General features: G+C 40.8%; 2 protein-coding genes across 2 annotated transcripts; one reads left to right on the top strand and one right to left on the bottom strand.

Annotated features, from left to right (window-relative positions):
* Positions 1-15,700: 15,700 nt before the first annotated feature.
* LOC139657597 (carboxy-terminal domain RNA polymerase II polypeptide A small phosphatase 1-like) lies at positions 15,701-32,111 on the top strand. Its single transcript, XM_071535488.1, has 7 exons — positions 15,701-16,049; positions 25,038-25,186; positions 25,405-25,506; positions 26,145-26,201; positions 27,063-27,155; positions 27,891-28,076; positions 28,893-32,111. Exons 1-7 carry the CDS (start codon positions 15,971-15,973, stop codon positions 29,019-29,021), a joined length of 795 nt encoding a protein of 264 aa, XP_071391589.1. The 5' UTR covers positions 15,701-15,970; the 3' UTR covers positions 29,022-32,111.
* A 1,656-nt stretch (positions 32,112-33,767) lies between these two features.
* Positions 33,768-55,303, bottom strand: obsl1a (obscurin like cytoskeletal adaptor 1a). The gene is made up of 23 exons (XM_071535492.1): positions 54,861-55,303; positions 54,094-54,809; positions 52,022-52,291; positions 51,683-51,943; positions 50,439-50,744; positions 49,680-49,946; positions 49,314-49,589; positions 47,327-47,441; positions 46,406-46,566; positions 45,299-45,571; positions 44,322-44,597; positions 43,544-43,819; positions 42,751-43,026; positions 41,834-42,109; positions 40,448-40,717; positions 40,085-40,351; positions 38,309-38,575; positions 37,523-37,635; positions 37,201-37,354; positions 36,176-36,337; positions 35,889-35,993; positions 34,812-35,078; positions 33,768-34,045 (listed from the first exon to the last, which is right to left on the bottom strand). The coding sequence occupies exons 1-23, from the start codon at positions 55,301-55,303 to the stop codon at positions 33,768-33,770; spliced, it is 6,075 nt and encodes a 2,024-aa protein (XP_071391593.1).
* Between the last annotated feature and the right edge of the window lie 5,749 nt (positions 55,304-61,052).

The following is a 61,052-nucleotide window of genomic DNA, read 5'->3' as shown; positions in this document are numbered from 1 at the left end:
ATGTAAAATAGATATAGATGGAGGTAAGCAGTGATGAAATACAAATAAATAACAATAAACAAAAAATCACCAGTCTTTATAGAAACCTTATACAAGTTTCATACAACTTACTACAGGCCAACTATGAATTTATATCATGAAGATTTTTGTCACCTTAAAAAATGGGGTAAACTCTTCCACAAATATAAAGTTGGTCAAACTGGCTTTAGGTGGTTTACTCTCCTACAGAAATGAGTCCAGACCGCCAAATGCGCATTATGAGTATATTTACAGATGAAAGATGTCAGTAAAAAGAGACATTGTTGTAAAAAAAGGTCCAGTAGTTATTTTATGGTTCTGTGTTGCTAGTTCTTGGAGTCAGAGAACAGCTGTGTCACGCGTGATGTCACAGAGCAACGTTCCCTGTTTAAATGCCGTTTGGAATGAGACGCGTCACTCGTCCCCACAGACTTGACCCGAGAGCACGCTCCGACTCAAGAGACACCTTCACATCGCTCAGCTATATTCACTTCTTCATACATTTATTCACTTATTAATTCATTTATTCTTTCATTTATTCATTTTTTGTTAATTCAGTCGTTGATTCGTTGATTTGTTTCTCTTTTGGTAGACTTTTTCTTTGTTTTTTGTCCGGTTTTTTGTCCGTTTTTTTGTTTTTTGTTGTTGTAGCCGGACCTGGGACTTGGCACCATGGGTACCCTCTCCAAACCGGTAAGACTGACTCATTTTCATCTTTGTAGTGGAACAAATTTGTCTTTCTTGTGCGTTTTCACGGTGTAACTTGAGCTACAAGTAGGGAAATTTGTGAAGGATGTGAATTGCAGCTCAGAAAAAAGTCGCGTGTCAACTGAGATGTGACGGTTCCGAGTAAAACACAGTAATTGTTTCATTAATTATGAATTATTGTGGATTTTTATGGGGCCGTGGGGTCAAAGTGTTGCTAGTTCACGGAGCTTTGCTCTAAGCGTCTCTACTGCGCGTGGACACTGGACTTGTTATTGTTTGAATGAAGCACGCACTTTAGCTCGAGCCACTGTTCTGACTTTAGAACGCTTTTGACCTCAGAGCGAACACACACACACACACACACACACACACACACGTGATGTTTCAATATTCAGAAGAAAAAAATGGTTTCTGCTGCAAGATCCACGACCAGCGATATTAGCTGTTAAGATAATAAATAAATAAAAACTTTATTTAGACAAAGTTCTTTGCAAAGTAAATGAGATATTAAATAGATAGCATAGGCTACAGTAAAAGTAGATAGAAAGGAAACAAAAACAAATGAAAATAGAAAAAATGAGACATAAAATTACAACAGGGATTGTTTTATCCCTGTTGTAATTTTATGTGTCTCATTTTTTCTATTCATTCCTGTTTTGGACATACAATTGGACATTATTATTAAACAGGGGCCATTCCTAAACGAAAATGTATCTTTATTATGAAATATATTATTATGACTATTATTAATTTTGTCCTGAGTAACGTTACTCTTACTCCAATTTAGTAAATACTAGGTGTTTAAAAAGTGACTATACGATTTTTAATTAACAATTAAATTAAAATGAATAACAACTTAATGCTTCTGCATCCATTTCCTCCATTCAGTCGTCCAATTAAATCTACCTGAAGGAAAAATATCTAATAATACAGTGAAATACTATATATAAAACTGTGTATTCATACATTATTCCCTGATGAAGACATAGTGTCGAAACCATGGTCGAAACTTAAGTAAATTATTTTTTAATTACGTGTATTAGCTATAGTTGTTATTGCATGGTACGAGAAGTTAAACAAAAAGTGAGAATGTCACATCTTGGCTTCTTGGTTATCATGTAAAATTTGACTTTCCCATTGGTATTTACCATTTTATTGGGTCGTTCAAGCGCTCTCTTCCCGTAATTAAACATTTTCTGACCGCATTTGAAGGCAACATCTGCTCGTGCTGTTGTGACGGTTGGCGCGGTGCAGAAGAAGTGCGGAAAATCCGGGAGAGAAGGTAAACTAGGCCTGAATATTGGACTTTTGGACCACAGTGCAATGGTTTGGCTTCAAAAGATTGCTATTATGCTGTTTGGATTAATTTGTGGTAATTTTTACCTTTTTGGAACTAAATAAACTATCTCTATTCACTCCAGTTGTTTTGGAAAAAGTTGCTATGGAGCTGCGCTAGCTAGCTTGACGTGTGTTATAAATACAAACTTCACCAGTGTTTCAGCTGACGGGGGGGGGTCATTAGATAATAAAATTTTTTAAAAAAAAGGGTGATCTGTTCGTTTAAGAGAGCTAAAATCTTCCAAATAACATTAGAAAGCACTTTGTTTAAATCCTTGATAATATTCATTGGGCCAATGAGACATAAACAGATCTACATATTCCGTCTGCTTTGGATAATGATACCAGACCAAATAACAAATAAGTCTCTCATTAGCCTACGAGGCCCTTTTAACAAACATGGCTTCCATACTTCAGCAAGATATAACTTGGTTCTCACCGTTGGCAGCAATGTTAAAAAGCAAACATTCTGCCGCCTATAACTCTGTCTGTGATTACTTATTTTGTGTTTCAACACAATGTATAATACAATACAGGTGTTATGTTTCTGTTTCTGTTGTCAGGCGATTGCGCAACTACAAAAAACCGAGGGTCACAAAATGCTAACAGCACAGAAATTAGCATTAGGCACAGTTAGCATTTTGTCAGCCTCGATCACAGTTACTTGCGCAGTCGTCTGACAACAGAAACAGAAACATATCAGTGACAACACCTGTATTGTGTTATACATTATGTTGAAACACAAAATAAGTGATCAAAGACAGCGTTACGGGTGACAGAAAGTTGGCTTTTTAACATTGCTGCCAATGGTGAGAACCAAGATATATCCTGCAGAAGTATAGCAGACGTGTTTGTGAAAAGGGCCAATTAGCCATGGATTAAATTTTTTCTTCAATTGAACAAAAATAGGATTAAAATTCAAGTTACTTCTCTGTTCATCTTTACATATAATTCTACCCAGGGACGTTACAATATGTTGAAATTCACCTTGTTCTTTCTGACAGGCTGTTGATGATGGCACGTGGCCTACTCCTAGCCGTGCCTCATCCACCGTGGGAAAGAGACGCCGCCTTTCTCCCCTCTCCTCTCCTCCCTCTTCCCCCTCTTCCACTTTTCTCCCTGCTCCTCTCCCCCTAGGAAGAGACGCCGCCTTTCTTCCCTCTCCTCTCCTTCCCTCTTCCCCCTCCTCCACTTTTTCTCCCTCCTCCTCTCCCCCTAGGAAGAGACGCCGCCTTTCTCCCCTCTCCTCTCCTTCCTCTTCCCCCTCCTCCACTTTTTCTCCCTCCTCCTCTCCCCCTAGGAAGAGACGCCGCCTTTCTCCCCTCTCCTCTCCTTCCTCTTCCCCTCCTCCTCTCCCCCCTCCACCACTGTGAGTGTGGAGAACAGCTCCATCGACAGGTAGAATATGACACAGGCTAATTAAGGCTAATGATATATTTTTACTGTGGCTGTCCAGCAGAATCCAACCATCACTGAGTGCTCCCTTCCCTTCCATTATTCAATTTGTCTGGTCAAACCAACTTAAAGGGAGACTGTGATGTTTTGAATTCTATATTTGTTCCCACTAAATACTGCTTGTTGGCATTGCTTTCATTCATTCATTATGGAATTGGTTGCCATGGGTAGCCAATGAGGTAGCTGTCGACACATCAGCATCCATGACTTTCCATTTTTTTTGTGTTGTTCAGATCACATCCCTGCTAGTCTGCCTCTCTCTTACCCAGCCCCTCTCTTTCTCCTTCTCTCTCTCTCTCTCTCCATCTTTCAGGCCAGTGCAGGCAGAGGGCAGCAAATCCTCCTTCAGCTCCAGCAGGACCCAGAGAGGCCAGTGGCAGAAGCTGGGGTATGAAACAAAATATAAATTGATCTACCTTGACTTTCATTAAATTCCTGTTTAATTAGTACAAGGCAAGCGAAACCCAAGCAGGAAAATTGTAATTATTCTAATTGCACTTGACAGTATTAGCATATTGGAAAAGCAAAACGTTTTAGACTGAGGTCATCTCTAAGACTTGGCAGAGTTCATTTTCTCATCACTGCCTATTTAGTTCATTATGCCCATTTGGTAGACTGGACAGTTTGGATATCTGAGGTTCAGATAAGTCAGTCATATCACTGCCATTACAAACCATGAATTTTCATGGTTTCAAGGTTCATTGAAAGCACCTTGGGCAACAGAACGCATTAGAAAGTTATTCTATTTTTATTGATGTGCTTTTCCTACCAGGTTTCCAAACATTGGGAACACCTGCTTCCTGAACGCCACTCTTCAGGCCCTGTACACCATCCCAAGCTTCTGTGCTGACATCATGGGGCAGGAGGCGCTGTGGAGCCCCAAGCAAACCAGCCTGAAGCTGCAGAGGTACAGTAGAGCAAGAGATCTTCACTGATTCATTGCTTTACTGATTGTCCCCTTGATATTAAAGGTAAATCATAAATACTTATGCTCTCAATCTCCTGTTCTCCAGATACTTTGGTGAGCTGTACAAGGTGAGGCAGGGTGACAGCTCCTACCACAGCAAGAGCACCCTCCTGAGGTCGGTCAAGAGCAGCTTGGCCGTGTTTAACGAGGAGTACGAGGGTGACTTTCAGCAGGTACAAAAATGAGTCTAGCATTCATGATTTATTTTTTACTGCAGTATTTGTGTGAAAAACATATTTTAATGGCTTGCTGATCTCTTACAGGATGCCCATGAGTTCCTCATACTTTTCCTCATGGGCATGAAAATGCAGGGCGAGATGCAGCAGGGGACACCGGACTACGTTTGTCCCACCCTGAACTTTGAGTTCAAGCTGCAGTCTGTCCGCACCTGCTCCAGGTAACTCAACAGCAAACTGCATTTACTATATTCAGGATGTTTTATCTGAACAATCACAGAATTAAACATTAAACAACAAAGTACATCACTTATCACTGAGGTTCACAGAACTGTCTGGTGATCTGAGTTAAAGTATTTTTCTCCTCCATGTTTTTAAAGCTGTGGTGACAAAGTTTTCCAGGAGGAGGGGCACAACAACCTCTCTCTGGACCTCTCCTCCTGCCTGGCCGACAGCCTCGCACTCTACTTCAAAGTCAGTATACAGCGGATCAGTTCAGTTCTTCATGCACACACACACACACACACACACACACACACACACACACACACACACACACACACACACACACACACACCTAATGTAGTGACTCTGCGTCTCGTTCCTTAGGCATCAGAACTGGAGTGCACCTGCCGGCAGTGCCTCGGCCCCCAGGCGACAGTGTCGAGAGCTTTCCTCACTCTACCCAGGTAAGTCCCATACATGAACCTGCCCATGATGTTGTAAACTACACTGTCTTTCTATAGTATGTGTTAATGGGACTCTCTCTTTTAATAGAGTGCTAGTGCTTCATATGATGCGCTTCTGCCACGATGGGAAACAGCTGAGGAGAGTGGGTGATGCTGTCTGCATCCCTCCAGTCCTGTCTCTGGCCTCCCTGTTGGAAGAGCAGCAGGATGTACTGAGGTAAACTTACACTCATTATACTCCATATTGGAACAACTGCATAATGACCTCAAACATACTATATACATATATTTACTGAGTAATTTCACCTACCAGAAATACCACCATGAAATGATTTAATGTACATTAAATGCATGTTATACCATCCAAAACAACTCTAAACAATGTAATGGAGTTATTTTGATTATTCTCACTTATCTGATTGAATCTCTTTTGAATGAGCTCATGACTGTCTGTCAAACTGGCTTATACATGACTTACAGATTTAAGAAAATATAGTCTACTAGCATGAATGAGCACCTGCCTATTACTGTGCACTTATGTCATGTCTGGAAAACAGGTTCCTATATATATTTGTCTTGAATATCACATTGATCAAAATGGATGCTCTTTCATTCAAAGCTCTCCAGGAGGCAGCGAGGTGTCACCCCAGGGAAAACCCCTCCCAAGCACAGGTAAGAGAAAATGTGCAATTTTAAACCTGTTCAGTGCTAATCTAACTAGAAACACCTTGTAAGTTTCCAAGTAAAACAAGATTCTGTGGTGTGTTTCTCAGCATCAGTCGATCAGCTGGAGAGCTCAGGAGACAGATCCCAGCAGGGAGTTTCTGTGGTGAGAGAGAAATAGGGAGAGACAGCAGAGATGGAGAAAGAAAATACATGTATAAGAGAGAGAAAACAGTCATTTTTCAGTGAACTGTTGAGAGAAAATGTACTGAATAGTTACTCATGGATAGAGTAGTTTAAGAGCCTTATTAAAAAGGAAATGAACCCCTCATCACTCACCATGTTTCTTTACAGCAGGATCGCAGTGTCCAGAGCCGCTACCGCCTCTCTGCAGTTGTCTCTCACCTCGGGAGGAGCATCAACTGCGGTAATTAATGTCACATACATCAGACATAAATATGGATCTGGGACACACACACACACACACACATAAACAAACACACCAAATAAAGTTTAATCTGCACTGTGTTTCGTGTGTCCCACACAGGTCACTACGTCAGTGACGTCATCGAGGGACACGGCAGGGAATGGGTGACCCTGGATGACTCCCGGGTGACGAGGACAGACGAGGCCGCGGTCCTGAAGCGCAGACAGGACACCGCGTACCTCCTGTTCTATGTCCTCAGGTAAGGCTTTGCCCTCATTGCTTAAAAGAGGAATCAGTGAACTGGCCTGTTTGAGCCTTCAAGCAAACTTGTAAATAAGAGAGTATTGAGTGAATGCCCCCTCTTCTTTGTCCTCTTTTCCTCTAGTGGTGCAGGTGAGGGGGACCCTGCACCTCTGTAGCAGGAACAGGAGTCATCAGGAGCTGTTCGCACCACCACCAGCGGTTTGCTCCTTAGTACGGTGGCCATTTTAGGACATCCTCAGTCGCCTTTGTCATTCGTAGATCTACTTTGTGAGATTTAGATGGAATTGTGTCAGGTTTCGCTGTCTTTTGTCAGACTTAGATGGAGTTGTATCAGGTTTAGATGTAATTTGGCAAACTTAGATGGCGCTCCTCTGCAATGGAGGGCGATCCCAGCATTACAACCAAGTGCTTCCAATCCTTCATCAAGGAAGGATTGGAAGCGCTTGATTATAATGCCGGGAGTAGTACATGTAAACCTGATACAAGTCCATCTAAGTCTGACAAAACACAGCTAAACCCGACACAAGTCCATCTAAATTTGACAATTAGATCTACGAATGACAAAGGCAGCTGAGGATGTCCTAAAATGGCCACCGTACTTTAGTTCTTTTGTACATAGTTCTTTTTTCACTTGCACCTTTAAATTAGGCACTTAAAGGATAACACTGCTGTTTTTTATGCATTTCTTACTGTTAACAAATCCTATGAAAATAACAAAATCAACAATGCGTTTGTTCTTCCCAACTTTCCGCGTTCCCTTTTTAGCCGTCAACACGGAAGTCATTGGCTCCAATTCTAAGCTAAAAACGTTTAAATACAGCTCACAAAGACATAGTTTCTTTTTTAAACATCGCTAACTGGTACCACAAAAAGTCAGGCTATTGTAGTTATTACCAAATCAAATTCTAATGGGAACAAATTCTTCATCACGCCGGGGACTATTTTCGGTGCTACGGAACTACTTTCCTGAGATCGTAAACGTGTTTACAGCCGGCTTATTAAGCTATTTGAGGAAAAAGTCGGCCGGCCCGGTGCATCGCGATGATGAGATATGCTGCCAGAGCAACTGCATGGCTCTGTGACGTGTTTTTAGTTTGAACATTTTTATTGAGATACAGAAACATTTGTAAATATGCAAATTATGACAGTACAGATATCATCTCTTTTTTTAAAGACTGACAAAAGCAGACAAAAGACAAACAAGTAAACATTATGTGAGGGGAGGGGGGATACAGAAAAGGAGAAGTAAAAGAAAAAAAACAATGTATAGTAAAAATTCAACATATAAAATGGCAGTAGTATCTATATATAAATATAGCCTGTATATAAACTAATAATAAAATAAAATAAATAAATAAATATAATTGATATTAATAATAATTAAAATAATAACAGTAAGGAAAAATAATAAGAATATGCTTAGTGATACAGCAGTGCATATAAAAACCAAAAATAAGTTAATTAACATGTAATAATTCTAATAATAATAATAATAATAATAATAATAATGATGAGGACGATAATAAAGAAGATATAGTACAAAAGTACAAAAGGCCCCCCGCCCTCACCCCACCCGCCTCGAACACCCCGTAACCACGGATCCAGAATTTAAAGTAGCATTAGACACTATTTGGTGTTTTTTCCAGGTATTGAATGAAAGGTTGCCAAATAAAGTCGAATAAATCCACTTGATCCCTTCTAATATATCTGATCCTCTCCACCTCAATAGTATTGGCAAGATCAGCAAGCCACATTTTCACACTAGGAGTGTCCTTACCCTTCCACAACATTAGTAAGCATTTCTTTGCAGACATGAGGCAATAGTTAACAAATCGTCTGTAAGCCGACGTGAGATTATTTAAGGTCTCAGAAACGTTAAAAATAATAGTTTGAGAGTCTGCCTCAATTGTTGAGTCAAGAATTTCAGAAATAATATAAAAAATGTTACACCAATACGTCCAAATTTTAGGACACTGTATGTAGCTGTGTGCAAGAGTGGCTTCATCAGCTTGACACTTATCGCATATAGGAGAAACTGAAGGGAACCACCTTCAATGCAACCTATGTACTATTTTAAATTGCATAAGACAGTGTCTAACATTTATGGAGCATCCATGAATCTGGTTCAAGCGGTGACTCCATTGTTCCTCTGTAATCTGGATATTCAGATCTCTTTCCCAGTTCTCCTTAATCCGAGACGTGTCTGCTCTGTTATCTACTGTGACGTGTTTTTAATAGTTTTTTTAATAGAATAGAGTTCTATGGCTACTGAGACATGGCTGTATTGGGCATTATGGTGTTTAAGCAATAAATTTGTTTTTCTGAACTAAAAAAGCTTTTTTGTCCTAGTCTTTTATTTGCAGTGTGCAGAATTATTTTCCCATTTTTCTAGTTTGTAATACTTTGATTCTGTTTATCAATTACAAGATTTGACAGTATTGTTGTTTTGATAGACAAGACTGAAATAAGTCAATGTTACTCTCCTAATTGCTACTCTATAATCTCTACAGTATAGTGCATGGATTTAACTATAGAATTCAAATAAATAAAAAGTCAAAGGTTGTGTTGTAAAACAGAATCAGTACAACCTTATCAATATTTTCTTACACTCCTAGAAGATACTGCCAGCCAAACTGATACTGCCATTAGAGTTTCTCACTTCACCAAGAATGAAAGTGAAAACTTAATGTGCAACTTGATTGCAAAATTCAAAGTTCAACATAAATGTTCCACTAAGACTTTGGTTCTCAATCTGGGTTCAACACAAAACTGTTGTCCTTGAAATACACACCAACCTGAAAGCATTTGTATATTAGCTGTTCTTCTCTCGTCTCTGATATGAGCTGAGTATCTAAAGTCTTGTCAAGAATGTGTTTGACTTAAATGCTGCTGCAAAACATTAACAGCATCCAAGATCAATTCTGTTGGCTCCACAACTGTGAAATGTTCTTATTAGTAGTTTTTACCCTTTAAAGCAGTGACATGATGACAGCCTTCCCAATGTCCTTGTACACAGGATTAGAGATGCACAATGCAGATACGAGTTCTTCAGTGATTCTCTGGTCAACTTGTAGGTTCAGTGTGTCACATATCATTTTTTATACCAGACAAAGATGCTGTGCTTTGTTCAAGACTTGTCAAGAGGGTTGCAAATGTCTAAATTATACACCAATGTCAGTCGATGTTTATATTGAGCCTTATTGAGTGGTTTAGTCCGCTAAATGTGATATGGCTAAACTTAAAGACCAACACTGATTTTGTTCTTCAGTCCAAGAACTCTCACATATCATTTGCATAAGGACCTTCTGAATAAATTCATAATAATATCTGCGTTTTTTGGGTATGTTAAGTTCAGAGCGTAGATTACTCCCAGCATCATAGCCTGTCCATCTTCCTTCTTGATGGCCTCTATACCCTGATGCTCCTCTGTCGGTCCCTCATGATGAATATATTCTCAGTTCAACATAGTCAGAGTATCTCTGTGATAGCCGGCTCCACAAAACCAAACAGCAATTCTATCTAACCGGTCTCAAGAAGGAGGTCGTTAACTGGCTCTGTCAACCCAGGATTTACCAATCCAGCTATGAGCATGCTCACATGAAAGAGGTGGGATTTGGAACAAATAACCAATCACATGCAACATGGACAGATCAAGAGCAGAATATTTTCTAAGATAACATGAAAGGAAAAGTAACATGATTCAGTGGGGAAAAGGCGGTAGAGTGTAAGCAAGCTTGAAGATAAAAATAGTAGAAAATAATCCAAAAATAAAATCAACAGACTGAATAATTGTCATTAGGCTTATCTCTGCCCCATCATTAAAACACACTGTTCATTCTTCTCACTTACAATATTGTATCGTCACACTGAGGCTGTGAAAAGATTTTATATTCATAAAATCTACCTCTCATAAAAGCAGACATTAAATGCTAGATAAAAGCCACTGGCCCTAGTTCTGTGTGCCAGCATTCCATGGAGGCCGTAGCCTTAGAAAAGTGGGCTTGTGACAAAAATGACCAAAACAAAAAGATAAATGCTACAAATGAAAGAGCCATGTAAGCAAAGCAAGAACATAAAAGCAACGCATAAAGGAAGGTCAATAACATTTAATAAAGGATAAATGCATATAGAAAAACAAGTCGATAAAAGTGAGTTATAAGAAGTGATTTAAAAGATGATATAGATTTAGCAGCATCTTGTTTTCAATCTAAAACTGTGGAAGAGCCAGTAGGAACATTTTGTTTTTAATCTATACTTCAAATTCAAATTCAAATTTTATTTGTCACATACACAATCATACACAGTACAATGGGCAGTGAAATGCTTTAGGTACCTGTCCGGCTCAGATAGTGTGTAAACAAAATTTAAAAGAGCAATTAAAATAGAGACATACTTTAATAAATAAATAGAAGTAAAAACAAATGTAGGCTATATACACCTGTGCTATACACAGCCAATAGGGGCCTGACTGAGGATCTCAGGCTACACTCACAGGGCATTAAAAATTAAAAATAGCTTGGTGCTAGACCCATCTGTGCCTTAAAGGTGACAAGTAAAATCTTTGAATGAATTTCCTAAACTATATGTAACCAATACAAAGATGCTAAAGTTGAGACGAGAGAAGAAATACCATGCACCTTTTAATTCAGTTTTGTTTGTACAACAATCAAAATGATGTTACAATGATGTTAAAATGATGATAATCATGCAGCCCTACCGTGAAACAAAAGCCAGAATGTGGAGTGTGGCCATGGGACAAAAACTAGCCCGACTTTGGAACCAGCCTCCTCATCAGCTGCTCCCAATGCAGCGTCCGTGTTCACACCAGTCAGTATTTACACTCTACCTCTATCACTGAAGAGAGACAATATGTCTAGCTTGCACTGAATGGGCAGCCATGTTGCTGCCTTTTACTTTGAAGTCAGAGTTGGTTGCAAATATGTAACAGTGGCTACATTTACATACACAAGTAAGCTGGAATTTGGCCGTACTCTGGTTAAGGTGTTTTTCAGGTTAAGATGTATAACCCTACAACTGAGTATTCCTGTTGTTATGAATATGCAAATTAACAGACTATTCCTGTTCGCCTGTGGTGTCTAATACATGGGAAAGAAAGGATGATCCCACTAGTAATTGTAAGTATTGTTGTCACCTTGTTTTTGTTGACATCAAAAACCAAAAATGGAAGCAATAAGCTGTTTTCACGCCACAGTAAACCATTCTAACTGGGTTTTTCATAATTTGAGTATAAACTTGGCCAGGTTATTCTAAACCAAGTTATGACATTTACATTTCTCAGTCCAAACCCTGGTTACTTTAATAACTGGGTAAAGAACTGAATTCTCTGTGCATGTAAACATAGCCACTGTCCTCAATAACAACATGGTGAGATGCCCAACATTTTTGAGGAGAGCTGGCGTAGAATCAGTAGTTACTTAGTGACAGCCAGAGAGCAGGAATGTGGAGCCAACATGGCTGCTGTCATGTGAAAGTTGTGCCAGAGGAAAAAGTGTCTCAGGTGTGTCATAGTTAGTTCTAAACAGCTGGGGTCCGTTTCACAAAGCAGGTTTAGTGAAAACTCTGAGTCTGTTAACCCTGAACTGAGGGAAACTCTGAGTTTCCTATCTCAGAGTAGATCAACTCAGAGTTCAGGGTTAGACTCAGAGTTTGTTGAACCTGCTTTGTGAAACGGACCCCTGATGACACCTCTGTCTATCAACTCAGGTCTGCAGCAGATGTGTCAGATTATGTGTGTGTGTGTGTGTGTTTACTCTAGGCTGCTATGTTGTAGACCCAGCCAGTGTGACCAAGGAGTGGAAGTGTGCATGCTGCAAGGCCAACGCCATGACTGAGGTCACTGGACACTCCTGACAGGGTGCATTTACTCAAGATGGCTTGTTATTGTTGTTTTTCAATGGGATAAGTCTCAGTGTTTAAATACCAGGTTATATATTTAGTCATTCTGCATTTGTTCCTCAGTTATGCTAAAATGTTTTGTTCTATTTCATTCTTCCTGGACAATGATGAGATGAGATGGACAATGTTCAGTGTTCAGCCAAGAATTCACAGAACCGCACTTACACTTAACTCTCATTTTCTCTCATAAATTTCTCTCTTAAATCACTAGGTGGCACTAATGAGCTTGTTTGCAGCTAGCTGTAGCCATTTGCTTGAATAAGGGACACCAATAAAGTTAACATGCCACAGCAGTGGAAGAGCCAATACTCAAACATTTTCACCCACAATGTGACAAGTGACTTAGAATTAAAGGTCACAAAATACAATTCAAAATGTCATGGTATCTATTTGATCGCCGTTTTGTTTTTGCAGAAAGTTTACAGTGGACAGTTGATTGATCGTGTCTCCTCTTTGCAGAATTGCTGAGCCCTGCAGAAAGCCAATAACAACAAGTAAGTTGTTGAAGAATCTTCAGGACACTGGGTGAAAGGAACAGGAGAGGATATCTAGCTATTTTAGTACATCCGGCTTTTGGTAATGGTCCCTCACCCTTGACCTGGCATACATTCAGTTATTCAAATCAAATTGATTGTGTCCCAAGCGTCCCAAGCCGCAACCTGCGTCCCAAGCAGATGAAAAAAGATAATTTCATCCTTTGGGAAAGAATACTTATATTAAAATAAAGTTTCGAAAAAATTCAAATTGTTAGTAGAGTCGCTGGAAAAATATTGGAAGCAAAGAAAGAGGGTCAAGTAATTATCATTACAACACACAAAATAGCCAATAAGCATGCAGTTTACCATGGCTGTTGTGTGTGTGTGTGTGTGTGTGTGTGTGTGTGTGTGTGTGTGTGTGTGTGTGTGTGTGTTCCAGGTGGGTACATGTGATATGTGCGGTGGCCGTGCTGGAGGCGTGCTTTGTCAACATCACTGAAAGAAGTCCTGTGGATTTAAGTGGAATACCTTTGCAGAGATTTAAACTGGTGAGTGAGTTCAGATAATTACTGTATGTTAGCATAACATGGCACATGCCTTTTATTAGGGGCTTTTATCCAAAGTGCCAGGGTTTTTCTTGGGAGTGTGTCGTTTAGCACAGTACTGCGTAGCAAAAATATTATCACCACTACTAGAGAAATCTAAAATAAAAAAAGATAGGTAACACTTTATTTTCCAGGTCTGCAATTTCCTAATATTTCCTAGAAAGGAACTGTTCATTTCTTAAGAGGTTTCCTGGAAAGAACCATGAAATTATGTTCTAATTATAGGGAAAATAGAGAAAGAGGTAGTTGGAAATGGTAGTTGGAAAGTTCCTCCAATTTCTCCTGTTGTTTCCAAATTTTTCCTGAACCCCAAATTAGTTTGACATGAGACCAGAGACGTTCCTCTGATGAGGTTTTATCCCAAGGAACCAGATTTGAGAAGAGGTCTGTTGTTAGAAATACCTTCATACAGAATAATCTACTGTAGGTGTGGTGGGGGCAGAAATTAGCCTAAACCCAGAACCCAGTATGGGAACCACTGGTCTAAATTTCATTAAGGTGCGTTCACAGCAGCATGTTTAAAGCGGTTTATTCAAACTCTGGAGCGTTTACAGCACCGTAGCGTTGCATTTGCTTGGAGAGTTGAAAAAATGATTGGAAGAGGACAGACAACAAGGTCAGATACCTGCTGGATATATGGGCTGAAGAGCATATTGCCAAATTACAGGAGAAAACAAAGAAAAATACAGAAGTAGCTAAGAAAATCGGTGTTTACCTGGGCGTAGGACAGGGTTTTCCTTGCCTTACATCCATGCAGCAGTGCCATGGTCCCTGAAGTTAAACCCTGTCCCATATCCAGGTAAACAGAGACTTTTCTTCCACAGTTCACAGCTAATTCTCTTACCTAGCCATCCAAACAGCTCCTTGTTTACACTCCACAATTTGCCACTATTTTTCATACATGTAGAGCAAACTGGTACATTGTGTTTCCTTTTTTGCAAAAGTACAGAAAGGTTTAAAATATTTAGCAACAAAATCTGCCAAGAGTACATAAAAGTGTGCATCTCATTGGGAAGAAGAAGTGGAAACTGAAGTAGATTTGTTTTTGTTTTTACCTACAGACATCTGCAAGCACATGGATTTGTATTTACAAATTGTTGGTTTGGAGCACTGTGAAAGCAATTGGACCAGCTGAAAAAAATAAACAGTGTTTCAATATAATCAATCAACATCATTCTGGTTTGGACTTCAGCAAATTAACTGACTTTGACGGTCTGAGACTGCGCTGGCTCTTGCGCGACGCTCCCTTGCTGCAGGCAGTTTCAAGGGAGCCCGAACTGGGCGTTTCTTTACTGATACTCCTATTAAAGTTTTGCTCTTGAGCAAACACTTTACAGGCAAGCAGCGGTCATTACACAACCATCACTTCAAGTACAGTAGTACACAAACACAAGCAGACGTACTGATCAATAAAACAGGCCATAGGGAAGCCTACAGGACCGGGCAACAGATATAGGTTTTACTTTTTCAACCTACGAAACTTAAAGAAAAATCACTAATCTTCCTATAATGGCTTCCAATGTGTCTGTAGTTATTAATAGTGTAATTATAGAGTCCATATCGTTATTGATGGTGATGGTATATGGTATCGCAATTATATTCGTATGATATTCATACAGCATGTTATAACCTATAGCTATCTTATAGTTTTGTTGTACCATTTGTAGGCTATATTATCATTCTAAAATGTTATTATAGGATTAATAGGCCTATAGTTATTTTCCGTAAGGGTTAGTTTATGTAGGCCAACAATATGCTTCCTTATCAATGTAAATCTAGCCTATAAGCATGTTCTACATCTAAGAATAGTATATTTTAGAAAAAAACAGATCCGGTGTAACTTTACTTGGGTTCAGTCTACTTTAAGGCACCGTGGTAAAAGTCGCCCCGCCCGCTCAGCGGCTGCGGCGCGAGGCCTCTCCCTCCGCGCGCCGCTTTAAGTGAAATGGGAAGCCTTGAAACCTCCATGTTTGTATCTTGAAATTGCGAGCGGAGTTGAGCTCCATATTGAATCAAAGTTGCCAGCTCCTTGACAAATGTTTTCTAACTTTGAAACTTCAGACTTCAGCGGGCACTCGAGCGGCAGCCGACCGGCCGACACCTGAAGGGCCGATGGGCGCGCGGTAGGCGACTTGTTGCGGTGTTTTCCCAGGTGGATTTCAACTTTGTTTCTGGACGCGTTATGTTTAATGTAGCGAGTCAGCGAGCAGACTTTAACTTTAAAGTGTAAAAGATCAGGATCGCGGCTCCGGATCGGACCCGGGTGTGATGGACAATCCGTCCTCCATAATAACGCAAGTGAGTCGGGATGAGGAGGGGAGCAGAGCCGCGGCCCCGGCGGACAGAGGTGAGTGAGGGGTTTTTTCCTCCCCGCTTGTTTTGCACACATGTCAAAACTTTGCAGTTCTGACTCACAGTTCAGGAGCTTCAACTCAACCGCACTGTAATCAGCTTAAACAAACACGGGCTGTACGCCGCTGCTGCTGCTGCCCAAATACAAGAACTTTTCTCAATAAAGACGAGTAGAAACAGGCTTTACTAACAGCAGCACTGTTCTGCAGCAGTTTGGGTTGTGGCCCCTCTGGCCTGGGAGGAAAGTGAAGGAAATGACGTAGGCTACTGATCCTTAATTAAAAGAACTGTAGTCATCTTACAATAACAACATTTAGGAAACAGTGAACCCTTACAAAAACAAGTTTAAGTTAGTCCACTGACTGTTAGGATACTTCTTTTACAACGAAAAATGAGAGAGTATACTTTTATTTTCCTTTTCCTGTACTTGAGAGTAGTAGGCTATGCTTAGGCTTGTACTTGTACTTTTAATGTTACTAGAAGTATGCTTTAATCAACTTAAAAGTGGTCAAATTAAGTCACAAGAAGTTCAAATACATCTTAATACACTTTAGTATTTGTGTGTGTGAAACTCATGAATACTAAAACTATACAGATATAAACTTTAAGTATACTTAGAAGTACACTTTTATAAACTAAAAAAGTGGGCAAATTTAGTCCCAACAAGTAACAAAATAGTACACTGAAAAGTAAACTAATAGTTTACCAAAGTAAGTTACAGTACAAGAAGTTAAGTATAAGAAGTTAGTGTAGAACTCGTATACTTAAGTATTAAGTAGCCTATACCTTAAAATACACTTAAAGTTTACTACTTTATCACAGAAGATTGTAAGTCCCCATAGAATAGTATTGTGATACCATTGGAGATGAAAAAATGAAACAAATTTTTGAATACTTAAGACACTATAAGTCCATATAGGAGTATTATAGTGTTTTTTTCATTTGGGAAACTACTATCACTGGTATGCAGAGGTTTGTCTAGCTTTCCCTGTATTAAAAGTGAAGGACGTTATGTTCATTACTACCAATAATCAGTCTCTTGATGATCAAGTAAATATTAGCTTTTGCACTTAACATTTTACTATTTCACCTCCCCATCATATCTCCTTGTATCTTCTATCAATTCCTATCAGGACTTTTAATACTGTTGATATTTCTTCACACAATGCCAGTCTGTTGCCTTCTTCACAAGATGATCGATCCATGAAATTTTAATTTCCGCTATGTAACGCTAACTTATCTGTAGCTGCAGCAAAAACGGTGTTTTGTGTTGAGTAGCAGTGATTTCTGGGGTGAACTGTATTGTACTGAATGAATACTGTCAGTCTAACATCTGTAGATCTTCTGCCACTTTTAACCCTTATTTCTGCCACATTTGTCACTTTTTTAGAATCAAAAACCTCTCTGACTTTTGATATTTGAGTAAAAATTAATGTAAATAACACTGACAGAAAAGTGCGAGTTATGTGAGTGTTCCTTAACATTTCTTTTCCACATAAATGGACATAAAGCATCTAAGTGAAAGAAAAACTAACAATTTGTTCATTCAGGCAGACACACATGGATTGTTCCCAGTTTTGACTTTTAAGTTCGGATCTGAGCAGTGGTGGAGAGAGGAGGCTGAAATGTGAAGCGGTGCTGCTCTTGTAAATATGTAGTAGCCTCATCTATTACATAACCTGGTCTCCACACTTAGTGAACTTGTTTACCCGCTCTAGCACACAGTTGCTGTGCCAGACTCCATGTTGACACTGACAGAAAGTGATTTCTTTTTATCTTTTGACAACCAAGTGAACGTTTTGATTTCCTCTAGTCTTTATTTTTAATTTAGTTTCAAATTCACTGTAGTTGCATTCAAAGGGCCTTTGCTATTTGTAGTTTTATTTAGTGTCCACTAGCAGCAAGGTGAGCGTTATTTATATAGCACATTTCATACACAAGGAAAATTCAATGTGCTGCACATAAAACACACCAAAAAAACTCACTGCGCCCATGCATCCTAACATGTTGTATTCTTTTATAGTACTCCAGCATAGGAACGACCCTCTATGTACCTTAATGGGTCATATTTACAGGAATGACACCTCTGTAAATATGTCCTGAGACAACATTTAGCAACACTTTACTACGATCAACTCATAAAATGGCATATTAGACAGAAAGAAAGAAAGAAAGAAAGAAAGAAAGATAAAATAGGTAAGTAAGGATAATGATAAATAAATAAATAAATAAGAAAGAAACTAGATTGCAGGATTCAAGCATGTTATTCCTCTTGGTCAGTTAAGTTTGTCTGAATATAAACTCTGATGTCACACTCATAAACAGCAGCTCCATAGAGAATGACTGAGAACATGTGGAGTAGATGACTGTAACTGCTCCTGTGAAGACTTTCTGGGGAACAAGAGTACTTTAGAAGTGATACTGCAGCAGCATTATTATAGCTAACATCTCATTCAGATACAAAAGGCTCCATGTTGTGCATCAGCTGTCTGGTTTGTAGCTTTTAGGGAGAGTTAATACAGAGGCCTATTCATGAATCAAATGTAAAATCATCAGTGTCACAGGCTTATGACCTCAAATCCGGGCAAGAAACTTAACTTTTTATGTCCACAGACCACAGTGTCTGGCATGGGAAGTCCCAAAATCCACTTGCCACTTTCACTATTTTACTAGCCATTTATATTTTCACACCAAAAGAGGACTTCCAAATGCTGGTGGCTGGTAGAGTAGACTATAACTAACCACAGGCAATATTTTCCAGCACAATTGCCCGTCCTGCCAATCTATAAATAAGGCAGAACAATGCTGCGTGTTGACAGGTGACTTCATCATATACCACTAATTATGGAGCTGTGATGCTCTTGTACGGCCTGGAGCCACACTAGTACATTCAGGGGTTAGATGGATATATCAGATTGCTCATGTATATCGGGCTGATATTGGCCTTTTTATGAAATATCAGATATCGTCTGGTCATGTTGTCCGTGAGGTTCCTCCCTGACTGCAGAGACAGAAAAACAGTCAAAAAGTGTTTTTTTTTCTTTGAGCATAATTTATTAATTTAGTTGTTTTTTGTAAATGTATTCTTCATTTAAAGGCAGTAATGTGTCCCAGAGTTTCCCTACTATTGAATAGGTGTGGTGTGTCACGCTGCTTTAAAGAGCTGCTGACACTAAAAGAATAAGAAAATAGAGACTAATAAGAAATTAGTCTCGGTTTCACTGGAGAGTCTAGTGTCCCATGATGCTCTAAATGCTGTTTCAGAGGCTTTTCCACCCTGACAAGAATACAATTCTGGGGGAAAACACTGATTCCTTGTCATTTTTTGGAATGAAAATAATCAAATTTAGGTTTTAGATATATATATATATATATACCTTAAAGATATTGTAATAGACATTGGCTGGGATCGTGAGCGAGGCTTCAGCTGTCAGATGGGCAGAGACTGTGAGACGAGGTGGGAAAAGCCTTCCAAGTCCCTGTGGAGTTTTACATAAGGAGTCAGACACAGGAAACTGGGCTTTGAAATGGATACTGAGCTGATCAAAAGAGCCGATCGGGGGTGTGTGGCACGTTAATGATTTCAGACAGCGATCACGCAGCGGTTAAATGCAGATCGAAGGCATTTCTTACTGCATTTTTGTATGTAGCGGTACAGGAATTAACTTGTAGAGGTAGAGAAACACATCGGTTCCTTTAGTAACTTTTTAACTCCCTTTAGAGCTCCAGAAATCTCTCATTCACCATTTAGAGATAATGATTAGAGAATAGGTTTTAGTGTAGAGAGAGACTTGTTCGTTATGGGGCAGAGTGGGGTTTCTCTGTTCAGGTTTCACTTGTGTGAAAACTGAAACTAAAACTAATTTCTAGAGATTATCTAGGGCTTTTTTTTTTATTTGCTTTGCAAGTTGGCAGCACATTTATTGTAATTCCATTGTTTTTCTTTTCTCACACACTGAGTTTGCGTGGTAGTTGTCTTTATTTGAGTCATGTTTTTTCCCCCGCATTATTTCAGTTTTAATCTTGGTACAAGCAGACAGAATGCAGCTTTAAATCTGGGTTTTGCCGGCTAAAGGAGCTGAAGGTAGATATGAACACTGATTCTGTTTGTTTACACAATTTTTCCACTGGTGGAATTTGGGCCAGAGCAGGTTGATACTTTTTGATTGTGACTGGTTCTTCAAATAGCCTACTAAAAAAACCCCAATAGTGTTATGATACCTTTCTTTGTTGAACTGAAACCATCTTATCTGTCTATGCAGTGGAGTAAATTATTTTCTGACTAGCATTTGTACATAATGTCATCATCATATATACTGTACATCATATACCATACTACACACAAGTATGGTTTCCAATAGTAAGAATTCAACATTTTGACGCTTTTTGGTTCCCTCAGAAGCTGCGAAATTGATATTGATACTGAGAATGGGTTTGGTGCTGATCGGTATCTGTTTTTCTATTTCTTGCTTTAGACAGTCAGAGCTTCTGATAGGCTGTTGTACAAACGTAAAGCCAGTTTTATTTGCACTACAATCTACTGCGGACTAGCTGTAATGGTTAGTTGTCCTTTTTAAATCAACTTTTGGCTCAATGTGTGTTAGAACTTCAAATGAAATTAGAAATTCCAAGTTATACTGTTGATCCAAAAAGGTTCGCTATATCTCGTTTCCCTCAAGACTTGGTGATTGATCAGATCAAGTAATCAAGTTAAGAACACTTACTCTCAACATATGAATGGTTTGAAAATGTTTTCTATCCATTTTGGAAATATTTTGCCTCCTGAAATTCATGAGTTAATATTCAAAAACAACAGATGGATCTGTGCTCAAAAGGTCTGAAGATGACTCGTAACTTTAATAGCAGCCCATGTTGATGTTAAATGGGCTTTACTTTCATGTCATCAATCAAGTTGTTAGAGTATGTGTCATTTGTAAATATCTCATTCTTTCCCAGCAAAAACGCCCTTTCTCAGACTTGTGTTCTCTTAGTTAACTGTCTGGTTTTGTAACTCCGATCACATTCCATTCCATAAACTCCATTCCTTCCTTGTCATCTTCATAACGCCCCTTTATAAATGAAACTAACACATGTTGTGTGTTTTATGGCTGGTTGACACCCAGCTAGTCATATTTGTGATGAAAAGTCTGTGAGTAAAGGCATGAATGTGGAAGTGAATGGGGAGAGGAGGGAGGAAGGATGGACATGAGGGAGTGAGGAAGGACACGAGGGAGTGGGAGTGAGTAAGGACACGAGGGACTGAGTAAGGAAATTAATAAGGACAGAAGGGAGGGAGTAAGGACACAAAGGAGTGTGTAAGGACACAAGGGAGAGAGTAAGGACACGAGGGAGTGAATTAGGATATGAGGGAGTGAATAAGGACAAAAGGGAGTGAGTAAGGACACGAGGGAGTGAGTAAGGACACGAGGGAGTGAGTAAGGACACGAGGGAAGCCAATAAAGACACAAGGGAGTGAATAAGGAAGTAAGTAAGGACACAAGTGAGTAAATGAGGACATGAGGAAGCAGGTAAAGGCGCAAGGCAGTGAGTAAGGGCACAAGGTGAGATCCCTTATAAGTGATGAATCTATCTGGCATGAGTTTCCCTAAAGTGTCATACTAGTAATTTCACTACAGAGATGATCTTTGTTTTAACGGATTACAATGAAACTTGAAAACTTCATCATCATCTATTATTGCTTTAATCATATTGATTGTTGATGCTTTCGGGAAACTAGGCCACATTATCTGATACCAAGGGGGACAGATAAATAATAATAATACTAACGCAAATGCTATTAAAAAGGACTAGAACGCTCAAATACAAGAATATAAAAACTATTACGTAAAAGCTTGTCTATAAAAATGCTTTCTCAGAAGTCATATACTTTATTGCAACAGCAAAAGAAGAACTGACTCGACATGAAGCCGACTCATTATGATGAAGGAACTGCCTGGATAGTCGTTTTACACCGAGTCACTCCTGCTGCTCTGAGGCACGATGGCAACTCGCTTCCTCCTCTGATACCCGTCTGTTTCCTCTTCCTGTTTTGGTCCGACCGGCCGGCTGGCCGAGGGTCATGCAGGGTTTGAGTCGGCAAAACGGAGCAGGAGGGAATGGGAGAGAGGGAATGAAAGAGATGGACAACAGAGGTTTGTGTGTTGGTAACACAGTCACGTCCAGAGAGGGAGAGAGAGCGAGCGGCCGGATAAAGAGACAGAGACAAAGTCCAATCTGAGGCAGAAACAAAGTCTAATCTGAGGCAGAAGAGTGAGAATGAGTGTTAATCAGAGATAGGTCAGACACAAAGCCAAGCAGACTGGAGTTTTAGTGATACAAATATTTCTCAGAGGCAGAAATAATCTCATTGGTTGAGTTAAACCTCAATGGGCGGAGCCAAAGAACCACTATTTCTGGCTAAGTAATGTTAGACTGAAGCCCAGTGAAAAAGACAAGAGGTAAGAGAGGAGGAATCTAACATTATGATACTAACTGAAAAATGCAATCTAGGCATAGTAAGTTATCTAGTTAATGTAGTTGTAGTCGCACATAGCTAGACCGGCGCTCAGAAAAACTGTGGTTCTTTGGCTCCGCCCACTGAGGTGTAATTCAACCAATGAGATCATTCCTGCCTCCAGAGCAGCTCCTCTCAAAGAAACGTTTGCGTCACTAAAATCTCCAATCTCCCAAAGTCAAGTGAAAGTTTAAGTTGTGCTTTGTTTTTGTCGTCTTCTTGGGTGGAGTTTCTTAAAAACACGTTAGAGGTATTCAACCGAGAGTCTGCAGGTTTTCATTCCAACCAACGACTACAGCAGCTGATTTCACCGATTAACACAACTTCAACCAGAGAGGAGGAATTAATCGATGAAATCAGCTTTCAGGCAGTCTCTGGTTGGAATGAAAACCTGCAGACTCTCCAAAACACCATAACTGAACCCCTACCGGTGTCAGGACTGGTGCCAGGCTTTACCTGTTGAGCCACACAGACCCACATGTCCTCCTCCATCATGCCACAGTGATTGACAGTGATAAGGGTGTGAAGTGAACACTGTTGTCCACCAGCCAAGTTTCTCTAGTCAACCAGCCAATTTGGCAGGTGGCCAATGATCGTCTGGAGGTTTTGTCCCGTTCTAAAGATGTTTGGCTCGTAAAATAGTGAAGGAAATCATCAGCAGCAGAGAAATTTAGTTTAGTGTCCTGACTGATTTGAAATCGTACCCCTAACTGATTGAACACCCGCTCCATACAGTATATTTCTTATTCAACACAGGCGTTTTCAAGCCGCCACCGCCTCCTGCCTCGCAGCCCGAGGCCAATTCCTCTCTCACATATTCTCACAGGTGAAGGCGCTTGTCGTTTGAAAGGCGTCTCAAGCCAAAACATCTGTGCAGCATAAGAGATATTAATTGGCATGCTGTCTTGTGATTAAATCAGCATTAGTTCAACACACCTTGGGTCAAAAAGTTGAGCGGAGCGTGTTGTTTCTTGAGGCACACAGGTGATGCTGAACCGAAGGCAAAGGTATGGAATAGTTTGAGCCAATAGGTGATAAGTCTTGAATGAACAACAGAAAAAAAGTACCATACTGTATTTAAGTGTGCTCAACTTATATGGTAATATTTAATATTGGTTTAAATTGTTGTATTTATTTTGCTGTACATTGTTATTTGACTATATTGTAACTATTTTGATTAGCTTTAGCCATTGTTTGCCCTCTTGGTATTTATAGTGTATCACATGGAAAATACAAGAGATATTGATTATGTCAAGATAATTATAAAACGCTTAGCTTGAACTGTATTGGGAGGCATCATTCCAGCATTAAGAGCATAATAATACTAAGAAGAAGCATGCTTATATACTTCATAGTAACAGTAAGAGCTTACCTGACGTGAAGCATATTGGATTACATGCATAATTATTTTATTATCATCAATTACATGTATGAACGAATGATCACATGAATTATAATGGATTATGAATCTCATATAACTCTTGTGAAGTCATAGCTATACGGTCGGTTTGTGTTACAGCACATATATCATGTTCTGATTGGTATAATGCCCTCAAATACACTTATGAAGTGCTTATGATGCCTTTATAATGCCTTCTTAACAACACTTTAAGAGAAGTGTTGCTGAACATTCATTGGTGGGCGAGTCTGTAAGAGGAATGTTTGCCGCTGACATCAGAGATCTGGTTACGCAAGAGCTGCTGCCGGGCACGTGTGTGTGCAGCAGGGTTTGTGTACATGAGCAAAGTATAGAAAGTTGCTGGATGTCCTTGTTACTGTTCTCATACATTTAGTGACGAGCCGGGATCATGAGTTACGCAACGTTGTGCAAGACCTGTGCTTTTTAATTGATTTTTCCAAAGGGCGAAGACTAAATGAATTCTGATTGTTATACATCTCATGGTATTTTTGTTGTTGTTGTCTAGAAGCTTAAATTATTATTTCAAGTTGCAATCAGTCTGGTATCTAAGGTTTTTCCAAAGGGCATGAGTTCAGAGTTTCATTGCATACTACACTATACTATACTATACTATACTATACTATACTATACTATACTATACTATACTATACTATACAGAACCATACTAAAGTTAGTGTAATGTTTAGAAACTAAATATATTAATTAAAGTTACAATAAGTGAGATTTTTATGGTATTTGCAAAGGGCATGAGTTCACAAAGAGGTTTATTACAAAATCAGATATTCACTGTTTTAAAAAAAAAAAATGACACCCACTTTTCAAACTTTTTTTTTTTTTTAAATAAAGGATAGTACGTAATTTTTGACAAAATACCACTTTAACAGACTGGTTCCTCTCTATTTTAGAAGCACTGATTGATGAAGTTCAGGAAATTGTTTTTGTGAAGAAACACTTCACATGGAGTGGACTGTGGGCCTCCCAGATACCCAGCATGCACTGGGAACCTCACACACTGGGCTGACATGCGGCCTCCTCTGCTTCCTCTGCAGGTTCTTCTCCCTCTCTGTCTTCCAAGAAGCCCAGGAGAGGCGGCCTGTTCTCCAGCCTGCTCTGCTGCCTCTGTCGGGACCAGCCCGAGCCCCCGCCGGTCAACAACAACGCCCCGCTGCTGGTGGAGGAAAATGGAACGGTCTCCAAGGTGCGTTGACCATTTGTGTCGTGTTTTGAGAGCAGTGGCAAGATCATATCTGAGTTACAGAAGTGGAAAAACACTCTCTCTCTGCCTTTTCTGCCTTTATCATCTTTCAAATGTTACTTTTGTTTTCCAGATAAGTGACGCTGGCTGTGTTTTTGTAAGTGAAGTTGAATGTTACTTTGCCCAGGGTCAGGTAAATGTTATTTTTGCTGTGTTTTTAGAACCGGATTATGCCGCTGCTGCCTCCAGCGAAGTCGAAAGACAGCGGAAAGATCTGCGTGGTTATAGATCTGGACGAGACGTTAGTTCACAGCTCCTTTAAGGTGAGAGAAGGTGTAGGAGAGAGGCGAAGAAATAAACACAGTCTTGGTACAGGATTCACAAGCAGAATGTTGCATATCAGTCCTCCATTTCAAATGTTTTCCTTCATTTCCCACATCATGTCCACAGGGACATTTACGCATTTCTTGGAGTTTTCAAGTATAAAACAGCTTTCAGGGAAATAGCGAGTCCCTTGTTAGCGCATTACATCATCAGATAGTTATGGTTAATAGTAAGAAACACTCTGTAAGGTCTACATTTTCTTCATCTAGTTGTTGTTGGCACCGGCAGTGACATTTCTGTCATTGTTGGCAAAAGCCAAACCCAGACTAGTGGGTTCTTGAACCCAAATAAACACAGCCGCTCCTCCATGCGCACGAACACTAGACGCTGTTTCTGGTCCTCTGTCTGCACTTCTCCTGCATCTTTCTTACATTAATACTGCAGTCAGTTCATTTTTATTGTTATACGGTAAAGCCACATTAATTTATTGTAAAACAAGCCTGTAGCATCTTGATTATTCCTTGAAACTTCCTCTTCAGCAAAGCTTTAAGTAAAAATGGAACTTCTCCAGTGGCTATATGCTGAGTTTGGCTGTGTCTCTTGTTTATTAAAATCCTTTTTTTTGTTCTTCTCACAGCCGGTGAACAATGCAGACTTCATCATTCCTGTGGAAATAGATGGAACGGTACACCAGGTACGGTACAGTCCCGTTCCTAATCAAGAAACACAGCAAAAATTCACAAAATCTGATATAGGATAAATAGGATTTGTTAATTTTCCATACAGTTATTGTTGCATGTTGTTGTCTGCTGTCCTGTAATGTCTTCATGGACGTGTGACAGCAGTGCTAATTGCTGAGTATAAATGCTGCCTACCGGTATTTAAGGGATTGTGAAGATGGCTGTTTGAAGACGGATGACAGATTCTGGGTCTGGGCCTGGTTCAAGTAATCCAGGATAGGTTTGTTCAGACAAGCACAGCCTATTCCGGATGACTTGGTTCAGGAACGCTGCCCTCAGCCACCGACACCACAGGAGGAGGAAAAAACAAAACACAACAGGAAGGCATTACAAAGACACAAGTACTGGATTTCATTTGTCGAGCCAAATGTTTGTGTCTCACTGGTCTAGTTCAGGATCCTTTTACCAGGGTTCGTCTGCAAAGTCTGGGAAAGTCTGAAAATCCAATTTGATAAGTACCAGGTTTTGAAATGTTTGGAGTACGCACAAAACATATTGTTCTGTCCATATATGTATATGAGTACACATTTATTTTGATGTAAATTGTTAGTAATTTTACATGTGATATTTGTTTTCCAGGAATTATCTTCAGCCATATGGCCCAGTAGACTAGTAGTCATATTTTCCAGCCAATATTACCATATATTATATTGAACACCAACAAAAAACCTTCAGTTAGTCGGGCAGTCAAGATTTGGAAAAACCTTTTTGAAATGTAAGATGTGTAGGAAGCCTGTTTTACAGCAGTAGACTCTATATCCATTTCCTCTATATCCTGATGTTTTTCTCTGTCTGGGACGTCCCGTGTGTTGCAGGTGTACGTGCTGAAGAGGCCACATGTAGACGAGTTTCTGAAGAGGATGGGAGAGCTGTTTGAGTGTGTCCTGTTCACTGCCAGTTTAGCTAAGGTGAGACAGCCTGCCCCGCCTTCAGAAACTATGGATTAGTGTGAAATCAGTGTTAAAGTGTTAAAGTTACACCGTACAAGAAGTGGTAGTTGCTTTGCAAATCTGTCAACTGGTTTATGACATTGTTGCACATGATACATATTCCATCACATTATCCATCCTGAAGAGCGTTCTTTCACATATATGAGCGAAAGAATAAGCTAAAATAAGATGAACTCCCTGGGGAGCTTGGGTCATTGCAACAGCAAATAGTAAGTAGGATACAGCAGAGAAAAAACTGAATATAAACAGTATTCAGTGTTTTCCCCATAATTGTATTCCTGTCCGGGTTTAGCCTGACAAGAATACAAAAGCCTCTGAAGCAGCATTTAGACCATCATGGGACACTAAAACTCTCCACTGAAACCCAGACTAATTCTTTTAGGGTTAGCAGCTCTTTAAAGAAGGGTTACTGGTAGGGAAACTCACTTTGTGCCTAAATGAAGAATTAATTTACAAAAGCCATTTTTGAGCATATAAATGAAAAACGAAAATGTGTAAAGAAAACAAAACTTAATCGCAACTATTTTTCTGTAGCTGTGATCAGGAAGGAACCTCCCATCACATCGGATGTGAACAATACTTACTGGCCGATATCTGATGTTTAATAAAAGACCAATATCTGCCCAATGTATTGGCATATCAGTACATCGATAAAACTATTCAATTGATATCAATGTTGTGTCATTGCTGCAGTACGCCGACCCCGTGTCTGATCTCCTGGATAAGTGGGGTGCCTTCCGATGCCGGCTGTTCCGAGAGTCATGTGCCTTCCACCGGGGAAACTACGTCAAGGACCTGAGCCGTCTGGGACGAGACCTGAACAAGGTCATCATCGTCGACAACTCCCCCGCCTCCTACGTCTTCCATCCCGACAACGCAGTAAGTACACCTGGGCATCAAAAATATCTGGGAATCCTGGGTTCAAATCTGGCCTGGAAACTCTCTTTCTCTCTCTCTCTCTCTCCCATCTTTCCTGTCTCTCTCTATTGTTAATGATCAAATCAAAGCAAAAATACCAAAAGATTATCTTAAAAAATAATTTAAATCGAAATGCTTCAAATGTTGGATATTAAGGGCTGGATATTTCAAAAGCTTATGAATGGATTTCTATGAAATTTGGTGGACAGATAATAGACAATAGATAGGAGACAATTGCTTAGATTTTGGTGGTGATCTGGGATTTCCGCAATTAGACGATTATCATTTTTAGCCATATTTTTTAGAGACTTTTATAGAGACTTTACTCTGAGGGAATGTGTGCAGGGTCAAGAAATCAATTTAACTTAAAATTGAAGTGATAGGAATGATGTCTGTAGGTGTAACAGCAAATTGGAGAATTATTCAGTGTTGGTGGACGTTTGCGCTCTCCGAGTGCCTTCTAGTTATTGAGAAAGTGAACTGAATTCAGTTTAGCAAAGTCACTCTCATTTACAACTATAACACAGAAAATGCAAATCACTTTAGAACCGTATTGGATTTTTAAAGTATGGGAACTGGTATTGGCATTGGAAAAATTGTGAGGGTACAAATGGGACAACTTACTGTTTTCTGTCCCGTTCTTCACTCTGTACCACCAAGTAAAATCAATGCTTTATACCTTTATTACCTGATTGATTGACCGGTCACTCTGGCGATCGGAGATCGGTTTGTTGAGAATAAACACCGATGTTTCTGACCCTCTGTGTGTGTGTCCAGGTGCCTGTGGTCTCATGGTTCGACGACATGTCCGACACGGAGCTGCTGGACCTCATCCCGTTCTTCGAGAGGCTGAGCAAAGTGGATAACGTGTACACAGTCCTCAAGCACCAAGGGACCGCCAGCTAGCAGCGTTGCATCTCCGTTTAGAACAAGATACCGTACAACACACATCAGTGAGGCATCAGAATAAACCCAAACAGACTGCGTGGAAGCTGACAATGTCCCAATATCAACCCTTTAACATCCTGCCGCAGAACATCATGTTTGGAAGTCTTCACTGCCTCCTCCTGGTGAAACAGAAAACTGCCTGAACATTTTGCCTTGTAACTTGCCCCTATAAACCTTCAACCTATCATGAACCAGCTGGAATGAATGAATGGATGAATGTGTGGATGGACAGATGGATGTTTGGATGGATGGATGGAAAAGGAGATTCATGCTCATATTCAGCACCTTTTCTGCAATTTCAGTGAAGTTGCAGAAAAGGTAAAGTAACAAAGCCGTCTGCATAGAGAGCAGGTACTGGAACTGGACTTCAGCAGTCTGATCCTGCAGAACCGAAGCAGGAACATAGTAAGTGGGAGGATTCGAATGGAGGATTTTCGGACAGGTTTTCGTGCCAATAAACTTGATAAACCTTGTTATTGAAAGAGCAATTGGTGCAGAGGGATCTTTAAAACATTTGGAATATTGGAATAGCATTATTTTTGTCACACACCCATGTTTTACGCTATTCCCTTTACACTTGTCGAGTTTAAAAATTGTATTCATGATATCCTTTCTCGATCCTCTGGTGTCATTTTAGAGTTTTAACCTCCTTCAGAAAGAGCGATGCGATCACCTACTTGTGGATAATCATAACAGTGTTATGACTGCATCTGATCAAATATCACAAAGGGTTTGCTAAAACCCCACTCATAACGTAATAATGTAAGACTGGACAGCACTTTACAAGGTGATCGACAGGACCGGCCTCATTGTCACTATGGCCTAGAAATTGATTTATTTAGCACAACAGTTTGTATTCTAAACCAGTTTTGACAGCAAAAGTAGCATCGTAAACCAGCCAACTCCCAGGAACAGTGTCAAACCTGACGCTAATATAAATAGAGAATCGTCTGCAAATGACAGAGAAAGTGCAGCTAGGAAGTGGAGCTCCAAAGGTTGTGTAAAGAGACAACTATTGATGGACAGCTAAATGCAGTATAGCAGTATCTGTGTGTCAACAGATGTCATGGATAGTTGATGCCAGACATGAAAGGACCAGGATGAACTGAATAGATTTCTACGACCGTATGAAAATGGGTCAGCGTTGCGTTTATGTCGCCTCAAATGCGTTGATGTATGATATTTGGTTTTGTGACTTGTTCTTTGTTTCATAGTCACAAACAAAACTTGAATTTGTATTCGCGTTTAAGGACTGCAGCTGAATGATAATTGAAAGTTGTATGGTGCAAAAAGTGATGTTTTGGCTATTTAGGTTTGTTCTACTCATAAGCTTCAGCACAAAGTAAGGTTTTTTTTTTCTAGGCGGTACATATGGGCTGGAAACAATTTCATGGTTTGAAATAAAAGGTGTGCCTTTTCACCTTTTAACATATAATAAATGGTTTAATTCAGTCCAGATTTAAAGGAGAAATCCACCCTGAAACAGCTATTGGTGATGTATCAGACGTAGACAATGGGACGTCACATCCAGATATTTCCAAGGGCTTCTTTCTAGACTCAAAAATCATACAGGAAGAAATCCATCGTACAAGAGGCAGAGAGACCAATTTCTCCACCCACAGGAGCCTCAATAGACACAGCCACAATGTTATGTTCTGAGTAAGGGGAACGACTGTCGCGTTTTCTCAACTTGCTCTCTTGATGGTACTGTTACTATCGCCTTCTCCACCTACAGATACTGAATGCAACAAGTTCAGGTCCATTTCTCCGGGGGTTGTCGAAAGTCATTCTGGGAAATGTAGGAAATCACTAACTGAAGGAGAGACAGTTTGAGGGAAAGTGGGTTCACCAAAAGAGTAGATTACAAAACAACTCCAGGAACACACTGAACATCACAGACTGATGATATAACAGTATGAGAGGATCTGAGGTGGATTTCTCCTTTAAAATCTGCTCAAGCACACAATATCTCAAGGGACCAGGTGGGGTGCGACACAGAGTGGGGCTCCCTCGGTTTGCAGGACTCATGCTTTTTTTTAATTTTTTCCCCATATGCTTGGATCATGGACGTTACATTGACAATACAGTGTGTTGACACTGATGACTGCAACGGTGGATTTGACTTTGAGCCTAGGTAACAGGCTTGTGTGAGGTAACATTACCGAGATGGGGCTGACGGATAAATCCACAATATTAGGAAATATTACACGATTTTTCTATGTTTAACAAATTCTTGTCAATCAAATTAGCCATTATTTTTTCTAAATAATCACTGATTTTATTCCAGATTTCTTTTGGCAAAGGAATAGATCCTCTGATCTGGTTTTCCACAGGGGAAACGTTGCTCTTGCTGTTGTAATGCAAGACGTGGTTGGTTACCTCATATATATTAATAGGTAATGTATGCATAAGAAACACCAGCAAATATCTAAAAGGATAGTATCTACTGTTTGTAGGCACATAACAGGGTAAATGTTTTGAAGTGTGTGTGTTTCATGTAAGCCATCGTCATCATGTCTCCATTAGACTCAATGCTGAAACTGTTCTTGTGTTTTGGAAATCAGGATTCGGCAAAAGAGGATTATTTATAGGAATATTCACTTCAAATGATTCTCACATATTTGATCGCATTTAGATGAAGCGCTCTGTCACTGCGGGGTCCATTCCCTCATACTGTACTTCTTACACATTCAATAGATATGTATATTTTGTTTTGCACGGTAATAAAGCAAACAAATTACATTAATATATGGAATATTCATGTTACTGTACTCATGATCGAATAGATGTAATCTAGTTTGTGACCTGTCATTTTATCATACCAAATTATATTGAGCTGTATGTAATAATTAATTTTTTTTTCCATAAATGCTAAATGAAAGATGGTCCAAGTGCTGTTTTTTTAATACATTTACATTTGATTATCTGAATCACACAGAAAGTAGCATAAAGACTGTAAGTATGTGTGTACAACTGTTAATGTAATAACTTCACATTAATGTAATAAAGCTTTAACAATTTGCAGCTAATAGTGCAATAATCATGTTAACATAATAAATTTCCCATTCTGTAATGAAAGTTGCCTACCATTAACATAATAGCCTTTTTGTTATTTATATATATATATATATACATATACATATATATATGTATATATATATATATATATATATACATATACATACATACATATACATACATATATATACTGTATATATATAGCAAAGGCAGAAATTCTCAATTTTCAAAAATGTAACTGAACTGATGATGTAATAATTGTCAAAATCAGATACACAACTGTCACCTATTCACAAATTTGGTTATTAACTATGCAATATCTGGAAAAATCTGTGAGTAAGTGTGGAAGATGACTTGGAAAAAAATTGTTCTAAAAAGCTTACATGTCAAAAATGTCAACCTTCCTGTTAATGTAATAAAACCCAATAATTATGTTGACAGAAAGACAGGTCATTTTTAATGCACTACAGGTAAATGTATTACATTAACAGGATGAATACACTATTAGCTGCAAATTTGTAATATTTTAACGGTTTATTACTTTATTACTTTCTGCAGAGTTGATAATGTTCCTTCCTGCCCTTTGAAAAACCTGACAAATGACAGAACAGGTAAGATGCATAAAGGTTTTGTGATTTGATCACTTTTTTACAACTATGGTGCTACATGTAGCGTTTTAACATCAATAAATCATCACCACATTCAATTTGAGACGTTAGTATAATTACTATAAACAAATTGTCAGCCACTTTATCTCCCAGGTCAGATTTGTTGATAAATCTGCTGGATTGCTTTATGGCACAAAACAGGAAGAGGGCGTTGTTCTTCTACCACCACTGGAGAAAGTAGCAATATCCGCTTATCAACAGAAAGGAAGGGGTTTATGGGAAATGTAGTCTTAATTTTGAGAAACATTAACAATACCATTGGCATGAGGTAAAGGCTACAATCGTCTCAACTATGGTCTCATTTGTTTACAATAATTATATAAAGGTATCACAATTTATTTGACAATGACATATTGGTGTTTAAAAATGCAACACATAGCACCTTTAATGTTTTCTGAATAAGATGCAACGGGCAGTCGTCCCATGGAGAGCTGAGACTCTGCAGGTTTTTATTCTAACCAAAGACTGCAGCTGCTGTTTTCACTGATCAACACACCTTCAATCAGAGAGGAGGAACTAATGAGTGAAATCTGCTGTAGTCTTTAGTTGGCATGAATCTAAAGACACTCAGCCATCCATGGCACATGGTAGTCCGTCCCTGGAATAAGGAATCCACCTAAATTCACTATAGCACGGTAAAAATAATCTTTTGAATAGATGAGTATTCATGTGTTTGTTGCATGTCGTTGAATAAACCACTGCTAACTTGTTTTTTATTTGGGAACTTTTCAGAATACAAGAATGTAAAGTAAATGTTGACTCGGAATCTGTGCCAGGAAAAAAACAAAACATTGTCTACACTGTAAAAAAGGGAATAACTGGACTGAAGTATGTTTCATGACATGCTCAGTTTGTCTAACTTCACTGAATACCCTCCATTTGAAAGTATGGGGTAACTCATCCATCCAAGTACAACTGGCTGTTGAAAGGTTGTAGGGGACATAAGTAATTCCAATTTTTCAAAGTCAATTTCCCCACTTTCTTCATCTCAGAGTCTCTTTCTTTTCCTCTCTTCCCTCTACTCTTCCTTCACACTCAGAGCGGCGCTGCTCTTGGCCTTGCCCATAGTGAACTTGACCGTCCCGCTCATGTCCACGTCGGTGTGTTTCAGGGTGAGTTTGTGGACCGTCCCGTGGTTCTCCAGGCGGACCGAGGGGCCGGACTGGAGCGTCTGTCCGTTCAGAGTCCAGACGGGCGGCTTGCTGATGTCGACGGACACTTCGCACTGGAAACACGCCGGCTCAGGCTCCGTCACCTCCACATCCTCCAGCTCTCTGACCATCAGGAGGGCCTGGGCTGGGAGGGAGGGGAGAACAGACAAGGAACGGTGTTACGGGGTGTTGATGTGATGTACAGCACCACAGTAAGACATTTACCACCATAACTTAGTATAATATCTCTCTGAAACAAAATAAGTATAGTCTGAATAAATCTCCAACTGGGACCAAAACGGGTGGATGTTGTACTAAAACTAAAAAATACCCCCAAGCACCACTAAATTTACAAAGGCAACACAAAATGCGATCTTGCTGTGGTAAAGATGGATGCTTTTCAGACAGAAAAGGAGGTAAGGCAACTAACAAAAGAAAGTCAATATAGTCACATTATTGAATAATGAGGATGGGCATTTTCAGTGGGTTTTTTTGGGTTTTTTTTTTAGCACAGATCAAATACTGACATGAATTTCATTATCTTATTTTTACAATGGCCCTCTCATAACTCTAACTGTTACTCTGGATTTTAAATTAGCTACTTTTACTTAAGTAGTTTTTAAGTAGTTTTGGTGCCATTTCCACGCCTGGAAGGAGGCGGATGAGAGTCTTGAATCTCCAGTGTATGGGAAGTTTAGAAACCAAGAAATCTCAACACATAGCAATTATTAACTTATTGGTATTGATCAGCAACCCTATAAAAAAAAAAAACAGATTTTGTGATATGGGCCAGTAAAAATACTTACTTATTGCCCCTTTAACCTGCACCGGCTCTTGGGACAGTGTCTGCCCAGAACCCAGGTAAGCCTTAACCAAGATTTTCACCATTGCCTGCTCTCCATCCAACTCACCCTCCACCATCAGCTTGGCTTTGCACGTGTGCTCCCCGACCTCGATGCTGTAGCTGCCCTCGTCCTCCACGGCCACCTGCTGGATCACCAGTTTGTGGGAGCAGCCGTCCACCAGGATCTCCAGTCGGTCCGAGGGAGCCAGCTCCTCCCCGCCTTTGTACCAGGTGGCGCTGCAGCGCGCCGACGACACGGTGCACTCCAGGATCACGCGGTGTTTCTCCAGGGCCGTCCGGTCCCGCAGGGGCTTCACGATGGAGACGGGGAGTTCTGAGGTGGTCAGAAGAGAGGAAGATGGTTTGAGATTTTGGTATCAGTTGAATGAAATGTAATGGACGAGGAGAGGCTTAATCTACTTTTCTACTGCAAAAATATGTATTGATGAGCTGAACAGGAAAGTCTCCACATTAATCAATGGAAGAAACTAAGAATTCCAAAATTCTACATATCCGTTTTGGAAGGAAAAATGTATCATTCAATGTTCCTGAGCTGTGCGCAATCCAGTCTTTAAAAGTGATCAAACAAGGGCTTATGCTATGTTAAATTACATAACTTATCTTATGTGAAAAAGTACTTGATTGATTGATTGATTGATTGATTATTTTATCATTTTATAAGACTAGGTATTTAGTTTTGTTCCAAATATTTGGATACGGATATTTTCTCATTTTGGAACAGCACTGTAATTAATAATGACAGTAATATTGTGACACTTTATTGATCACCAAATGAGAAAGTATCATTTCGCTTGCCCCTCTCCATTGGGAGGTCAGAGGTCAGGGATTTGAACCCAGGCTCTCTGGTTGAAGGACAGAAGGACACCACGCTGCTTCCTTTTTTTATGTTTTTATATTCTGTAAGAGGAGGTTTCACATTTTTCACATGGTGGTTTTTTCCTCATTTTGCAACAACACTTCAAATTGATCTTAGTGCTGAGAAGCTTATGGGGAAACCCAGCAACAACAAGTACCATAAATGTAGTTTATTTGGTTCATCCTTTCCCAGCTTTCATCTGCAATCCACTTCTAACATACCAAGGAATAGGAGCAAGGAAGATACTCTGCAGGACAACAGACTCACCCTCCACCTCCAGGTAGGCTGTGGATTCAACCTCTTTGGCTGCAAAGCGGATTTCTCCACAGTCTTCAGCTTTGACATTACACATCAGCAGGAAGTGTTTGGTCCCTGGGAGAGAAAAAACGTCATTCTTATCCCAGTATTCCCATGATGTCACATGCTTTTCTACCTATATGGTGCTTCTCACACCTTTTCTACTCAAAAATAGTCATGTGGTATAATATTACATGTGGTAATGAATTTATTTTTCTATGGATAAATCACTCAGTTCCTTTAATTCTTTCTCTGACCTTCAGTGCGGATCTTGATGGTGCTGGTGGGCCGGATCTTGTGTCCGTCCTTGTACCACTCCCCAGTCACATCCTCCAGAGAAACCTCACACATGAAGACAGCGTTCTGGTCCTCCTGGATGTACAGGTCCTCCAGATGCTTCACTATGGTCAATTCATGCTCTGTGAGGTCGGTAAACAGATTTGGACCAGAAAAAAAGCGTCAATAGCATGTACAGTATTGTAAAAAGGCACACTTTCTCAAAGAGCAAAACAAAAATCGCTGTTTATTGTAGATAATTTGTTTTTTCCCCTAAGACAACACAGAAACCCAGTGTGGATCTGACCATGTTAAGCTCCTCACTTTTAAGATTTCTTAACACATTAGACAGTTTAAAGACTCCACCTCCCGCTTCCAACCTCTAGGTGGTGATGTCACATAGTATAAACAAAACTGGCTGCTTGAGCGCCTGCAGTTAAAAGAGCCTTGAAATAGAAATAACATCAGTAGTTAATGCATGTAATTGATGTCAAATTTACCGTTGCTTATTGGCAAAACGGCAAAAATGTAAATTGTCCATTGAGTGCTGTGAAAAAGTTTGTACACCCCTTGAGTTTTTGTGGGCTATAAAAAATATTTTAAAATTAAGTTATTTGAGATTTTTTTTTCTTCTGAGACCTATACAATGTTTTCTATTATACTAAAGTAATGGGAAAATTCTATATATTTTTATGAAGTTAGAAAATTCAAATAAATGTAAAATACAGTGTGCAAAAATAAGCGCACCCCTTGTTTCATTAGAGCTAAATTGTGTCACTGTAAAATATTTGATCAACATTTCATATCTTATGCTGCTCAAATCTCATATTCAGGTTGTTGCTATAGGTTTTATTTACATTATTTGCCATTGAAAATTGGAGTTATTCTGCATTTTTTAGCCAATAAAAGCTGATAACAGGTCTCAATGGAATCTCTCATGCACACTTTCTTGTTTCAAATAAGTTTTAATGTGATATTCATGATAGCTGGAGTCCAGGAAACCTACCGTAAACCTGCAGTGAACAGGAAGAGTTGATCTCCCCTGTGTCACATGTGTAGGAGCCGGAGTCGGCCAGCGAACACTGCAGGATCTGACAGAACCGCTTCCTGCCCATGGAGTAGATCCGGCAGTTCTTCCCCGGCTTCAGCTCCGTCCCGTTCTGGTTCACAGAAGAGAAAGGACAGAGGTATTCTTTATGTATTATCACCCTATAAAACCAATCCCTAACTCTACACTGAATCAACCAATGTGCAAACACAGGCTGTGGTTGATCCATCATACATATAACCAGCAAGAATACTGGTTTTAATGGTTTTGGTCGTTCTACCTTGAGCCACTTGACTTCCACGTTTTGTCTGGAGAATTCACACTCCAGAGTCGCAGGAAATTCCTCCTCCACACGAACGTCGGCCAGCTTTCTCAGGATGGACACTGGTGTCTCTGTCGATCAATCAATCAATCAATGTCTGTTTATCTATCCATTAGATCATCCTCCTATCCTAACATCCATCTGACCACTCATCCATTGACCCATTTTCTATAAACCTCTATAACAATCTAGTGCTTTCATTATTAACTATAGAAATAGAAGTAACTGTATCCAACTATGTCAGTATTAGTCCCTCAAAGCCCTAATTATAGCAGCCCCAACACACTGTCAGCCAATATAGCATATGCTTCTTGGTGGACACGGTTATCCATAATCTCTTATTGCAGTGGTTCTCAAAATAGGGTCCAGGGACCTCTAGGGGTCCTTGAGGGGATTCCAGGGGTCCCCAGCAAAATGGGGAATAATTTAAAATCACTATATTTTCATTTACTAGACGTTACCCCAATTAGACAACGTATAAGACATGTAAAGTGTAGACAGTTGTACAATTCAATACTAAATCAACAACAACAATATCAACAACAACAAAGACTCCTATGGGACAAAATCTTATCAAATAGGGTTTTGTGGCCTAATGGGCATCTAGTTGGGGTCTGTGACATGAAAATGTTTAAGAATCCCTGTCTTTTTAGCATGGGTGACCCTAATGGAACTTGAACCCCTAACTCTAACTGTGCCAGCACCCCATCCTCTCCCCATCACGTTACACAGTCCTGTAGTTACCTTTGACTGTGAGCCTGGCAGTGGTTCTCACCCCCTCAGCAGAGAAGACGATGGTGCCGGTGTCCTCCAGGCTGAGGCTGGACAGGGTGAGGCCGTGGACTCGCCCGTTGGTGCTCACCCGCCACTGGTTGTTGGGCTTCACCCGGATGCCGTCCTTCTGCCAAACCCCCTCCACCTCGGTGTGGGACAGCTCCACCTCGAAGGAGGCGGTCTCTCGTTCAAACGTCTCTTGGTCGCTGAGGCCCTTACGGATGCAGATCTTACGGGCTGCATGGGAGGAGATGAGGGAGAGCAGTTGTCTAATAAATGCATACTGTGCTTGTTATGGATGGTATTGGGATTAAATACCATACATAAAACAACCAGATATTCAGAAAAGGTACATGTGAGGAGTTCTATTCCAAAATTTATATATTAATTCTGGAAAAAATGCTTCCTGATGTTCACAAATTAAAAAACAGACGATTGCATCCTCTAAAATTTTACTATTTTAATTGTATTTGGCTGTAAGTAATTTTGAAACGCAACTTTTCGTTTGTTGATTTCTTTTAAAGTAATAATAAAGAAATATTGGCCTATTGCTTTAAAGCATAACTTTGTGACTGTAAGTACATTAAGAAAACAATGTGGTGAGCGAATTATTTACAAGGGCAAGCAGGGGACGTTCAAGTATAGTCTGTACAGACAGCTGAGTTTAACATGTGACAGAAACACCACACCTACTGTAGGTCCATGGTCCATTTTAGTCACAGCATCACTCAATGCGCTATTGTATAACAGCACAGCAGCGTTTCAGAAGCCTTTTCTCACTCACAGGCCTTAGTCTTTGGCAGCTATTCTTAGTATCTATTCACACCATGCTATGTTGTGAGAAGCAGCTACTGGATATGTCCATTAATTGTTCAGGGTAGTAGTACAGTCAGTCAGCCAGTTCAAGTTCAAGCGGCCACCCACAGTGTAATCAGAGTCAAATAGTAGCTGCAAATAATTCTTAGCATTTGTTTTATGCAACAAGGAGAAGCAGATTGGTGGCATTTATTGCATTAGGGCAGTTCAGTCTGTATCAGGTGAGATATCAGTCAAAGAGCAGTGTACTACACTACCAGTCAAGTTTGGACACTTTATTTATTAAATTTCTTTATTCTTTATTTTTACTATTTTTCATATTTTAGAATAATAGTAAAGACATCAAAACTATGAAATAGCACAAATGGAATTATGCAGTGACCAAAAAAGTGTTAAACAAATCAAAACTCTCTTATATTTTAGATTCTTTAAAGTAGCCGCCCTTTGCCTTGATGGAAAGGCAAAGGCTTTGTAAATAAATTCATACATAGGATCAACTTCACATTTCAAGCATTTAAGCATAAGCCTTTAGATCAAAATGAAAAACATAGTACATCCAATCAGGTGTCTCCAAACCTTTGACTGGTAGGGTATTGACTGTTGAATGCTTTCCTCTTACTGTATTGTCCTATTTGGACAAATCCTCCCCTTCTGGCACATAAGTAGACTAAGTCAAACCACAGAAAGTATTTGAAAATGCTATTTGGAAAGAACAGCAAGTGGTTCCCAGGGAGTTGTGCTGCTCTGTCAAGTGAAAAGGGAGCTGGAGATGGAAACCAGGCCAAGATCAACCCTTAATGGACTGTCATGATAGGATATATAGGGGTGGGAGATAATGGAAACACAAACTCTAACCCTTAAGCATGTTCTGTACATGTATCTGAACATCTCTGGCCACATATCATGAATGCCCCAACTCGGACCACTTACGTTCCACATTGAGCTTGACCTGCGTCCGGTCATGCAGCGTCTCACAGCGGTAGGTTCCCCGGTCCGACAGGTTCAGGTTGAGGATGGTCAGGCTGCGTTTACAGCCGTCCTGGGCCAGCGTGTGCCGGGGTCCGGGCTGGATCACCACCCCCTGCCTCATCCACTGGACCTCGCCCGTCTCCAGACTGACCTCCGTCTCCATGGTGGCGTCGCCGAACTCTTCTGCCATGATGGCCTCCATTTTCTTTGTAAACATGACCTGAGCCTCTGAACATCATGGAGAGAGACAGAAATCTAGATCATGAAAGCACGGAACATTTCAAGACCCTGTCAATGCCTTTTCCCCTCGCTAAATGGTCTCACCCTGGACTTTGAGGCTGGCTTTGCTAATCGTTCCCTCCGCCTCGGCTGTGATCTTGGAACAGTCCAACATCTGGCACTTCCTGATCACCAAGGTGTGGCACAGGCCGTTCTGGGTCGCCTGGTAACGGTCGCCGAGGGTGATGGCCTCGTTGTCCATGAGCCAGACCAACTGGACGTCCTCGGGGGAAACGACGCACTTAAAGGTGGCGTCCTCTCCCTCCAGCACCGTGGTGTTGTGGAGCTCAGTGAGGAACTCCACCACTCGAGGCACTGGAGAGAGAGAGAGAGAGAGAGAGAGAGAGAGAGAGAGAGAGAGAGAGAGAGAGAGAGAGAGAGGGGAAAGATGGGAAGAATGGATGAAAGTGGAGACAAGGAGCAGCTTAGAAGAGGAAAGGGAGCAAAGTATGCAATGAAATGAAAGTTAGGATAGGAATCTTATTCATCCATGGCTTTGTATCCACCTTGGTACACAAACATAAAACACTTCTACCATCAAGAAAATAACAAAAAGCCAATCCAACTCTCATAACAGCGCATAAAATCAGAGATAAAGTCCGATATTCTTACTCTCTACTCTCAGCGCTGCCACGGTCCGGTCGTCTTTGGACTCGCAGGCATATTCCCCAGCATCCTCTCTGGTCAAGCGGTGGATGGTCAGGCTTCGCTCCACTCCGTCGGCCCGGATGGTGAACCGCCTGCTGGGGACCACCTCCACGCCGTTCCTCAGCCACTGGACGTCCGCCTTTGGCTTGCACACCTCACAGCGAAGGGTCACCATGCCGTCGGCGTGGGCCAGTGTGTCTCGAAGCTGCGTCACAAACTTGATCCTCATTTCTATGGTGCAAAAGATCAGAATTAATTTGGCTTTTCAATCCAAACAGAAATGTTTTGCAATATTGTCAGGGGTTTAAGGGTAGAGTCAATTATGGAAATTTGGTAAAATCCCAAAATGCAAGACCTTAATTCACACGGATATGCAAAAAACAACAAAAATGTGAACCTTTGACCAGTAGGCTGAAGTGGATCTGGTCTGTGTTGGCATCGCAGGTGTACTCTCCAGCATCAGAGCGCCTCAGCGGCTCGATGGTGAGCGTGCGCTTGTGGCCGTCCATGCGCGTTTTGAAGCGTTCCCCGTCGACGGCCGTCCAGTCTCTCAGCCAGCGCACGATAGCGCTCTCCTTGGACACGACGCCCGTCAAGGTGACGCCCTCCGCCTCGTACCCCGTCACAACCACGTCCTCTTCCTTGTTCACAAAGGTGACTGGAGGTTCTTTAGGGGAAAGGGAAATAATGGCTAATATCAGCGGACGACCTCAACTGCTTTCATAAGCAGATATCCAATTCTCATGAAAGTACAAAGACATCACCTCCTCTCTTGGTTTGTACCTTGAATCCTGACAATGCTGATCATCTTGTCCCCCACAGCGTCACACACGTACTTCCCAGAGTCGGAGGACTGGATGTTGGAGATGATGATTTTCCTCAGCGTGCCGTAGCTCTCTATGTAGGTGCGGGAGTCGGCGGTCAGCGGCTGATCGTTGCAGTACCACTGGACGGGTGCGTTGGCGCGGGACACCTCGCAGGCCAGGATCAGGTCGTCCCCTGCCACCATCTCCTGGTAGTCCGGGTCATTGGAGTTTCCCACAATGCTCACTGGAGCCTCTGATAGAGGGTGGGGCAAGAGTTTTATGACTGAATGTCAGGCTAGAGGTGTATTCAGAGGTTTTGCTTCTGAAATAATTTGGTTTATCTACCAATTTATTAGCCAATTGATAAATATTGTAACATTCATTTCAGAAAAAAAGATGCAACCCAAAGACATACATGTAATTGTCCACTTTTAGATTAATTTATTGGAAAGTTAAAGCTGTACAAGGCAATTCTTCATGTTGGCAGCTCCAAATAGCAGGTAACTGTTTGAATTTTGAAGACTTCAAAACACAGAAATCATATAGTGTAATGCCAGTAAACTGTGGAAAGCACACTCATGTTTACCAACCCGCCGGTCTATAATTGCTTTATACCAAAGAGACAAGAGAAGCAAAACATCTAATGTTGTGAGTCCAGCTTTCTTTGGACAGAGTGCTGTTTAGGAGAGAGTTTTGGATTTTGCTCTCAAGTTTCGATTTGTCACTTGCTGTGTACTTAGCTGACACCATAATTTAACTTAAATAGGGCAAATCTACTGCATCTTAACTGCAGCTCTTCTCTACTGCAGCCCCACTTTGTCATTTAAGCTGATAAGACAGGTGTATGTTAGTCAAATTCTAACAAAATGTAATTATAAAATAAATACATTTTACCTTCTACTGTAACCTGGAAGGTGATGTTGTCATCTCCAGCATCAAGGAAGTACTCTCCTGAATCTCCCAGCTCAGCGTTGAGGATGACCAGGGAGCGGAAAGCCCCTTCCTCCTCCTCACAGAACCGCTCGTCATCCTCAATACGACTGCCGTTTTTGTACCACTTGGTGACGGCGTTGGCCCTGGACAGCTCACACTCCAGCACGATATCATCAGAAATCAGGGACTTCAGAGCCGTTTTAACCTCCGACTTCCTCAGGATCTTCACTGGAGCCTCTGAGAATGTAGAATTATGATTAATTATGATTATTTTAGTTTTCAATATAGACACCAACCATGACATCTCATACATTTATCACAAACAATGTAGAGATAGAAGAAAAAACGACTTCTTATAGAATTTGGGATGCTTTCAAGGCATACATTAGGGGAATGAAAACTGAATTAGATTTCAAAATCAAAGAAAAAGAAAAAGCTATAGCAATGCTAGAAGAATCCAATAAAAAAATCCTACAAGATTTAGAAGAGAATACAGAATTACATGTTACTCACATATGAAGGTCTGCTGAAATAAACTCTAATCAGTTCACAACTACCAACAATGCATCAGAAAGTTTGATTGTATTGGGCCACAAATGCTTTAACTAAAAGATTTTAGGTCTAAACCACTGACTAAAAGTTAGTTCATTTGCATATTATTTATCTTAACTGAAACGTTAACCTGGAAATCAATTTTATCACTTTGTTTTGCCTGGATTTTAACCTGGAAATCAATTTGATCACTTTGTCTTACCTGAAACTTTAACCTGGAAATCAATTTGATCATCTCCGGCGTCGCAGGTGTATTTCCCAGAATCCTCCGGGGCAGGAGAGTGGATGGTGAGACGCCGGACGAGCCCGTCCTCAGTGAAGGTGACGTTGCTGCTCTCCTCTACCTCTCTTCCGTCCAGCCGCCATTTCACCTCCGCAGTGGGGCGGGACACCTCGATCTCCAGCACGACCGGTTCACCGGCAAAACTCTCCATTTTGTCAGACGTCCTTTTTGGACGAGTAAGCTTCACTGGAGGCTCTAAAGGAAAAGGAGGGGAGAGTCACAATGCAGCAACTGAGGATCAATAATTTGCTCAGGATCGATATTTAATAGAAATGTTTGTCGGCAAAAAATGACCAAAAAAAAGTCTAATCAATCTGTAAGGAGGAAGCACCTTGATCTTATCCTCTTTATATCAAGAAGAAATAATGAGGAGGAGTAAGAAGTGAAGTACAAGAAGAAGTGAAGTACAAGTAATTACACTTGTTTCCACTGCAGCTTCACTTGTTTCAGGAGTTTTCCAGAAATGAGTGTCAGTATGTTGTCAGAATAAGGCAGATCACTGCACTACTATCAAGAAAATGCCACATGATTCTACAAAATTCTTGAAAAGTTGATTTGCATTGGAAACAAGTGAAATTATCGAACCCCACTGGCAGATTTTTTCACTTATTTTAAGAAAATTACGATTTTTAGGACTCAAAAATAGACTAGATGACTTGGTAAGATGGAGATGTTTTGGCGTGTAGAGCAGTCCCACCTGTAATAGTCACCAGGAAGGTCACTGAGTCATCTTCAGTGTCACACACATACTCCCCGGTGTCGTCCACACTGGTTATGGGAATGACCAGCCGGCGTTGGGGACCGTCGACCTCCAGGATCAAGTCGGCGCTCTCCTCCACCTCCAGGCCGTCTCTGTACCACCGGACCGGGGCGTCGGACTGGGAGATCTCACAGCTGAGCTCCAGCCTCTCAGAAGCTACATGGGTCAGCTCCAGCTCCGGTTCACCAGGGGAAACGATCCGGACCAGTGGCTCTGGTGCAGGAGGGGAAGGGTATGAAGTATGTGTTTATAGGGCATTTTAAGTGCAGCTACACCAGTCAAAAGTTTAGACACACCTGATTGAATGTACTATGTTTTTCATTCTCTTAAAGTCATTTTGATCTAAAGGCTTATGCTTAAATGCTTGAAACTTGTTTCTTAGACAAATATAAATAGTGAAGTTGATGCCTATGTATGAATTTCTTTCCAAAGCCTTTGCCTTTCCATCAAGGCAAAGGGCGGCTACTTTAAAGAATCTAAAATATAAGATAGTTTTGATTTGTTTTACACTTTTTTGGTCACTGCATAATTCCATTTGTGTTATTTCATAGTTTTGATGTCTTTAATGTTAGTCTAAAATGTGGAAAATAGTAAAAATAAAGAAAAATGCATGTGTCCAAACTTTTGACTGGTAGTGTATAATAAACTATAAACAAGTGTATAATGTCTTACAACACTGTAAGAATCTAGAGTGTTTTTAGTGCTTGCCTTTCTCACTGGGATTCATTCTAACATTATTTAGCCAGAAAAACTGTGGCTCTCTGGCTCCGCCCACTGAGGTTTAACTCAACCAATGAGATTATTTCTGCCTCCAGAACAGCTCTGCCTCTGAGAAATCTTTGCAGAACTAAAACTCCAATCTGCCCTTTTGATTGTAGATTCCATATTGTATAAAGCAGAAAGGCGTATTTTACCTGCGACAGTAAGCTGGAAGAAGACCGAGTCTCCATCTGTGTTGCAGACATACTCTCCAGAGTCTTCGGCCGTGCCACAGAGGACGGTCAGCCTCCTGTAAGGACCCTCGGATGTCAGTCGGATGTTGTCACTGTCCTGCACCATCAGGCTGTCTTTGTACCAGTGGACCCGACCGCTGGAGCGGGACAGCTCACACTGCAGGTGGATCTCCTCCGAGATGTAGCGCTCCATCACGACATCGTCCTTAGGGTCCACGATCATCACTGGAGGCTCTGTGTTTGTAATAAGAGGAAGAACAAAGAGGCAAATTAATGTTTTTACGACTGTAGTTACAAATGATTAATTGTCTTTTACAGATTGTTATGTTTTATTATTGGCTTAGTCTTTAAAGCCAATGTCTTATCTAAATTTTACAACATTGAAGCTGCTACATGTGGCGTTTTAAACATCAATATATCATTGTCAAATTAATTGTAATAAATTGGTATAATTAGTGTAAATAAATGAGACCATAGTCGAGCCAGTAACCTCTATCTCATGCCAGTGGTATTGTTAGTTCTAGTGTTGTTCAAAAGTAAGACCACTTTTCCCATAAACACAGTTTCTGCTTTCTGTTGCAAAGAGGATGTTTCTGCTTTGGTCAAAAGTTTATTCTATGGCTTTACTTCCATCTGCCTTCCACTCCTTCCACCATCTGCCATTGCCAGAAATTCTGAAAGCTTTAGCTCTGTTTGCTCTGGAAGAACCGCGGCCCTCTTCCTGTTTTGTGCCGTAAAGCAATCCAGCAGATTTCCCGCCAAATCTGCCCCAGTGGCACACAATGTAAAATGCAGTGTAGAGCCCAGTAGAGGCTGCCAATCTTCTCTGTCATGATCTAGTTTATTTGTGGTAATTATACTAATGTCTCAAAATGTATGTACCAATGATTTATTGATGTTAAAATGCTACATGTACTGTACCACCTTTAATGTTAACACCTTTAATCATCATCTTAATTTTCAGGGATTAAGAGAGATGCTCTTCAGTTGGTTCACTAGCAAACTATGTGTCTTCATGCAGTACACAGACTAACATGTGTCAAAAGAGAGTCAGCAGGTGGTCTGTACCTCTGACATTGACGGTGAACCCGATGCTGTTGCTCCCTGCCTGGCAGGTGTAGTTTCCAGCGTCTGTGGTCTCTGCAGAGCGGATGATCAGCCGCCGCATGGTTCCCTCAGCCTGCAGGGTGATGTTGTCGCTGGGCTGGATCTCACAGCCGTCTTTATACCTGAGAAACATCAAATGACATGCAGACAGCTGTAAAACTGAGAATAAACACAGAGTCTCAAATAAGAGGCTGTCTCTTTTAGCAGAACACTTGGAAGATCCTCATAGGATAGCACAGTGATGCTCAACCTTTTTCATATCAGTGACCCCTAATTTAGTCCACATTATAACCACGGATCCCTATTTGATGAGATTTTGTCTCTCGGACCCAAATCTGAGAATGTTTTTTTTGTTCGATATGATTTTGTGCAGAATTCCATGACTATCTGTATTGTAGGTGGAGAGATAACAGAGAAACTGTGATCAAAACAAGCCAAGCAGCCATGGCAATATCACCATGAAGTTTATTTAACTATATAAGAGAGCCAGATTATATGATCTTAGCAAAATACAAGTTTTGATTCAGTAACTCATAATTAAAACAAAACAGTTTATTGACCCCTATTATGTAATATACCGTTTTAAAGCTTTGAATGCAAAGACAAATCTATGGAAAACACAAAAACCTTTATGCTACAATGTTCCTGTATTTCAGCAGTGGGTTAATTTGACTGTGCTAAGGTCATGCAGTTTGGTATAGGTTGTCTCAGGTTTAACCATTAACAGCTTTACAATACAAAAGCATGATGTTATACTGTAATTTAGATTCTGGCATAGGAATCATTACAAATAGAAGTTGGAAGCAGAGCGCAATTAAAAGCATCAGTTAACTATTTCCATATCCTTTTATTCTAGCAGGACTTTATTATTCTTCCCCTTACCACACGACTGCAGCGTCGTCACTGGAGACCTGGCAGTGCAGCACCACAGGGTCCAGCTCCATGCTGCTCTTATGGAGGTCTTCCTCTGGGACGGGACTGAACTCCACAGGGGGACCTGGGGGAAAAAAAGAGGAAGGAGGGAGATGGATGTCAGCAGCTGGAAAACAAGGAAGTCGTGGAGAGAGAGAACGAGCCTCCTGGAAGGGTTAGAAATGCTTTTGTTATGTTTTGGTTGGAGTGTAAAAAAATTACCGAAGAGTATTGGGTGAAATTGTAGGTGAAATGTTTTGGGTTTTTTTACTGCAGCCGGAAATAATTTAGAAATTCTGAGATTAAAGTCAGAAATTTGTGAGAAAAAAACAAATTTCTGAGTTTTTTCCTCACAAATTTCTGACTTTAAGCTCAGAATGTCTTTGTTTTTTTCTCAGAATGTTACCCCCTGCAACTATAGTGTTGGTTTAGGTAGGATATTTTGAGAGTGAGTAAGTAAGATGGAGATGGATAGCAAGGCTGAGAGGCAAGATAGAAGTTTATGTTCACTATATTCATTATTTCATTCATTAGTTGTTCCTCATAGTTAGACATTTATGGTGAAGTGATGACATGCATTGGATTATGGAAGTAACTTTCACAACAAGATCATTCCCAACCTCTATGAGTCTTGTGAGTAAGAACAGAAGTATAAAATAAAAAAAATAAACATACTATTTTAGAGTCATCATCAAACTCATCAAGAATCAAAGTAAGTGTGAGAATCAACATAAGAGCCGTACATGAAAGAGGAAAAGATTCACTTGAAACAAGATGTTTCAACGTTGATTAGCTTCAGAAAGAAAAATCAACCGAGAGACATTTGACACAATCAACCCTGACAACAAAGTTATTAACAACAAAAATCAATAAATCCTATTAGCATCCCATTTCTGGCACAACACAGCGCAGCAGTCGTTGCCGATCACCTTTGACCTCGACCTGAAACGCAGCGACATCATCTGCTGTTCGACAAGAGTACACGCCCGAGTGAGAGAGATCTGCCGAGTGGATAATTAGCGTCCGTCTGTGCCCCTCCTCCAGCAAGTCTATCCCAGGCTGGTTGAAGATCTGCTCTCCGTCTTTGTACCAGTAGACCTGGGCGTCCGGGAGTGAGACGTCGCACTGCAGGACGACAGCTTCGCCTGCCTCTGGGCTCCTGGTCCGCTCGGCTTCAGGGAGCTCGCAGAACGTGACCGGGGCGGCTACGAGTGTTTGAGTTGGTTAGTGTGACAGATGAAATGAAAATGAAATGAAAACCAAATGAAAATGAAACTGTCGCCAACCGAGGTCGACAGTTTCATGAATGAAAATTCTTTCCAAAATGAGATAAATCAAATGAAAGAAAACTGACATCACTTGTCTTACAAAATGATTACAACCCCAAAGTACAATTCATTTTGGAGCTGTATTTAATTCAATGACAAATTTAAAGCATAACTTTTCAACCTGGACACTATTGTCCCATAATAAAGGCCAGACTATAGATAATTCTCATTTGCATGTTTTTGGCGACATGTCTCATTACAAACATCAGTATGTTATATGGGATATTTTTGAGAATGTATTCTGAAAATTTGAAGAATGGGGGAAAAAAATCGTACTAAATGGTCATTTAGTACGATTGTCAGTACGGAGTGATACTGGAGTGATATGGAGTGATACTGTTCAGTGTGTGATGAGGTTGGTCATATAATTCCAAACTCACCTACTGAAATTACAAATTAAAAACTTAAGAATGGACTGTTAGAGATGTAAACTGTTTCCTTAAATATATCTGATGACTTGAGATTGATACATTTTCCAAAAGCCTTTCAGTGCGAGGAAATGGAATTGATCACCAACCTTGGTAGTTGTTGAAAATGAGGTGATCAACCCACAATACACTCCCTGTTCTTGTTGGAAGAGATATTCCATTGATCACCCCCCGACACACACACACACAACACACGCTTACCTGCCACCTCCACGTTGAATTTGACGACATCCCCTGCAGTTTCACAGGTATAAACTCCGGAGTCCGACGCCCCGGCCGACTGGATCACAATCCTCCTCATGTTCCCGTCCGATTGGATGTTGAGGCCGTCGCTCACCTGCAGCTCCACCCCATCTTTGAACCAGGACACCTTGGAGAAGGAGTGGGAGACTTCGCAGTAGAGGACGATGGGATCCCCGGTCTCCACCTTTTTACTGCTGTCTAACTCTGACAGAGGGCTGAACTTCACCACAGCAGCTATGAACAGATGAAGAAACAAACTGTAAACTCCTGGAAAAACGCTTTTTACCATTAAAAGTTACAAGATAAGTAGATTTTTACACCTACATTTAACCGTGAGAACTGCTGAATCTCGCACTCCGTTGGCTATGAAAGTGACCTCAGCTGCGTTGTCTGCCGCCTGGGTTTCACGGATGACCAGCGAGTGCTGCGTCTGGGACTGATGTACGGAGTACCGGCCGCCCTGCTGCAGTTGGGTGCTGTTCAAAAACCAGGTTCCGGTCATCGAGGCCGACAGCTCGATGGAGAAGCGAGCGTCTTCTCCCTCCAGCACCTCACAGCCTCGGAGTTGGCTGCGAATCTTGGGTCCAGGAACTAAAGAGAAGGAACAAAGGAGATTTAGGTTATTAAAGGGGAAATCCACCCTCAGATACTCTTACATTGTCATATATAATCAATCTGTCATGTTCAATGGATTCCAGGAGTTAGTTTGTGATGAAGTGTTGAAATCTACTTTTTTGGTGTACCCACTTTTCCTCAACCTGCCTCATTTACTTCTGCCTCAGTTAGTGATTCCCTACATTTCCCAGAATGCTTTTAGACATGCCCCAGAGAACTGGCTGCCCTTGTTGAATCCATCTGTGGATCTATCTGTAGGAGAAGCGATAACCATAGTAACAGCGATAGTAACAAGCAAGAGACTGCATTGCTGGCTGCATTGCATTCTGGTCTATTGAGGCTTCTGTGGAGAAATTGGTCTCCCTGCCTCTTCTATGATGGATTTCTCCCTGATGACACAATCACATCAGGTTTATGAGATTTCCTCCTTCCTTTCCTGCATATAAATAACACATGTCCATAACTCACCCAGATGGACGACTTTGGGGAACTCCACATGGCCGCTCCTCCCGTACTTGTTGATGCAGCAGACACGGAAGCGGTAGTTTCCTTCGCACGCTACGCTGTCACCGGTGACTTCTGCTGAGGTGGCGCTTTCTGAGGTGAAACACTTGTGCCACTCCTGGGAGCCCACCTCCTGTCTCTCCACCACAAAGATGGAGCGGGTGGTGGCCGGGCCGGAGGGGGCGGGCACCCAGGTGAGGAGGGCGCTGTTGGGGCACTCCACGTCCATTTTGACTCCCACGGGACAGATAGGGGGGCTGTGTCTTGCAGCTGGATAAAAAAAGAGTGGGCAGAGAGGGAAAGGATGAATAATGTGACCAATTTAAACCATGATGGCAGGGTGGTTAGGGTTAGAGAAGCCATCCAGTCACCAAACAGTCACAGGCTCAAACCCAACAATTTCAACAATTTTGACTTTTTTTTCAGGATAATGCAACTTGTTTTAGGACATTTACTTGGTAAAAGTGAAATAGTCTTGAAGAAAGTTTCTTGTTTCAAGATTTTCTTCATTGTTTTAATGATGATTTCTTGAAAGAAGTCATATTGACATGTATCAAGTGAAATGTATTGAAACCAGAAACATTATCTGCCAGTGCAGTGAGATAATTTGACTAAAAATATCATAAAATCATTGGACAACTTGTTATTTTTTGCAGTGAAGGCCAACATGCCGTCAACTTGAAATGGTTAAATATCATTATCATAACTACTATTTCCTTCCGTAATTTTGAAAATCTACATTAGCACTGATTTGTACAGATATTGTATCTAGGAAAAGACATGGGGAGGGAAATGCAAAACCTGAAGTATTTCAATTAAAAAATTCAATACCACCATCAACTGGTGGTACTTGGCCTTTTTAGGGTTTACAGCCATTTGTCCTGTTCAAGTGTTCTTGACCAAAATACTCACTGAACTCCTACCTGCTCACTCATCGCCAGCTGTTCTAGATAAGAGTGTAAGCTAAATGCCTAAAATGTAAAATTCAATATGACTATTTCAGCTGAATAACACCGACTGTGTTGTAAAACTTCAACTGAGGCCACATTACTCCAATAACTTGCCATATACAGTATATACAAATATTAGCAACACGTTTAAGCTCAGAAAGAACATGCTAAGAACATTTTGCAAATCTGCACCCCACAGACATACATGTCTATTGTTGTAACTACCAACAACTAGATACCAGTGGTTCCCAAACTTACCTTTCACCTTGAGGCGTGATGAAGTCTTGGATCGCCCCACAACGAAGGTCACCACCCCCGAGTCGTGATAGGCCACGTTGACGAAGACCAGGATGTGGGTTTTACCGAAAGATTTGAGGATGGTCTGGTGAGTCTCGTGCAGCTTCAAGCCGTCTTTGAACCAGTGGACCTCCATGTCGTCGTCCTCCACCTCCACACAGAACGCAGCGTTCTCACCCTCCAGCACCTCCAGCTTGCGGGGAAGTTTACGAAGAATTGTGCCTGAGGATAGAAACATTTGCATTGTTTGGATATGATTTCCAATACTTGACCATTTCACAAGTCTAAAATACAACGTACCTTTAACCGACAGCTCTGCGATGCTCTTCCCTCCGTCTGGCATCTCACACAGGTAGACTCCGTCGTCGTCTGTCCCGACGTCGTGGATGGTGAGTCTTCGCCTGGTTCCTTTCTGCTCCATCCCATATTTATTGCTGGGCATCAGCCGCTGGTCCTCCAGGTACCAGGCCGCTGGGACCGACTCGTCCGGCACCTCGCACTCCAGTACGGCTACGTCCCTCTCCCTCACCTCGAGGTCCTTTAACGGACGCCTGAACCGCACTGGTGGGCCTGGAGACCAAGGAAGATACAGGACAGTATTAGGGGTGGGCTGGTGTTTAGGTCTCACTATATGTCCTTAATTTCTCCATTATATAAACATTAATTATCCATTAAAATAGCATAGCCTATTATTTATAATAATAAACTTTATTTGTGTAGCACCTTTCATACAAGAAATGCAGCTCAAAGTGCTTTACAACAAAAAGTAAGATTACTTAAAAAGTAAGAATAGTGTCATATGGGTTTATTCGTGGACACTAGTAATTAAGGGATTTTTCATGCCTTTAGTAGTGAGTTATTAATGGAAAGTTCCTGTCTCCCTGAATTTTACATGAAATTAGAAAGTAATGAGTCGAAAATTAAGGGGCTTTGATGGGGCCTCAATTAATTTTAAGGGGATTTTGCATCCCTCCTTGCATTTAATGGGTTACTGGTTTGTATAGAGTGAGTATACCTACAGTGTTCAGTCAATGTTTAAATGGACAAAAGTTGCTATATGTTCAGAAATAACTCTCTAACTTGTTATGGGCCCATCACAGCAGTAATAGAAGTTTTCAGGTAATCCAGTAATATTAGAATGTTATCATTTACTGGGATGTTATTGGCCAAGATAATCACACCATGACAATTAGTTACACGTTTGTTTTCTAGATGTCCTATAAGTTCATTCTGTAAGGAGGAATGGCTAGAAATAACATGGCACACCATCAAAAACTCATTCCAGTCTCATTCCATAACAAGACATCCACCATTTCAAAACACTCACACCTGAAATTATTCTTGGCATGAAAAGTGAAGCATGTTTTGGATTGTTATTAAAGTTAGATCTCTGCTTAAAAAAATATTTTTGTAAGGAAATAATCAGCTGTGTTTTTGAAATATTGACAGAGTAATTTGAGGTTGTATTTTTCCCACCTAAAATGGACATTTTACAACAAAACCGTTCAATCTGACCTCTGCACATCACACTAATCTTTTTTTAAGCAGGGCTCACTGTATATTAAGGATTGGCATGTTCACCCGAGACAAAACTCACACATCTGATATCGCCAGCTGGCAAAGTGCAGGACTGTCCATACTGTATCAGAAAGCTATGTGACCCCAGAATTATCTGCCAATTATGAGAGGATTAGGAGAAAATAATTACCAATTTAAAAGGTGACGCAGTGCTTTTCTTATAGCCGTGCATTTCCACAGTGTATACACAGCAATTAGCAACGACAAGTGCAGCTTATGACCTAAAGCTTTATCTATGCTGCTGAGAAAGCATGACTCATTCATTTGGTCCATCATTCACTGTTATTTCTTTATTAAAATCTTGACTCATGATGACACATGAGAGGAAACAGTACAGAAATTCTACTATAATTATTTGTTTTGGTTTGTGTGGTTGGAAGATTTTATCAAATTGTACTATTTGATCTAGCAGTAGTGACAATTGTTTCCTTCTACAATTTGCCTACCTCTTATTCTACAACTAGTCTAGATTAATATATTGTTAAAGATACTATATGATAGAAAAAGTTCAATTTTAAAACACAACCACCATTTGAAACAAGTAAAACCTAGCTGAACAAATTACATAATTATGGTATAGGATCATTTAGGATAATGGCCAACTTACATCCTTGGATGACAAAATGATAACACCTTTTAAGACCGGATCCTATATATTTTATATATGAACTTCAGCTAATTATTTCTTTTCCTCAATGGATACATATCATTTTAAAGACGAACTCTTCACATGTAGCGATGTGTATGCATTCCGATTTGGGATGTGGGAGAAGCAGGAAGGAAGCATCACCTACCTTTGACAGACAGGTGAACGGCGCTGAGAGTGTGTCCCAGAGCGTTTGACGCCGCGCAGACGTACAGGCCGGTGTCCTGCACCTTGCTGTACAGGACCTTCAGGGTGTAGTAGCCCTCTCTGTCCTCAAATATCAGATGTCGCCTCCCGGGCTCTAGCGGCACCCCGTCTTTCTTCCAGATGATCTCGGGCTTCGGCTTCCCCGTCACAAAGCAGCGAAACTTGGCGTGTTTCCCCTCCGCCACCGCAAACTTCTTGACTTTCGCCGCGTTGACCGGCGGCTCCTCCACGTATCTCGCCAAACTGTGTCTCCCGCCCCTGTGCTTCGGCGACCACTGGCTGTTGGTGTGACCGTTGGAAGACATCTTGCCCTCCTCACGTTCCGGGACGGGCTCGACGAGGAGGACGGCGCCGGCCAAGGCCTCGCCGTGGCAGTTGACGGCCTTGCAGGTGTACACGCCTTTGTCAGGCATGCGCGTGCGGAAGATCTTGAGCTGGAACCAGCCGCCGTCCTGGCTGCTCACGCTGAAGTGGGCGCTCTCGAAGATGTCGTTCAGCTTCTTGCCGTCTTTCTCCCACAGCACCTCGGGCAGAGGCGTGCCCCAGAGTTTGCAGGAGAAAGCGGCGTCTTCGCCCCGATCCACGCGCAGCGAGAGCGGCTTGATGAGGAAACGCGGCTTATCGTCCGACGTTAGGTCGATCTCCTCTTGTTTATCCCTGATCTCGCCGCTCCACTTCTCCCGCTCTCCATTCAGCTGCTCTCCAAACTTCCCATTTTGCTGCTCCCTGTTTTCGCCATTCTGTTGCACTTTGGAGAAGCCGTTCACGTGTCTTAATTCTCCATTTTCTTGCACTGGTTGCTTCACGCCATTGACCGCTGTTTGCCTTTGTCCCTCCTCCTGTTGTTGGGGCTCCCCTTCCACTTTGAGGGAGGCTGCTGCGTAGGTTTCACCGATGCTATTTCTGGCCTTGCAGATGTACTGGCCAGCATCCTGTGGGGAAACTCCAGTAATGGAGAGTAAGTAAGCTTTCCCCTCCTCAGAGAGCTTGTAGCGTCCCTCAGACAGGATCTGGACATTTTTACGCTCCCAGACCACATCTGGACGGGGGTCCCCACCGATCTGACACTTCAGTGTGGCGTCTGTGCCACACTGTGCCACTACGGGCCGGGGGTAGCCCAATACACGAGGAGCTCCTCCAAAAATGTCCATAATGACTTCAGCTTCTCTGTGTTTTGAAGAATGAAGACAGATCTTCTGTACTGGAGTCTCTTCCAAATGTCCCACTTGTCTTTGATGTAGCAACTGTAAGGTAAAAAAATATATATATTTCAGTATTCAACGTGGAAACATTAAAGGCTCAAACATTTGAAACATCTCAACTCAATACTTATTTTCCATTGGAACAAATAAGAACTTTACATCTACATACTACAGAACGTTCAAAAGTGCAAAAGTCCAAAAGGCTTGGCCAGCCACAGACAAATCCCTACTTACAGAATCTAAACAATGCCAAGGAAACCCCTAAATTATATTGGTTGAGTGTTTTTTTTCTTGGCTTGACTGTTGCAATACACTGGCCTCTGTATGTTTCTATATCCCCTCCTGTTTACAACTCAGCTGAAAGTGTGTTGTATGAAAGACTGTCTCATTTGGGGAACAAAGTAGGAGATGCATTTTAAAATTGACTATTTTACCATGAGGTATCTGACTGAGGTCATCCAATACAGAGGAGAGACTGTATTAGACAGTTTCAAATGATTCAAATTACTCTTAATGTCAGCTACCAAAGCTAAACTGTGGTGAACACGCTGGTTTAGTAAACCGAGTTTCGAACAAACGTAAACCACTCTCAGTTGTCTCACAGCTGGTGCTGTAACTCATTGAAGAGTGTATTTATAAAGTAGTCTGTCCAAAAAAAGCCACCAGAGACCATGTGTCAGATAGCACACAAACTCTGCCGTGGCACACCTGCAGTCAAAAACTAGGGCAAAATTGACCCAGAAATGTATTCTACATGCTGCATCATCGTTCCTGATGGATGTTCTTGAAAGTTCCTGAAAGATTACTCATACAGAAGAGAAAGCAAATCTTGAAATTCCTACTGCATTGTTTTCATATTGTCTATAGCTTTGAGGTTTAGCAACAACTTAAACTATGCAGTATCTAAAGCTGACTTCATCTTCCATGATAAAGATAGTTATTAGTTTGATCATGTAGCAGCCAATGGAAAAGGTCCATCTCCCATTTGTTTCACTGTCAACATCCTTCTTTTGGCATCAAGAATTGTAACTGCTCCTTCAACATGACGCACCACACTATCACAGATGATGCACTTCCTCTAAGTAGAACAGATCATATAATCAGATGCTCATGTCTTGACTAGAATCTAGCATTTCAGACTGCGTACCAAACATTTAAATCAACTCTTTTGATCTGCAAAAACATGAAAACATACAATTAATAGTCAACGCATTTGTTGGCACATGTGCATAGTAATTTATTCTATTCCGTGAGGGATGGATGTAAAGGATCAGTGCCAAGGGAAACATACAAGAGGAAACACACATACTGCAAATTCACCCTTTTCTAATTTTATCCAGTAGAATTGTAATAATCAGAAACTTCAAAGGCTAAACTTACCACTCCTGTGTATCCTTCTCTTTAAAACATTCTGACACTATTGTCCCAATTGCTTAAAAGGATATCCTCAAAAAGCTCAAGTGGACATTGACCCCCGTCTCTTCAGCTGAGATTCAATTAGAATGACCTTTGACCCTTTTTTTTTAAGTGATTCCTGGAGCCCCTAAAAATGGCAGACGTCCACTCCGCTGTGCCGCCGTACGCTCATCAAGCTCTGCGCGACGCTTCAGTTCCTATTCCTTTTCTTGCTGTTCTTCAAAACTTCAGTTTGTTGTTTTCTCACGCAGCAGGTCAAGTTTGACACTCCTCTCGAAGGGTTTCCCACAAGATTTTTTTAAAATAAGGGTCGCTTAAAGTCAAAGTGGGTGGGAAAAAAATGAAATCTTCCATTCGCAGTTGTCAAAACGAGCATAATGTCCTGGTTCCGTCCCCTCAGTTTGGCTTTAGGTTGCAGGTGGCAGAGAGGAAAATGACTATACTCCCTCAGTTCGAGTGCTTGGATTATGCGTCAGCCAGTCCAGTGGTGCCTTGATATCGTCATTGTCCAATGGCAAAGAGGCAGAGAGAGAGAGATATACAGAGAGAGAGAGAGAGAGTTGGGAATGGGGGGTAGGGGGGGCATTAAATGCTTTCGCAGCTGCTGCCACTGCAAGCCGCCCCCTAAAAATACCAGCAGCTTCGATGACAGTGGGGCAGATAAAGTTAGGCACTCCATTCACAGAGCGTGGCCAACTAAAGATAGAGGGGAGGGCGAGCTCTGCGCTGGATCACTCAGCTTAGCAGATATCCTGACTTAAACCTCCGAAGAGAAGGACGCCCCACCTGCCGGGGCTCTGGCTCCTTGAGTCATGATGCACGTTAAGCCATAGAGAGGGTCTAGTTAGTGTCAGATCAGTGTTGGAATATGAATTCTCCCAATGGGTTCTCAAGTTTCCACTAATTTATGGCTATTTGTTGAAGGAAAATCAGTTAAATTTAGTTTGTTTGTTTTTTAAAAAAAGCAAAGGATATCAATAGACAGAATTTGCTTTAATGAAAACCAGTAGCTGCATTGGTAAATTTCCTTTGACACACAGTCCTACTAACAGATCATGACCATGGTTGAATTATACCATTCTTTAGATATGACCTTAGTTCAAATCTCAGTTTTACTTGAAAGCATAATTACGGCCAAGCCACTGTCAACTGATTGCTGTTTTGAACTGCAGAATGGAAATATTTCAGATTTCAAAATGCCTCTCCATAACTTTTCCTCAATCCACTTTTTATACAAACCAGTGTTAGATTCTCAAAATCACACAAGAAAAGAGTAGTTATTATCATATTTACCCCCTTCAGGTGAAGCTTGTTAGCCTCGTTGTCAACCCCCAAAATCCACTGGCCTTTAGTGTTGACTTTCAAATTAAGATACTTCTAACAACAACTAAAATGCAGCTATACCGTTTACTTTATACCTAAATTCATGCATACCCATAGGCACTACCTTGTGGTTTTGCTAATCCCTCAGAAAAAAACAACTTTGTACCCATACTGGAAATTCAACGGAGAAGGCATCTTATTCAACACATAGGTGAATAAAGCCAGCCACATAAACCACTCTCTATAATGTATGGGACACTGATAAGGGAAAGATTATGGAAGTGCTGTGCATCGAAGCCCATTATGATCTGGCACATGACATCCTCACCATCAGGGTGTCAGGAGTCTGCTTCAGTGTTTCATCAGCGTTTCACAGAAGTGGGATGCGAAGTGCTGCTCTCACTGCCTCTAAATAGCTTACAGCCGTTGGCTTTCCAGGTTGGGCTTTGTCTATGCAAACCATCTGACAGGGGTCTAAAAAAAGGGAGCTGTAGAATTCACCGGGTTACAAACCAATGGAAAAACAAGTGAAACATGTCGACGCCCATGGATGATGCAGGTAGTCGTTGGGCCAGTCAGTAATAAGATGTGTCATTGCTCCAAATTCCATCAAAATTGGTGGTGTAGCAGTTATGGCCTCACAAAGTTTGAATTTGACTTTTAGTTGTAGCGCTCCCATCAGCTCAATCAGTGGAATTATTTCAAACCCCAAAACAAAGTGGCAACATGAATTATCCCTCCATTTTTTGTCAAAATCAGACCAGTGCTGTTTGAGATATCACATTTTGACCTGTAATTATAGCACCCCTATTAGGCCAGTCAGTGTAATTTGAAAGGATAGCTGGATTTGTGTAGTAAGTTTCATGTTAATCAAACCTGACTTTGGGCCTTGACCTTTAATTATAGTGCCTCCATCAGGTCAATCAGTTTTTAAACACCAGAACACAGAGCCAAAATGTATCATCTCTCCAAGTTTTGTCAAAAGATATCATATTTGAGTTCAAAATTTGATCTTTAATAAAAGCGCCGTCATCAAGCCAATCAGTGTCATTTTTTAAACACTGGAACACAGAGTGAAGATGCATCATCCCTTGAAGTTTCGTCAAAATCAGACTGTGGGATATCTCCTGGGATGTCACATTTGACGGACACACAGACACAAGTGCGATCCATGAAACAACAAAATGTGTTGTTTTTTTTTTCCCCCAACAAGTACCGGTGCTTATGTGGTGAGCAACGGCTTCCCGCTGTGACAGATCTGAATCCGGTGTTGACATGCGTCTCCTGCATTCTCAGACGATAGCTCGCTCCGCTATCACTGCAGTGGAGTGGTTGGGACGGCCAAAGCCACTGAGACACACAAACTGCAAACTGTCGTCATAGATATTTGGCCTTCAGCGGAGGTCGCATAGCTTTCGATCCTTTTGTTTCATTAGCATGACGGCTGCTGACTGACAGCACTTGACATGCCATCTCAAGCTCCTGTGCAGCGTAATCACTGTTTTATATGCATGATCTAGTCCTCCCGCCTTTGGGGCAGCAGGTTTTGGAGTTTTGTTAATCTTTTCTGTATGTTTTTTACCCCTAAATCTACAACATCTACAACAAGTATAACACGACATGAATCATTTAGAGTTGTCTTCTAAAGTGTTAAAATCCCAGAAAACAGGATTATCTTGACCAGATATGACCAGGTTTTGAATAGTTTCACAGTTAAAAGCAGTGGTGTAAAAATCCTTTACTTAAGTAAAAATAGCAATACCATAATGGAAAACTACTCCATTAAAAGTAAAAGTCCTGTATTAAAAATTTTACTTAAGTAAAAGTATAGAAGTATTAGCAGTAAAATAAACTTAAGTATCAAAAGTAAAAGTACTCATTCTTTCAGAGTGTTAAATCATTGAAGCATTAACCTGTAAGAAGTATTATAATGTTGTCAGTCTAACTGCTCCGGGGAGTTTAAACTCTAACAATGCAACATATTTTATGAGCTTATTGTATGTTTTGTATGTAAAACCTTATTCTGCAAAGTAACTAGTAACTCCAGCCGTCACATAGTGAAGGAAAAAGTACAATATTTCCCTCTAAAAGTATAAAGTCTCACAAAATGGAAATACTCAAGTTAAGTGCCAGTACCTCAGAACTGTACTTAAGTGCAGTACTTGAGCAAATGTACTTATTTACTTCCCTCCTCTGGTTAAAAAAGACCAATGACCTCCGCTAACGAGCACACCCCGGTAAACAATTTACTAAATGAATTTGGAGAGTCATTTGGAGGACTCACAACACAGCTACCGCTCCATGTACGGCTGCTGGTACCTCTGACATTCTCCTCCCTGCACTCATCCCTCAGCAGCTGTTAGGTACGATGACCGCACCAGGAGTCAAAAGCATAGCGTCGGACTTTGTCCTGAGATCGGATTTCAATATCAAACGCCGACGAAGATTGATGGAGATCGCGTTGTTCCCAATAGAATGTCAATCAACTCAGTTGGAACCCCAAGGAAAGGAAGATATAAAGGGCTGGATAGAAACCAGAGGATTTGCAACCTCTGTAATGATAAGCACTTGGGAGACGAGTATCATATTCTGTTTGAATGTAAGAATGTAAGCATAATTAATTATAGAGAAAGGTATTTGCCAAAGTATTATTTAAACCGCCCATCTATGTTTAAATGAATTTTCTTACTACAATCAGATAAGCCAAATTTATTTGTAAATTAGGTGCCTTTTTGAAGAATGTCCTTCCTCTGTTTAAGTAACATTTGTTGTACTTCAGCCATGCCGTGTGCTATCGTTTTGTTATTATTGTATGTTTTGTTTGTGCTCCATGTGATCACGGTCTTGAGCCACATAAATAAATGAAAATGAAATGAAAATGAAAATGAAAAACTTTTTTGGGGTGTTTTTTCAGGCTCTCCTCTCCTCTGCCCCTCTTTCCTCTAACATCCAAGTTTCT

The sequence above is a fragment of the Centroberyx affinis genome, unplaced genomic scaffold (assembly GCF_046629955.1).
Source record: "Centroberyx affinis isolate AG114_WGS23_722 - 3 ecotype Tasmania unplaced genomic scaffold, CSIRO-AGI_Caff_v1 ptg002720l_1, whole genome shotgun sequence".
NCBI classification, from domain to species: Eukaryota; Metazoa; Chordata; class Actinopteri; order Beryciformes; family Berycidae; genus Centroberyx; species Centroberyx affinis.
This window is presented reverse-complemented; position numbering and strand designations above follow the sequence as displayed.

Excerpts from the sequence above, each read along its gene's own strand:
- obsl1a (XM_071535492.1), bottom strand. The coding sequence starts at position 55,303 with ATGGACATTTTTGGAGGAGCTCCTCGTGTATTGGGCTACCCCCGGCCC. Across the intron at positions 51,944-52,021 it reads CGCAGAGCTGTCGGTTAAAG|GCACAATTCTTCGTAAACTT; the intron begins GTACGTTGTATT and ends TTCTATCCTCAG. Across the intron at positions 43,820-44,321 it reads CTTCCTGGTGACTATTACAG|AGCCTCCAGTGAAGCTTACT; the intron begins GTGGGACTGCTC and ends CTTTTCCTTTAG.
- LOC139657597 (XM_071535488.1), top strand. The coding sequence starts at position 15,971 with ATGGACAATCCGTCCTCCATAATAACGCAAGTGAGTCGGGATGAGGAG. Across the intron at positions 16,050-25,037 it reads CGCGGCCCCGGCGGACAGAG|GTTCTTCTCCCTCTCTGTCT; the intron begins GTGAGTGAGGGG and ends CTTCCTCTGCAG. Across the intron at positions 25,187-25,404 it reads AAAATGGAACGGTCTCCAAG|AACCGGATTATGCCGCTGCT; the intron begins GTGCGTTGACCA and ends CTGTGTTTTTAG.